The 72,089-nt window shown below is 37.6% G+C and overlaps 5 protein-coding genes across 7 annotated transcripts in view; 4 read left to right on the top strand and 1 right to left on the bottom strand.

The window, feature by feature from the left end:
• The first annotated feature begins 11,647 nt into the window (after positions 1–11,647).
• Positions 11,648–15,463, top strand: gjb9b (gap junction protein beta 9b). Its single transcript, XM_067425545.1, has 2 exons — positions 11,648–11,699; positions 13,851–15,463. The coding sequence occupies exon 2, from the start codon at positions 13,866–13,868 to the stop codon at positions 14,658–14,660; it is 795 nt and encodes a 264-aa protein (XP_067281646.1). The 5' UTR covers positions 11,648–11,699; positions 13,851–13,865; the 3' UTR covers positions 14,661–15,463.
• Positions 15,464–17,146: 1,683 nt separating this feature from the next.
• pef1 (penta-EF-hand domain containing 1) lies at positions 17,147–25,448 on the top strand. The gene is made up of 5 exons (XM_067425720.1): positions 17,147–17,228; positions 18,115–18,376; positions 22,336–22,491; positions 22,683–22,826; positions 24,673–25,448. Exons 1-5 carry the CDS (start codon positions 17,211–17,213, stop codon positions 24,900–24,902), a joined length of 810 nt encoding a protein of 269 aa, XP_067281821.1. The 5' UTR covers positions 17,147–17,210; the 3' UTR covers positions 24,903–25,448.
• Positions 25,449–25,649: 201 nt separating this feature from the next.
• Positions 25,650–27,532, top strand: smim12 (small integral membrane protein 12). Of its 2 annotated transcripts, none has more exons than XM_067425721.1 (2): positions 25,650–25,793; positions 26,370–27,532. In XM_067425721.1, the coding sequence occupies exon 2, from the start codon at positions 26,390–26,392 to the stop codon at positions 26,663–26,665; it is 276 nt and encodes a 91-aa protein (XP_067281822.1). In that variant the 5' UTR covers positions 25,650–25,793; positions 26,370–26,389; the 3' UTR covers positions 26,666–27,532. The 2 variants fall into 2 exon arrangements, with proteins under 2 accessions (XP_067281822.1, XP_067281823.1); XM_067425722.1 differs by lacking the exon at positions 25,650–25,793 and adding an exon at positions 25,798–25,903.
• A 9,161-nt stretch (positions 27,533–36,693) lies between these two features.
• Positions 36,694–41,778, bottom strand: gja4 (gap junction protein alpha 4). The gene is made up of 2 exons (XM_067425230.1): positions 41,646–41,778; positions 36,694–38,217 (listed from the first exon to the last, which is right to left on the bottom strand). Exon 2 carries the CDS (start codon positions 38,212–38,214, stop codon positions 37,171–37,173), a length of 1,044 nt encoding a protein of 347 aa, XP_067281331.1. The 5' UTR covers positions 38,215–38,217; positions 41,646–41,778; the 3' UTR covers positions 36,694–37,170.
• A 12,369-nt stretch (positions 41,779–54,147) lies between these two features.
• Positions 54,148–72,089, top strand: part of dlgap3 (discs, large (Drosophila) homolog-associated protein 3) — a 229,116-nt gene continuing 211,174 nt past the window's right edge. For both annotated transcript variants that reach the window (XM_067426607.1, XM_067426608.1), the window contains exon 1: positions 54,148–54,330. The gene's annotated coding sequence lies outside the window, so the exon portion shown is untranslated. The remainder of the gene's footprint in view (positions 54,331–72,089) is intronic.

Here is a 72,089-nt window from a genome sequence, read left to right as displayed (position 1 = left end):
GTCTTTTATTGTTTTAATACTGATGATTTTGGCATACAGCTCGTGAAAACCCAAAATTACAGGTTTTTCAGCAGATGGAAAATCTCAAAAAATTAGCATATCATGAAAAGGTTCTCTAAACGAGCTATTAACCTAATCATCTGTATCAACTAATTAACTCTAAACACCTGCAAAAGATTCCTGAGGCTTTTAAAAACTCCAGACTGCCGACCCGACCCTGTCCAGAAGGCCATCATTGACACCCTCAAGCGAGAGGGTAAGACACCGAAAGAAATTTCTGAAAGAACAGGCTGTTCCCAGAGGCACCTCAGTGGGAAGTCTGTGTGAAGGAAAAAGTGTGGCAAAATACGCTGCACAGCGAGAAGAGGTGACCGGACCCTGAGGAAGATTGTGGAGAAGGAAATGCCAAAATGCCTGAAGTCCAGTGTCAAGTACCCACAGTCAGTGATGGTCTGGGGTGCCATGTCAGCTGCTGGTGTTGGTCCACTGTGTTTTATCAAGGGCAGGGTCAATGCAGCTATCAGGAGATTTTGGGGAGCTTCATGCTTCCATCTGCTGAAAAGCTTTATGGAGATGAAGATTTCGTTTTTCAGCACGACCTGGCACCTGCTCACAGTGCCAAAACCACTGGTAAATGGTTTACTGACCATGGTATTACTGTGCTCAATTGGCCTGCCAACTCTCCTGACCTGAACCCCATAGAGAATCTGTGGGATATTGTGGAGAGAAAGTTGAGAGACTTAAGACCCAACACTCTGGATGAGCTTAAGGCCGCTATCGAAGCATCCTGGGCCTCCATAACACCTCAGCAGTGCCACAGGCTGATCGCCTCCATGCCACGCCGCATTGAAGCAGTCATTTCTGCAAAAGGATTCCCGACCAAGTATTGAGTGCATAACTGAACATAATTATTTGAAGGTTGACTTTTTTGTATTAAAAACACTTTTCTTTTATTGGTCGGATGAAATATGCTAATTTTTGATAGATAGGAATTTTGGGTTTTCAGGAGCTGTATGCCAAAATCATATTAAAACAATAAAATACCTGAAATATTTCAGTTGGTGTGCAATGAATCTAAAATATATTAAATTTTAATTTTTATCATTACATTATGGAAAATAATGAACTTTTATCATATATGCTAATTTTTTGAGAAGGACCTGTATATATAATGCAATCCTTCAAACATTCTAATATGCTGATGTGATGTTTAAGAAATATTTATTATTATCGAAATCAGATATTTTTGTGAAAAGCTTGCTTTTTTTTTTTTTTTTTTAGAATACTTTGATGAACAGAAGGATTGAAAGAACAGCCTTTAATTAATCTATGGGGACATTCCATAGATATAATGATTTTTAAACTGTACAAACTGTATATTCTATCCCCTAAACCTGCTCATCAGAAAACCTTCTGCATTTTTAGATTTAGAAAAAAAAAAAACATTACTCAAACATTATGAGCTGTTTTCCTCATGGGGACCAAAAATGTCCCATGGACAGGGATTTTGATTATTGTTACCCCGTTTTGACCCCATAATAATGTACCTGAACCACACACACACACACACACACACATGTAATGCACAATATGATTATTTTGTCAGCACCATAACCCAGCAGATTTTTTGTCTGATAGTGGTGAAATTTCAATAAATGGAGCTGAAAAGAATGCTTAATTTATTAATATTTATAATAAATGTTTGACATGACAGTACACATTCTTTTTATATCTGATATGTTCCATATTGACAGACAGACAATTAAAAACACACATTTTGCAGAAAGTTGAATCATTTTAAACATGTTTAATCTAAAATAATTTCTTGGCAAACTTTTTTTCATTCCAGTCTGTTTTGCTCTCTGTCTCAAAAAACAGTGTGCTGATATGAGAAGAGAAAGTTCATACTCTCACGTTTGTCACTCTATCTGTGTCCTCACTTTGACAGCTAAACCTCGAAGGCTGCAGATGTCCTGAAGTTCAGTAATCAGCTGACTTGGCTGACCGTGTCGCTCTGATTGCCACGGCAATTAGAATTCTGGCCACAGATTGCTGTCTGCTGTCTGAGGCCAGATCAAAAAGAAAGATAGAAGAGAGATATACACGCTATAGATTATGGGGATTACACACCGAATCACACAGCAATAACAAACCACCTAAGAGATGCTTGCCATATATATATATATATATCCATATATATATATATATATATATATATATATATATATATATAAATATATATATATATATATATATATATATATATATATATATATATATATATATATATATATATATATATATATATAATTTTGTTATTTTTATTTTTTATTTTTTTTGAACAAAATTCACAATTATGTTGTAATCATAACAATGAAATTACAAAATGATGACATAGTAAGTCATTATTGTGAGATGTACAGTCAAAATGATATGATTAAAGTTGACTATTTATGTCATTTTTATAGCATAATTTTGAGTTTGTAACTCATTATTGTGAGTTCATATGTCATAATTTTGACTTGACTTTGAAATTATGATATATTCCTGATTAGGATACAAAAAGCCAAAATTATGATTTTCTAAGAGATACAAAAGCAAAAGGATAAGGCACATGCATGTTAATCTATGTCCATCAATGAGAAATGATCAAACTTAAATCTTCCAATTCAAAACACATCAAAAAGTCATCTAACGGAGTCTGCACATTAAACAGTATGGGCTGAATTCATTGCAGAATTGTAACACGTGGGTTTAGAGGTTCAGAACAAACCGCAACCAGAATATCTGAGGGATATCAATACAGACTCATTGCAGGCTCTGTTAAAAAAGATGTTCATGTTCCTGAAAGCAGCAGAATCAATAGATAGTGCTTCAGCTTCAACAATCAAAACTCTCTTAGAGTAAAAACAAAAACTCCAGTAACTGGAGTCGAGTCCAAACACTGTTCAGTCGAGGTGATGTCCTGAAGGCTAGAGCAAAACACACTCTCACAGTCCATGCCTCCTGCAAAAGTGATCCACAGATCTGTCACAGCACAGGCCTGCAGGGACATTACCCCTTTGTCATAGCGGCTCAAGAACAGCTCTGTGTTCCAGCTGGCATTTGAGTTGCCAGGTATGAAAAGTGGAAGCTCTGCTTGAGCAGGACACATCTACATTCACCCGAAGTCTGGCTGAGAAGATTCGTGACAGCTCTCCTCTCCCCTCAATACAACCCCAACCTTCCCCCGGTTCAGAAAGAGCACAAGTCTTGACTGCTAAGTCACTGTCTCTCTCTCTGCACACACAGCCTGTTTGCCAGGTTTACTTTATGTGTAGTGTTTTTCCCGTATTCTTGTCCATCTTGATCTCAAGGTTTTAACTTTTCTCTCACAGCTACATTTTGTCATGGTGACCTCTGGAAAACCTCCTGGGTGATGCAGACAGGCACGGAGACAGATTCGGTACAGACTAACAATCTGGAAATAGTGACCATGCCATGGTGTGCAATGTGCTTCCTCCCCTGAGATCGTGTACTGCATTCGTGTTCCTTGAAGTTGCTTTCGTACCCAAAGCTTCTGATACAATGTAGGGGAGAGTTGGGTTAAGATGAGCCAGTGGGTAAGCTGACCCACCCTCTTTATCTTGGTAATTGTCACGTGACCATATGTTTTGAAAGCACAATTTCTGCCAGACTGTGAAAATGAGAAGCACATGGGAGGAGTGGAAGGCACACATATAACAAAATGGCAAACAAACAACATGTTTTTGGCTTATCAAAGTAACATTTTAGCATAACAGATGTAACAGCTGTTGCATTAAAGCAAATTTGTCCAGGTCTAAAGTATGTATGATCCATATTGGTGATTGTATATGATTGATACCATGGAAATCATTTAGCTAAATATTAGCCTGAATAGGTAAGCTTTGCCCAATAGCTGCCAACTAGCTGTTTTATCAAGAATGGCAGCTATGGGGCAAAGTGAGCCAAAGGCTATGGGGTAAATTGAGCCAGTGTTTCAACTCACCCCAACTTAAGGTATTGTATTTCAGTTAAATCTTTGACAGGTATGATTTCAATGTAATGCTATACAACTGGTTTAGTTTATAATTTTCTTTTCTTTCTTTTTTTAAAGTGATGTTTGAGTGTTTGATAGGAACGATGTACAAGTACACCAAATCCTTCTAAAAACCAGAAGATACTCAATCATATATCTTTCCACCTGTAGTCCCTAATGAACTAACATTGTTCAACATTGCAGAACAAATACCATGCCAAGAACCTTTTGACTAAAATGTTTCAAAGGCATTCATTCATTCATTCATTCATTCATTCATTCATTCATTCATTCATTCATTCATTCATTCATTCATTCATTCATTCATTCATTCATTTTAATTCAGTTTTTATTTAATTTCTATTTAATTTTACTCAACAAACTCTGTTTAGGCTGTTTTTGGAAAGTTTGCAACTTTGGTGTTCGACATTTCAGAAATGGAAACAATTAAAGAAATTGAAATTTGTAACTTAATTCAGTTAGTTTTATGTTGTTAAAGTTAGCTAAGAAGACCCATCTTCCTTAAAAAGGCAATTTGATAATTTAAGGTGTTTTTTTTAAATTGTTAAATTATCTTTACAGTTCCACATTTTGATTCAGATTCAATTAGATGGTCCATTAAACTTAACCTGGGGTAAATTGAGCCACATGAACACTTTTTATGAGTGTGTGTGTGTGTGTGTGACCTGGTAATCCTTACGTTATGGGGAAAAAATGTCATATGTCAAGGACATTTTTAGGTCCCCATGAGGAAAACATCTTATAAATCACACAGAAGGAGTTTTTTTGAGAAAGTAAAAATGCAGAATGTTTCCTGTGATGGGTAGGTTTAGGGGCAGGGGCAGTGTAAGGGGATAGGATGTACAGTTTGTACACTATGAAATCCATTACGCCTATGGAAAGTCCCCATAAAACATGGAAACACGACATGTGCGTGCGTGCGTGCGTGCGTGCGTGCGTGCGTGTGTGTGTGTGTGTGTGTGTGTGTGTGTGTGTGTGTGTGAAACTGTATTTTTAGAACCCTTTCTGGTCATTTAAAATGATAGCAAACATCCTGAAATTACTTTAGATACTTTCAGTGTACTTCTGCCTTGTTTTTATCTTGTCTTGAGTACCACATGGACAAGCAAAACATGGCTCATCTTACCCCACACTCCCCTACAGCATGGTCTATTGTGGGCAGTTTCGCAGAACAACATGGCTACAAGTCACAGTGCTAGGAAGATAAAGCTGAACAGGTAGAAATAGGTTAGGTGTTCAGACGACGTGTTTTTGATTAATATTTTTTATGTCTTACTGACAGTTTAATAATAAAAACGACAGAGTCACAAATATAGAATTACTCTGTAGTTGTGTTGCTTCTGTTCTCAGCATGAGGCTGAGTTGTAAAAGCTTCTTTGAGTCTTTTCCAAAGCTTCTGAAATAACCTGCTGGCTTCTGAGAAAATGTTGACGGACGACAGTGGAGCTTCAGCCCTCTCTAGTGGTGCCTTGGTGAAATGATCAGAGACACTCTTTGTTCTGTGGTCACCGATTCCATCTTTCGCTCATTCCTCATTCAAACCTTCTCACAAGAATCTCATCAAAACAAACAAGAACATTTTCAGATTATATTTTACCAAAGAATCTGAGGAAAAGAAAAATCCGTTTTTAGAACTGTTTATAATTTTTTATAATGTTTATTGTGGCATTATTATTAATAAGTACTTATTAATGCAAAAAAGTAAATGAATTAATTAATTTTGTAACAATTAAATATATGTTAATATATTATTTTAATAGGCTATAAGTGTTTGAATAAATATATTAATTAATACAATTAATAATAAATAAATGTAATAAAATAAAATAATTTATTTTAAAATCAATTATTAAATTCATACACCATAAAAAAGTTTGTGGTCAGTATTATTATTATTATTATTATTATTTTCTTTTTAAAGAAATTAACACTTTTATTCAGCAAGAATACATTGCATTGATCAAATAACAGTTAACTATTTACACTCTTACAAGTGATTGTTCTTTTGAATTTTCTATTCATCAACAAATCCAGAAAAACTGTTTTAAACATAGATAATAAGATAATAATAGATTAAAAATAATGTTTCTTGACCAAATACGCATATTAGAATGATTTCTGAAGGATCTTGTGAGGTGTTTTTTTTTTTTTTTTTTTTTTTTTGATAACAAATCTTTAGCTTTTGCATTACCAGTGGCTAACATAGTTATTTTTAAATGTAATTCTGTTTCACAATATTACTGTTTTTACTGTATTTTAAATAAGTAAATTCAGCTTTGGTGAGGATAAGATACATCTTCTTTTGAAAACAGACAGCATATGGTAACGAGAATATAAAGAGAATCGGCACCAAGAATAATGGATATTAGAATATAACAGGAATTAGGAATAAAAATGATTTACTTAAATGTTTAAACATATGGCATTGGAAACTGGTGGTTAGGGAATGTGCTTTCTAGCATTAATAATAAATATATATATAATAATAATAAAAAAATCTTGTCTTCAAAATCATCTTTTGTTTTACACCGTGGTTGAAATGCGACACAGACATGTTTTTGTAAGATTTCTGTCAAGCAGAGAGAATGATTGACAGGTTTACAGACAGCAAGGGCATGCAGGACAAAGCGTTGTACAGCTTTTATAATACCATGTTTTATGTATTACTGTGAGAAACAAGCAATAGGGGCATTTGCTAACAATGTTTATACCTGGGTTATGAAAAAGTCATGGCAAATCCTGCTCTGTATTCAAAATGTTAAGTTTAATCTAAAATACTTCATATTTTATAGGGCTTGGGAGTATCCTACTGCCGAGCAAAAAAGATTTGTGCAAGGATGTCGATTTGAATCCGACTGCTGTGGACAAATTTGTTGCAGGAAGGAGTTGGAAGGAGATCAGGCCAGACTATTTTGAACATACATACAGTAGAAACATGCCAAATCAGTGAGGACATCGAGAAACATGTTCTGCATAAGTTGTTATGTGTTATAGGTAAACAAACTTACTGTATATTTGCGTGCAAACTCTCAAAGGCGGGTATGGCTGTATACAAGCTGACAGCCCGAGGCTTTATATTTGAAAACAAACTCCTTGTGACAGCATGGAGGTGAAAGTTATATCCAATTACTCTCGGAGAGCCTCGCAGAAGCAACATGACAAATATTTGTGCATATTCACCCAGAAACACACTAGGCTGTAACCATGGCACCGCCAGCCTAAAGGACCCCATGCACCCTCAGCTATTTATCCTCATGTCCACTGTGAGTCTTTGAAGTAGATACAACAGTCTTTTTCCTGCCCCCATCTTCTCCCTCTATCTGCCTTTATATCTGCACTTTATGATGTCCAGCTGTATGACATTCATCTGGTTTCACAGACAAGGCTTAAGCCCACTCCTACTAAAATTTATGTTTGAGATGTTTTAAAGGTGCACTATGTAGTATTTTTACAGTAAAATATCCAAAAAAACACTAGGCCAGTGTTATATATTTTGCTCAGTTGAGTTCTTACAATATCTGAAATGTTTCCAACTATTTGTAGATTGTGAGAAAATGGCTATTTAAACCAAGGAGCCGGGACGTCTGAGGGAGCCGCCTGTCAATTGCGTCATATCTTCGTTACCCTCGGTTTACGGTTTTATTTGGCAGAAGCGCTTTACTCTTAGCATTGTGAACAAGTGTCACAGAAGTGAACGCACAGAGTAACGTCATAACATCATTTTAAACACACTGAATGTATCTTAAATAATAAACAGAGCTGTGTTATCCATGCTCATGACCGGAAAAGCAGAAATGGCCCGTCTTAATAAAAGTGTCCCGTCAAAATAAAAGTGTTGGTGATCACGAGCCGTGTGTTGCGTAAAAATTGCTTCCGCAGCCTTGCTCAGCTCTGTCCTGCTGTGCTTCATACTACAGTAACATTAATAATTACATTCATAAACTTAATTTCTGTCTGAGTCCTATCCTGATTCTTTTCCGCCAACTGTGAGGTGAAGACCACATGTCCCAAGATTCTGCGCTCAAACTTGCCGTCATCAAACTACGCCTTTGTTTGAATAGGCGCCCTCTGCGATGGAAAAATTACATAGTGCAGATTTAATTGAAAGCAACTTGCGCTGATATATTTTAAAGCGATCTTGAATTAAGAAATCAAAGTATTTGACTTTGACAAGAGATCATCATACTTTAAAAATATCCTGTAACTTTCAGAACGTCCTTGTTAGTCCAATAACAGCTTTTATTGTAACTGTGGCAAGGGGGGCGTGGTTTAGCGGGGTCTGCAGCAGGAGAGAGAGCCGCGGAACGAGCGGTAAGTGAGTGGGTTGGACGCAGATTAATAACACCTGTATCTTGTTCAAGTAATGGGCGTGGAGAAAGGATAAAACGCCAGTGGAACCGGAAGCCTGGGAGAGAGAGAGGCGGACTGTTAATGAGACACCCTGACCCTGAGTTTACCCGGAAGCCAGAAGCACTGTGAACCGGAAGTGATTGTCTATGAGTTTGTCTGAAGCACACGCTGAGTGTGACACTGAGTTTGATACAGAAATAAAAGAGAGCATCAACAGTCCAGCCGACCCCCGTGTCCTCTTCCTTCCACACACACACGAACTTGTTACAGTAACCAATAACGACTCGCTGTGGATTGTGCCTGTAAAAAGGTGAAAGACCGCCTGTGCAGAAGGAAATCAATGCCTAATCATTGAAGCATTGCCCTCGCCCACTGGCGTGTTAGTGAGATGACGAGGATAGAAGATGTCTCAGTAAATCAAACCAGTGGCTAAATGGTCGACTTCACATTGTTTCTCTTAGTACGATGGAAATAATTGGTTATTTAAAGGAGGTGTATGTAAGATTGTGGCCAAAACTGGTACTGCAATCACTTTCAAATGACTGTAGAGCGGTGTATCCCTTTTCCCCCTCCCCCTGATTCGAGGTTGCCAGATAAGCTGCAGGATCCAGCAGGAACGTTTGTAGCTGCAGTTGTGTTAACTAGAGCAGAGCTGACAACCCGGATGCTGAAACACTACTGACTTTGTGATTGGTCGATAGGTGGAGGGTGGAGCTTCAGGCCAAAACATCAACAGCCGTTGAGGGCTGCAGCAACAACTTTTAAATGACAAGGGGTGCTTCCCAATTCTTATTTGTGCATCCTCATTTCCTTTCCTCGCTTCTTAGCTCCGCCCCTTCAGGATACGAGGGAAGGACGTGAATTGAATTGAATGAAGTGAAATGATATATCCTCACTCCCTTTAACGTCACTTTAAAGCGGCGTCACTTAATGATGACTCTACACCGCTGGATTTAGTCGGGATTCTTGAACATTAGAGATAACTATTTATAATGTGAGCTTCAGCCTCCACAAAATACCACATTTGTCCATATTTTAATTAATATTACCAGTTATTATTAACAACGAATTATTCATTGTTTAGTTTATATGTTTCTTTCATTTTTTTGTGCTTTGATATAATTCTGCAACTGTCAGTTGTTGTTATTTGACAAACATTTGTGTCTTGTACATGTAAACATAATAATAATAATGAATAAACTGTGGCACGATATGAAGGGGGAGGGGAATTAATGCATGCATCATGTTTAGTTGATAAAAAACTTCCGCAAAGGATCTCCCTGTGTATCCTCGCTCATGACTCCTCAGCAAGCCTCCTCACTCCTCGATCCTCGCCTACTCGCGGTGCAATTAGAGAATTGAGATCTCCTACAAGACGGCTGAGTTCCATCAGTTTCCGGGTCATAAGATGGAGGACGGAGGAGCGATATTGAGAAGCGATACTGAGAAGCACCCAATATCCCGGCTGGACTACTGTTGTCAGTGATATAAGTATTTTAAATAAACATTTCTTAATGTTTAGTGACATATCAGGGCCATTTTATGATTAATTGAAATACATTTCTTACAAACAGTTCCTTTAAATATATGTGATTAAATTATATATAGAAAGCAAACAAGTTCCTTAACAATAGCTGGAGTTGTCAATCAAACAGCACTAGTTTATCAGTGAATGAGTTCTGGACTCTCTGAAAATTCCTCTTGTAATCAATGAGTCTCTTTTTTTACATCATGATTGCACAGTTAGTTATGATGAAAGCATTCTTGAGTGTGCAGAAATCAAATGGCAATGATCAAAGATCGCAAAGATCATTGCATTTGTGTGCTGAACATGTCTGTGATGTGCAACAATGGTCATCACTGCAACCTTTCATGCCACAATCTAAATATAATGCTATCAACAGTTTTCACGATTAGTTAACCGTGACAGCTGTAATAGTAAAAATGTTGTACAATTTCCACATGCAATACTTAGCTATGCTAATGTTAGCCAATCACAGCAGTGGGTGTTTGACGTCTCACAGCAGACACATCTCTTCAAACAGAGAGCTCAAATCACAGGGCTAAAATCCAGGCCTTTTATTTCTATTTTTTTCTTCACTTTATTTTGATTTTCTCAACATAAACAGAATACATCGAACAATTACAGATACCATTGGAATATCCCATATATGTATTATAGTTTGTCTCTCTTGATAATAAAAAAGGACAGAGGAAACAGAACAAGGAAAGTTCTAAGTTAAAAAAATGTAACTTATCATTTTAGTATGAATTTTATATCAAAAATGAAAAACAGATAACAAATATTTTTTTCTTTTATTTAATTTTTGATATAAAATTCATACTAAAATGATAAGTGTACCCCAGGAAAGCTTCTTAGGCACGTTTATAATACTTACATGTCCTAATAGAATTAAGGCCTAACTGTGTCATCTCGTGTCTTGAAAACACAATGAAAAACAATGTGATCCACCCTTTGGTGGAATGTTGCTTTAGGTTTCGAAATACATCACAAGCTAATAATACTCACTTTCAGTTTGACTTCTGTTGTTTTGACCTTTAGTTTTGATTTTGTGCTCTCGAATTCTGCTGTGCTTTTTACATCATGGGTATTTTATGTGTGTCAGTATAAAACAAGAATACCTTTTTTTCAAGATGCACCATAAATGTGGCGTCAAATATCCCCAATTTAATAAAGATAATTTATTAATCGCAGCAATATACAATGATGACTCTACATTTTTATGCAGTGTTATTTCATGCAAATAAACACACCTCATACAGTAGTGAGAAAAGACACACACACACACACCCTCAACACACATCCCCACACACACACACACCCACCCACCCACACACACATGCACACACACACACACACACACACACACACACACACACACACACACACACACACACACACACACACACACACACACACACACACACACACACACACACACAAACACACCTATAAGTAAACAATGAATTGACATCAAATGCACTACTTTAAGTTTTAAACAACATTGACTAGACCTTAAACTGAACTGAGTAACTTTATTTAATGACCCTGGCGTTTCACAAATCTAATCACAATAGCAAATCCTTCACTGTAGAATGATGGATTAGTTTTATTTGATTTAATTTGAATTTAACTTAGGTGAGTCATAGATATTGTTGGGCACATCCCTCCAACAAAATCAAGTCTGTCTAGATTGCCAAACAGGAAAAACTTTCTGTTTTGATTCCAGTTATTTACAAAAGCTTCATAACTCTCAAACCCCTAAAGGTAAGGACATATACGATTTATATCTGTTCAAAGCAAAGAGGTTGTTTATCGCTATCATAGGTTCCAGACTTACATCTGTTATATTAGACTAATTATAAAAAATAAAAATCAAATTTGATGTTGATTTGTTTTTTGCATTTATGTTCAGAATTATGCATTTTAACTTAAACTAGAGTTAAACTAGAGAGCATTTTGTTAGTTGCTATAGACAGTAATATCTGCAAAATGTAAATAGTAAGACTACGGAGTTTCCTGAAATAAGATTATGCATCAAGAATACAACGAGGCATCAAAACTATGTGAATTACTTTACTGTCTAACCAATTTGACAGTGTTTTGAGCACACTGCTGTTGACACATTCAACGCTAAATACATTATTGTGAATGCTATATAGACCTAGAATGATGATTAACTAAAGTACAATTAAATACATGAATAGCAAATTTATTGTTTTGTTCCTGACAATACAGCTTGATCTTGGCTGCTGAAAAAGAATCAAATGAAAGCCTTCAAAAATTGATATGCATTTCATTGCTGAATAATGTGTGTGTGTGTGTGTGTGTGTGTGTGTGTGTGTGTGTGTGTGTGTGTGTGTGTGTGTGTGTGTGTGTGTGTGTGTGTGTGTGTGTGTGTGTGTGTGTGTGTGTGTGTGTGTGTGTGTGTGTGTGTGTGTGTGTGTGTGTGTGTGTGTGTGTGTGTGTGTGTGTGTGTGTGTGTGTGTGTGTGTGTGGTCCTGGTCTTACATTACAAGACAATCTCCTGAACTCCAAACCAAATGTCAGAATGTGAAAGAAAGGTGATTTAAGCAATTTTGAGCATGGCATGGTTGTTGGTGCCAGACAGGCCGGTCTGAGTATTTCACAATCTGCTCAGTTACTGGGATTTTCACGCACAACCATTTATAGAGTTTACAAAGAATGGTGTGAAAAGGATAAAAACATCCAGTATGCAGCAGTCCTGTGGGCGAAAATGCCTTGTTGATGCAAGAGGTCAGAGGAGAATGGGCTGACTGATTCTAGCTGCTAGAAGAGCAACTTTGACTGAAATAACCACTCGTTACAACCGAGGTATGCAGCAAAGCATTTGTGAAGCCACAACATGCACAACCTTGAGGCAGATGGGCTACAACAGCAGAAGACCCCACCGGGTACCACCCATCTCCACTACAAATAGGAAAAAGAGGCTTCAATTTGCACTAGCTCACCAAAATTGGACAGTTGAAGACTGGAAAAATGTTGCCTGGTCTGATGAGTCTTGATTTCTGTTGAGACATTCAGATGGTAGAGTCAGAATTTGGCGTAAACAGAATGAGAACATGGATCCATCATGCCTTGTTACCACTGTGCAGGCTGGTGGTGGTGGTGTAATGGTGTGGGGGATGTTTTCTTGGCACATTTTAGGCCCCTTAGTGCCAATTGGGCATTGTTTAAGTGCCACGGCCTACCTGAGCATTGTTTCTGACCATGTCCATCCCTTTATGACCACCATGTACCCATCCTCTGATGGCTACTTCCAGCAGGATAATGCACCATGTCACAAAGCTCAAATAATTTCAAATTGGATTCTTGAACATGACAATGAGTTCTTAAAATGGCCCCCACAGTCACCAGATCTCAACTCAATAGAGCATCTTTGTTCATCTTTTGTATGTGGTGGAACGGGAGCTTCATGCCCTGGATGTGCATCCCACAAATCTCCATCAACTGCAAGATGTTATCCTATCAATACAGGCCAACATTTCTAAAGAATGCTTTCAGCCACTTGTTGAATCAATGCCACGTAGAATTAAGGCAGTTCTGAAGGTGGAAGGGGGTAAAACACAGTATTAGTGTGGTGGTTGTGAGTATATATTTATATGAGTGAGCATTAGATGACACTAAAGGTAATGAGCATGCACAATTAAATCGCGGGCATTTGATACGCACTTTATGGCATATCATACGCATAAACCCATCCTCCATCCTACCCAAGAGTGTTTCATATATACGCCATAAAGTGTGTAAAAACTGTGTACCATATGCATCACTCGTTCTTATGTGATCGTGTTGAATACACATCATTTTGCATTCCTATCTCAGATATTGTCATTGTAAAACCAATTTCACTTTTATTATTTTACTTACTTACTTTAGTTATTCATTTATTTGTAGGAGTAATATCCTGGTATGAGCAAGACATCCGCAGACATGAACTGGATGTCTCTTCAAGTCTTGCTTGGTGGGGTCAGCCAATACTCCACTGCTTTCGGACGCGTCTGGCTATCGATGGTGTTCATCTTCCGAGTCCTGGTGTTTGTGGTGGCCATTCAACAGGTGTGGAATGATGAACAGAAAGATTTCATCTGCAACACTGCCCAGCCCGGCTGTACTAATGTCTGCTACGACAAGTTTTTTCCCATCTCCCACGTCCGTCTATGGGCTCTTCAGATCATTTTTGTCACTTGCCCATCTCTCATGGTGGTGGCTCACGTCAAGTATAGAGAAATGAAGGATTTGAAGTACGCCAGGCTCCACGAGGGTAAACGCATGTACGCCAACCCTGGGAGGAAGCGTGGAGGCCTGTGGTACACCTACATACTCAGCCTGATATTCAAAGCTGGCTTCGATGCAGGATTTCTCTATATTTTGTACTTCATTTATCATTTTGACATGCCAAATGTAACCAAATGCACTGAATTGCCTTGTCCAAATACAGTTGACTGCTACATCTCTCGTCCTACAGAGAAGAAAATCTTCACCATCTTTATGGTGGTCACCTCTTGTGTTTGTATCTTCATGTGTATCTGTGAGATATTCTACCTGATTAACAACAAAATTCACAAATACCTGCGCAAACAGAGAGACAAGAAAGAAGAGTTCAACTATACAAGGGTGGATCCAACAGCCTCATCCATCCAGAACCTCAGCAACTTAGAAAAGGCAAAGGCCACAGCAGATGAAAATAATTCACAGCCAACCTAATTATGTCTGAAATCTGTTTCTGGGACGATGATCAACAGTATTGGATATATTTTAGATCCAGTCATGCCAATACACCAGAAGAAATATTTTAAGCACTATTTCCTGTGACAATGAGTCTTTGTCTAATTGACTAATTCTGAGTGTCCTTTTTGTACTTAATGATTTAGATAAAATGAGAAGGTCATTAGGATGGTATTCTTGAGTTTCACTCACTAAAGGAGTACACTTCCCTAATTTAGACAACCTTAAAATTAATTTAAACTGGGATTTCTATTTCCCAGCATGTTTTGCCATGACATTCAAAAGGGAGAGTAAATGCTAAGTGTTTTTTGTCAAAGAATAATGTAAAGTGGGAGTTTGTGTTAGTTTTATGTTAGTCTTATGTTAGTTTATAAGAGTTTTTTTTTAAGTAATATGTATTAATTACCTTACACAAATAGTTCACTTAAAATGCATGAGTAAAAAACCTGCAAGTTCTGCTTAAGTTAACTTTAAATGTCTTAACTTAAAACAATTATGTAACTGATTATCTCTTTTTTTAGTTTTGCCAACTTATTCAGGTTTACAGTAAAGTCTTTATCCACATGAATATCTTCATGATTTGCTCAAAAATACTTAATGCACATTTTCATGTCAAAGTAAAGCACTATAACCTACTATAAAGCATTAAATTGCATCATTATTTATCACAGTAGTTAAATCAGCTATGTTGACTCTTAATTTGGATAGTGTATGAGTACTTAATTACTTTATCACACACACACACACACACACACACACACACACACACACACACACACACACACACACACACACACACACACACACACACACACGCACACACACACACACACACACACACACACACACACACACACAGTTAGTAGTGCATTGCCTTTTAAAGTGTTGCTGCTATGTCAATAGCATGTGTTCAGTGATTTAATATTATTCCCTGGATAGTGTATTTGGTTTAATTTGATGCTGCTATGATTAAAAGAGTGTACTGTGAAAATCCTCTGTAAATGCCTGTGTATGCGACATATTTGTTGTGCAATAAAAAGACAAACGTGATGTTTTTTTTTACTATTGGAAAAATGTTGGTAATTTTTTATATCAAGTATTATCGTGTTACATGACAAATTTCACATCTCTTAAAGGGTTAGTTCACCCAAAAATTAAAATTAGCCCATGATTTATTAACCCTCAAGTCATCCTAGGTGTATATGACATTCTTCTTTCAGTTGAAGTGGCGTGTTTGTGTAAGAACAATATCCATATTTAAAACTTTATAGACTAAAATAACTAGCTTCTAGCGGTCAGTTGTGCATAAGTCGACTAGTGCTTACCCCCATTGCTATATTTTGTTTTGCTCAATCCTCTGTGGTTCTTTGTTCGTCAATACGCATGAGTCAAGGGTTTAAGGATCAAGGGTTACTCTTTCGCCTCAGACCTATGCATACGGCAATCCGACTTAAGTTAGTTATTTTAGTCTATAAATCTAGAAATTTTTCTAACACAAATGTGCCACTTTGCGTCAGAAGGCCTTTATTAACCCCACAGATGTGGAATAGTTATATGATGGATATATGCACTTTTATGGACTTCATAAATGAGGCAACAATTCACTGCCATTGTAATGCTTGGATTAGACAAGTCTTTCTGGTCACGCAGATACAGGTCAGTCAGATTCCACTGCCAGTAGCGGGCAGGGCCTAGCCTGTTCCAATGTGATGTCAAATTGGAGTACATTCCTATACAGCTCATTTTGTTTCAATAACTTACAGACTGGACAGACCACAATTAGGGTGGAAACAAGCAGAAAGAAAAAAATATAAGGATAATAAATAATGGTTTATTTAGGCTATGCCAAAAATCATGTAGGCTAACATGTTAACTTTACCTAATGAACTCAACTGAATGACAATCCGACGTTATCTAAATGCCAGTGTAGGCCTAAGTAAGGAATTTTTTTTTTTTTTTTTTTAATTTCTCTGTCCAATACGTAGCCTATATAACAGTTATTTATTTATTTTTGTAGCCGATTCGATATATGTACAGGATAGCATTCATTTTAAGGTTATATTTTTGTGGCAGCACCCTAGTTTACTGGTTTACTGGAATTGAACTGCGTGCCAACCAACCCCCTGACCCAACCAGCCCCACTCTCCCCTACATGAGTAAAAAACTAGTCCAGTCTCCAAATATTTATGGATATAGCGATACTAAATATTTGCTCAAAGCTAAGAGATGCTGTCATGTTGTGTAGGCTACTTCCTAATATTACAAATGGCCAAATAAATCATTCACGCTCATACCTCATATAACAACGCTATCCACCCGCCTCCATATATGGTTACTAACAAAACACAGCACAACAAACCAGTGACTCAAAGTTTTGAGCAGTTGAGCAGTTTTCCATTGTTTTAACCAATCTGATGGAAAATATGAGGCTGCGCCTTTGACAAACGTAATAGCGATCCAATCAGCTTCAGGAGGCGGGTCTTATTAAATACAGGCTGATCGCTCCATTTGCTGAAGATCTTCTGCGGAATGAGTTATTACGGACAGGTACGGTCTTTCTTCCGGGTTTAACCATTGTACATTTTATAAGTTATGTTTTGCGCGATTTTTGCATATTTGTCTAACAGTCTAAACTCTTAGTGTTGGTGTACAGGGAAATTATGCATAACTGTGGTCGCGTGATCGCCTTAACATTCTCTTTTTACTGGCTAACGTAGTCAGTTAACGTTAGCCCTGTAGCTTCTCTGATGTGAAATACATTACAATTGTGTTTTTGTGTCTGTTGATCGCTTGTTGGTCAGTCGTTTATCACATTACATGAAACTACAATGTATTTTACATCTTTATGTAATTAATGTCATACAACAAAGATGCAAAATAGTGACACTTTAGGATCTAATGTTAAGCTGTAACATTAACGTTACCCTTTACCAGCATCCGCCAATATATAATTATTTACAGTTATTGTTACTGGTGTAAAATCACAATACAAGATTATGAGATTACCAGTATGACAGTTCCATGTTATGTTCAAACGTGTATAACTTTCTTTTCTTCCGTAAAACAAAAGATGTTCCGACAGCCTCAGTCACCAATCACTTTCATTGTATGGAAAGGCAAGTGAATGGTGACTGAATATGTCACTCTTCCTAGAACTTCCTATAGTAATATTATACGTTTAATTAATATCATTCAGTATAGTAATGTATTTACTATAAATAAATTTATTGTTGGAAGAGAGTCATTCAGAACAACTGTAAACATAAGTAAATGATGACAATGTACATATTTACCTAAATTATTCTTTTATTTTGATGATAATCATGTATTGTTTTGGTGATATAGTTGACTTTATGGACCACAGGTGATTCTCTTTTGATGTTCCATACAAACCTTTCCCCAATGCAAATTTTTCCTTATTTGTTTTTCGAAGGGTTATCCGGGACCAGGTGGTAACGCACCTCAACGCCACCAGCCTCCAGGGGCGCCGTATGGGGGTAGTCCTGCGGGTGGACAGTATGGTTCACATTATGGTGGTGCCCCTCCAGGGCAACATTATGGTGGAGGGGCTCCATACGGGTCTCATGGTCAACCTGGACCAGGAGCACAGTATGGCGGGGGCCAAGCTCCAGGTGGTCCATACGGAGGTTATGGACAACCCCAGAGAGGACCATATAGTCAGCAGGCACCTGCAGGTTAGAGACCTGTAACTCTATTTAGTTTTAGTTGAGAAGAGTATTATATCATCAGCATATATACAGTAAATATATTAATACAATATTTATTTATTTATGTATAGATAGATAGATAGATAGATAGATAGATAGATAGATAGATAGATATATGATAGATAGATAGATAGATAGATAGATAGATAGATAGATAGATAGATAGATAGATAGATAGATAGATAGATATGTATGTGTGTGTATGTATAATGTGTGTTTACGTGGAATATTATTGTAAAGTGTTATTATTTCATATAAATCTAAACAGGCTGTTTTTAGACACGACAGTCTAATCAAAATGGCAAAATATGTATAAATCGAATGCTTTTCTGATTTATTTATATTTCTGTCAGCTGCATGACGATACAGTTTGCTTTCTTACATCACTAACTGCTTGAGGTACTGCTAATGTTAGCATCCTCACAGTCTCGATGACAAAGTACATACATACTGCTGTTCCTTTCCTGCGAATGCAGCATCTAGTCAACAAATGAATTACTTCATAATGATTTGGCAACATATACTGAAGTGTTCTGTATTCATAACGTTTCGCTGACAGTGTTTTAAACTCGCATCTGACGTGTCAGCGTGCTGCCTCACATGTTAAAGCTACACTATGTAACTTTTCCCTCGGCTAGAGGGTGTCTATTCAAAACAAAGGTGTAGTTTGATGATGCCAATTTTGAGCACAGTATCTTGGGACATGTAGTTTTCACCTCACAGCCGGTGGAAATTAATTGGGATAGGACTATGTATTTTTGCAGTAAAATATACAAAAACCACCAGGCCAGTGTTATATATTTTGTTCATTTGAGTACTTACAATATCCCAAATGTTTTTCAAAATTATTTCTAAATTGTGAGAAAACTGCTATTTTAACCATGGAGCCAGGACGTCTGAGGGAGTCGCTTGTCAGTTGCATCATATCTGTGTTACCCTCGGTTTCCGGTTTTATTCTGTAGAAACGCTTTACTCTTAGCAGTTTGAACAAGTGGCACAGCAGCGCCGAGCAATTGCGCAGAGTAACGTCATAACATAGTTTTAAACACACTTAAATGTATCTAATATGATAAACAGGGGTTACCTTATACTCATGACCGGAAAAGCGGAAATAGCGCCTGGCGCCTGTTAAAGCGACCTCAATTATGTGATATAAAAACCCAGGAATGCGAAGTTTAGCAGGCAACCTTGCCAAAATAACACACATTTTACCCCTCAAATGCCATTCTCATGACTGGATTTGTCAGCGGAGATCGAGACTGCCGAGGCACTTTCTTAATCATCCGCTGACAGTTCAGATGATCTCCCTCCCCGCGTGGAAGCCTGCGCTGCGGCATCTTCCCTCAGGGTGGGCGGTCCGATGCTTGTGCTCGCTGGTTCTGAGGAACCGGACGAGTTCGACATCGAGGCGGGTGGTGAAGAAAATGTGTTGCCACTTCATCCACCCGTCATTGAGGAGTTGGTAGAGGGAGGTACTGACCTGTGCAGTGGCCAAATTAAATATCGATTAGTCACAAGAAACGCAGGAAATCCAGCCACCAAGCAGACTAGAGGATCGCTTTCTGTCTCGCCGGGTTCAGTCACCTCGCCGGGGCTTACCATTCTTTTCGGACTTGTTCTGCAGGTCCTGGAACAGACCATGCTCAACGCGTGTTTCCAACCCCCCAGGATTGGATTATTCTAACGTGCTGGGGGCACACAAGGCTGCTTATGGGACGATGCCACGGATGGAAGATGCTCTCGCAAGCTATTTTTCGCCCGAATCGGCATCGTCCCTTAAAGCCCCGGTACTGCCCACCAAACCATGCCGCGATACTTCAGCATTGGTGGGCAGGGAATATATGGCGGCTGGGTGGGCTGGTAGTTACCTGCATATGCTTTCAATCTTGCAGGCATACCAGGCCGACCTCCTCAAAGAACTAGATGAGGTCGAGGGTCCCTCTCCGGAGGATATTGTAGAGCTCCGGAAAGCTGCCGATCCTTCTCTTCGCATCACCAAGGAGACGGCCCGTGTTATCGGCCGCTCCATGGCTTCCATGGTGACTGTGGAGCTGTTAGTGTGTTTTGGCTCGCCTAAGAAAGGGTTGCCTGAATCTACCCTTACTATTAGTAATTGGATAGTGCAGGCTGTTGCCTTGGCATATCAGGTGCGCAGTTTGCCTTCACCTATAGCCGTTAGGGCCCACTCTACCAGGTGCATGGCCTCCTCGGTGGCCCTTCTCTCTGGCGTCCCTATGCAGGATATCTGTGAAGCAGCCGGTTGGGCCACTCAGCACGTTTATGAGATTTTACAGCCTACACCTCCCTGCGACTCCCGGCGCCAGGGTGCTTCAGTCCTAATTGTGCCTGGTCTCCAGCTTCACAATAGGGCAGGCGTACCCTTGATGTGGCCTAGTGGGTACTGGTTTCCCAAATTGGTCGTTCCGACGCAGTGCAAAGTTCTCTCTAAATAGGGAACGTCTTGGGTTATGTATACAACCCTTGTTCCCTGAGAGGGGACAAGCACTGCGTCTCGTCGCCACACCGCGTATCGCCTTTTGCTTCATAGCGATAATTGACGCTACTATGCGCCGGCCTCACCTTTATAGCTTCCGGTTATGCCGTCACATCTACGTCATGATGTAACACCAATCAGGATTAGACTAGTTTCATTCATACTTCAGATGCGTTGATGCTTAGGGAGCATCCCCAAATTTGTTGTTCTGACGCAGTGCTCATTCCTTCTCAGGGAAGAAGGGTTATATACATAACCCGAGACGTTCAGTGTATATCTGAATATATCGTGTTCAGTGTATATTGTGTTAATTTCTCACCTTTTGCGTAATCGACTGTGTAGGGATAGAAATGTAGTTTGTGGAATAAATCACTTTTTATCAGAATGTTTTCCACAGCTTCATAAAGCTGCAAATGCACCGTAATAAATGTTGGTCCAGCAGGTGAATTTTTCAACATGGTCTCAGGAGTGGTAGGCAGCAGCTCCAGGCTGATTTGACTGATGATGTCTGAGTGTCAGGGTTGGCAGCTGAGACAGCGTGAGCCGCTGCCGTTCCATCAGGCATGCGGTGGCTGAGGGCTGTGAATAAAATACGAAAGATAGGAATTTATGAAGGTGCTGCAGACAAGGTCCTTGATCCTCCTGCACTGCAGCTGTGTCATGTGCCCCTCACTGAATGACTGATGCTGATACACTGCAGGATGGCAGAAGCAGCTTGTACTGATCTGGTACAGAAAGTGCCCACAGGAGAATTAGAGCGATGAGCGAGGTAATTCTAGGCGAAGGGGTTCGTGCGTATGTGTCCGCCTGCGTTTTTGTCGGTAAGTATTCTATAATGTCCTGTGGGAAAGGCTGTCAAATTCAAAGACTGTCCTCTGAACGGCGCTTATCCCTCCCGAGGGACACAGTGACCGTCTGTTCTTCACCAAATTGCACAACTTATTCTCGTCCCTCTTGGGGCCAAGATGACACATCGCTGACATCCTAGACTTGTTCACATCGAACCCGTTTCCAATATGTTTTTCAAATCTGGCCTATAGGGCTGCTTGTCCTCATCATCTTCCTACTGTCATTTTGCAAGTAATGATTTTTTTTGTGTGCATATTTATGCATATGTTGCATCCAAAACTGCTCCATTCAGTAAATAGCAGATGCCACATTTGAATATAAATTAGGTATTTATTAATTTCATTTTTAGGTCAGAAAAATCTAAAAACAATGGAAAGGATTAGAGCATATACCAAAAATAATGCTAATATTTTGTATGTCTGCAGTGAAATATTGCACTTTTGTGTCATCTTTTCATTATCACATACTATTTTGACCTGTGGTGAGGTGGTATGTGTTTAACTGACTGAATTATCTCGTGCTGGAATATGCTGAAAATGTATTTGCATCTAACTCACTAATGTTGGCCGTTTTCATGTTGTAGGTAACATTCCTCCTGGTGTGAACCCTGAGGCCTACCAGTGGTTTTCCTCTGTGGATACAGATCATAGTGGCTACATTAACGGAAAAGAGCTGAAGCAAGCGCTCATGAATTCCAACAACTCCACATTCAATGATGAAACCTGCATTATGATGCTCAGTGAGTGCTGCCATTGTTAACATAACCATCTTGACAGCGGGCAAATTACTGAATGGATGCTCTTATCACCATATAACTAAATTCAGAATGCCGCAATGTCAAAAAACAATACAAAAATAGAGGTCATCTGATTACATCTCCAGTGCTGAAGGAAACTGAAGCAGGAATCAGTGATTTGTCTTCATTTCCAGATATGTTTGACAAGACCAAATCCGGCCGCGTAGATGTATATGGTTTCTCTGCACTGTGGCAGTTTCTGCAGCAGTGGAGGGCAATGTTCCAGCAGTTCGACCGGGACCGATCGGGATCAATTAACAGCAATGAGATGCACCAGGGTGAGTAAATTAGAGGTCGGAAAGGCCCAAGACAACATGTTTGACGATAAGGTCTCATAGTCACACTGTTATGACAACTGTTGTAGTCACTAAGCACAGATTAAAATACATTTTCTAGAATAAAAATATTAAATTCTTTACTAAAAGAAAAAAAAAAAAAAACTTTTGAATGGTACAGTATCTCCATGTGGAATTCTGAATGAAAATAAAAAACTGCATTATTTGAATTAGCTTTTCTAATTTGCATCAATGAGGGGTCAGATTGTCATACTAACTATTAGATATAGACCAAACATTGTGTTGTAGTTCTTAATAAACCTGCTAGCCAGTTGCCAGTAGTTTTAAAGGGATAGGTCACCCCACAGTTATAATTTTATATTGTTTTGCTTACCCCAGGGCATCCAAGATGTAGCTGTGTTTGTTTCTTCAGTAGAACACAAATGAAGATTTTTAACTCCATCCTTTGCTCGTATAATGCATGTCAATGGGGTGTTTTTCTATGAGAGGCACTATGAGAGTAAAAAACACAGACGTACGAATCCATATTAAATCCTGGGGCTCACGGTGATACATTGATGTCTTAAGACACGAAACGATCAGTTTGTGTGAGAAACTGAACAGTATTCATATATATATTTTTTACCTTAAATACAATGTAACAAAATACAATGATTCATTTACAGTATAATTTCACTTATATTTTGCAAAGAGTTGAATGTGTTTACTTGTTATAGTTCCAGGAATTTACACAATAGAAACATCATTATTACAAATAACTTTAATTAGTAACATTTCCTGGAAAAAAACATATTTGTTTAAACATAGAAGGGTTTGCCACTACCTTTGTAGGTAGTGTATGCTTGAAACACGCGCACACACACACACACTTGTTTGACTATATTAGCGAGAACATTGCATAGACTTCCATTGATTTTACAAGAATTTTAGATATTGCTTTGTCGGACATTCTGTCCCAATAACTTAGGGCTTACCAGAACCACACACATGTACAAGATGTGGCAGCCACAGAAAGTTTGTTAGGAAAGCTTGTGTTCTCTGCTGTAACCCCTTTTCCCATCGAATCCTGTGCAGCTGAATACATTATTTGTAGGGCTGATTTCATTAAAACGGTCATGAAAAATTGCTCTTTAAATAAGCTAAAAATTGTAGACGTTATCTTGCTTTGTCTTTTCTTTATACTTATTGACTTATTTGTATGAACAAAGCTATTCTATAAGCCATTATAAAAAAAAAGTGAATAGGCCTGAATATTTTCACAATATGACTTTTTTACTATATTGATCAAATAAATACAGCCTTGGTAAGCAGAGACTTCTTTAAAGTTACACTGTGTGATATTTTCCCCCATCTAGTGGTGAAAAGGTATATGACCATCCAGTGAATAATAGTTTCTGTTCCTCTCAATTCCGATTTCGTTTTAACTCCTACGGTGGCTGATTTAGTCCAAGATTAGCATGGCAATCCCCCTCTTCACATTCGACACGGTGCCATCGAGTGTTAAAACGTGAAAGGCGAAGCTTGAATTTATGGGTTGTCCCTCTTTGGCTACTGTACTTTCAAGATGGAGGGGCAACATGGCGACCTGCATCCGAACCCCTCACCCGTATGTATTTTAAGTGGCATATTATAAACTTATGAGAATACTTTATTACTTGAAAGAAGTAAATATACATTAAAGAGCACATATATTTTTGAAAGAACTAAGTGTTTTTAGCTAAGAATAAACTAAAAAAGTTACACAGTGTAGCTTAAAAAAAAAAAAAAAGGTAGCCTATGGTGTAAATGTAATGCTTTTATTTACCCATTTGTTTCTTTTTTTTTTTAGCACTATCTCAGATGGGCTACAACCTGAGTCCTCAGTTTATTCAGGAACTGGTGAATCGTTACTCCGCACATGGTATGAACGGGGTTCTCCAGCTGGACCGCTTCATTCAGGTGTGCACGCAGCTCCAGAGCATGACCCAAGCCTTCCGCGAAAAAGACACCGGCATGACTGGCAACGTGAGATTGAGTTATGAAGACTTCCTGTCTGGTGCTGTTACCAGACTGATGTAAAGAACTGCATCAGCAATTCGGAAAAGGTCCTGACTCTGAATGTGAGGCACAACAATTCACCCCCTCAACAGTGCCTTTCACTGCAGCTCACCCTGATTTCTCCACAATGAGCTGAAAACTACATTCATTAAACATTGCCAACTAGCCAAATATAGCACTCATCGCAAGAGTCTGCCATTGTGAATTGGTCGTCTGCTTTATACAAATATGTAATGCAGTTATTCAAGACTATACTAATGCCAAAATTATCAGTGGTACATGTGAATAAATTGCCATTAGCTATGCAACAAGCACTATATACAAATGAATGGGTGTTTCATGAAAGTATGAATACTTTTGATTTTCTTTTTGTTAAAAATGAAAATTTTTGTGCTTTTTGAATATTAGCAAAACATGAAAGCTTGAATGATTATGAATTCTTGAAAAGGACATTTGTTCAGCTCTCCCTCCCAGAAGCATTTTTTTATATGATAATATTTATGCCAACAATTGTAACTGCCTCCACCCTTTTTCTTGTTGTTTTGCTTACAATAAAAAAAAGAAAAACAAATTTGTATGTCGAAATTGTGAAGTATTCTCACATTTTGTATAATCTATATTTATTAACGTTTTTAATGTTTAGTTTAAATCGAATATATTGTCTAATTGACTACACTATATTCATACTTATTTAAAAATAACTTAAGCTTTAAGTTCATGACAAACGCACACATTTAGCATTGGTCACTGGGTGTCAGCATTGCTTTACCAGGCCATCATGCATTAAACTTGTTTTCCCTTCCTGGACAAATCAGACCTGCGAACGTCATTCTGACGTACACTAATAACCAATAAGATTGTTGCTTACGCTGACGCAACGAGGCAGGAAGTGAAATCGCTTAGTGATAAGAGGTATGTACAGTCATGATATTTTATAAACGCCCGCGCGAATGATTGAACGACTGTATGAATTATTACTCACTAAATCATCATCAGCGTTTTCAGTATCTATACAAGTTACAGTATGTCGTATTATGTATTTCTATTGCGCTATTTCACACCTCATGCTTTGACACCGGTACCCTTGTAACAGTTGCATGGCTTTTTATAGTTAGGTCGAGCGATTTTGTTTCCCAAATATGTAAATAAAACAAGCATTATTGGAGTACACTTGACCAGAACAAAAAGAAAGTTTTGTCGCTTTTTTACGTCAAAATCGTATGTTTAATTCAACGTGTTACTTATATTTGTAATTGTTTGTGAACTTTACAACAACAAAAATATCTGAGAGATTTGTGTGTGTAAGTTAGTTGTCATTAGATTCCTTCCGTCTGCCCTATAAAAACGATATTTACAGTATGGCTTCCTTGGTTGTATTTGTAATCATTTTATTTGACATCTGTTAACAGAGTAATGATGCGTTGTCAACTTGTCAAAGGTAAATAACCTTCTAGGAATGGAACTGATTTTTTATTTTTATTTTTCCAGGTGTATTTCTGAGTGCAACCATGTGGCCAGTGGTCTGGACTGTCATGCGCACTTATGCACCCTATGTGACCTTCCCAGTGGCCTTTGTGGTGGGAGCTGTTGGATATCAGCTTGAGTGGTTTATCAGGGGCACCCCAAATGCCCCAGGAGAAGAGAGGGGCATTGCAGAGCTACGGGAGGATAGGAAATTAGAGGAACTGACCGGTCAGGACAGTACAAAGGTCCTCAGCCTGAAAGACAAACTAGAATTCACACCAAGGGCAGTGCTGGAAAGAAACCGACCGGAGAAGAGCTAAGTTTAACTAAATGTCATGAAGTCCTGCAAGATTACAATATAATGATGTGCAACTTCTCAAACTTTCGGCTCATTTGTCACCCTTCACGGCCCTAGGGATGAGAACTTCATCGAGAAACTTTTTTTGTGTGTGTGGGACTTCAAGTCCACTCCTATGCCACTTCATTCTGCCGTACTAATTAAATGGATTCTTGCTGTAATATTTACCAGGCCAGCTGGTGGAACTTGACTGCTGAGAGAATATTTTACAACTTTCATTCTTTGAGACTTTTCAATATTCATCTTCTGCCCTTAGGCACGCTGACACATGACTATAAAAGTCCTAACTTGGAAAGCTTTAATACTTTTTTCCATCCGTGCTCCCTGTCATATGCTCATGAGACTGAAGCTCAAAGAAAGACCACCTTTGTTAAGTTTGTGTCTGCTTGAATAAAAGTGCATCTATGCAAGGCAACTCTTCCGTTGGGCTAGAAAATGTTTGAAATGTTTAAACTTTGGGTAGCTGAAGTTATTCAGATTCTGAACACTTTAGAAATTCATATAAGCTCCGTCTTTGTGGTCTTCGGCTAATTAGTAATAATAGACACTGTGAATAGTGAGGAATGAAAGCAAAGTTTGGCCACAGTGTTAATCTTTACGGTTTATGTAAGGACTCACTATGAAAATGTGAAACAAAAGAATGATCTCATTTTAAACGAATTATCTGTACGTTTTGAAACCATTTACATGTGCAGTATAGTGAACTCGTACTATTGCAGGGATTATTATGCATGCAGTGGTTTCCTAAGCATCATTATGGTTAAAATGTGATGTGAATATGGTAAAAGTGTGTGGGAGGCTGTTCATAATAAATGTACAGATATACTTACCTTTTGGTAATGTTTGTGGCATGATCTTTCCAGCTTAAATGAATTTGGCAAATTGCATTGCACAACGATTGACCATATCCAGGTTAGACGCCATATTGAATTTAACACAGATGAAAATGACATTGTGAGGGACAGACTATAGACTTCACAATAGCATGCCATTTATGTATAAAGGTCCTAGATCATGTAATTTTTACATCTTTCATGCATCTTTTAAAACCGTTTCATCGAGTTTATAAGGTCAAGGGTTTTTTTTCCTTTATGGAAAAACTATTCATCAGCTGAACAACTGGACTGTTGATAACCAACATACAATCTAATAACACACTATCCTTCACAGTAATGTTTTCATTCCAGTCAAAAATTAACTCTGGGGCTTCCACTTCCTTTATCATTTATTTATTAATCAAACTAAACTATAGCTGTGATGTATGTTTTTGCTTCAATTAAAAGTTTGAATTAGATTACCCTTGTAGGACAATGCAATAGACATTTCATACATTAATATTTTGATACAGAGCATTTTTATTGCATTGCATCAAAAAGCTACAATCTGACATTCCCATACAACATGGCAGCATTAGATTCTGTTTTGGCTCCTGGTGGAAATAAATGTTATGATGATTTTCCATCAAGAAGTGCATCAATTTTTTTGGTCCAGATCTTTTATTGACAATGCAAGAGTCAAGCACTGTAAAGTCTCCTCCAGCACATCCCAAACACTTCCAATGAATTTAAGGTCTGGACTCAGAGGTGCCAATTAATGCACTGTAAAAAATTATATGTTAAATAAGTTATGACAACATATGTTTTTACATTGTTTTAACTCATCAAAATAAGTTAAGAAATGTTAAACTTTTTTTTATTAGTTATACAAGATGTAACTCATTTTTTAAAGTCAGTTTAACATTAAGTTGAAATAACTGAAACATCCAAGTCGATTGTACTGCAAAAGTTCAAAATTTGCCTTTTTTTTTTAACAGTGTGTGTGAAAACGAATCTTTATGCTCCCTCCAAAATATTCTTTCACAATTTGAGCTGATGAATCCTGACATTGTCATCCTGGAATATGGCCATGATGTGTCTTCCTACATGGTTGTTTAAGAAATGAAAAGTTACACACTCCATCATTTAGGGCTATAAAGAACTGCTGCCAAACATAAAGCATGATAGAAACTAGGGATTCCACAATTCTAACTATAATATTAAACCGTTCGGTGCGGTATTAACGGTTCAATACGTGCTTGTGAAATACGTGCTTGTGAATTGTTTTCTCGGTTTCGCATTTAATGAATTATTTATCATTTTTTTTAATAAATATTTATAAATTTTCTATTTGAAATATTCCTCTCAGTTTATTTCGCCTTTTTTTTTAGTGTGCCTGTGCGTCTACACGCTGATATGAGCAAATATCCATGTTTAGCCATGTTTTAAAGTATTGCTGGTTAAACATTTAATTCGGGGTTTACATGCACTGAGTGCGTGCGCCTGTGTAACACGTGATTACTGGACTAAATAGTATCACTGTGCTAATACTGTCAAATACACACAAGGTTAACATATATAATCACAGTCGGTTATGTCTAAAGTGAAAGTAAAATCGCGTGTGTCTGTATGTGAGATGCGAGCAGGTCTTAGCAGCGCAGCCTAGTGATTGTGAACACTTGTTTTTAAAGGGATAGTTCACCTCTAAAGTTATGTTTAATAAAACAACTAAAAACAAAGAGAAAAATCACTCACTGCCCTTGAATAATGTATATACAGTAGCTTTCAGTCAATGTATATTGTATATTGAAGACTGTGTAGTTTTAATTTGAGTCTAATTTTAGCCTTTATTCATCCATTTTCATACTTAAATGCTACTGTAAATCTCTGTGCTGCCACTGTACATTTTTATATATGCATTTATTTTAAATCATACAATACACAAGGAATGTGTACAAGTTTTGTTTAAAAGTTAAGTTTAAGTAAGGTTTTTCAAGTCTTTAAAGTAAAATAAAGAAAGAGTATTACAATAAAAAAAAACATTTTCTTCTTAACCTCTTTCTGTTCCTGTCGCCTAAGAATAGAATAGCAAAAAAACGAACCGAACTGAAAACCGTGGTTAAAAACCGAGGTATGTATTGAACCGTGGCGTGGACTAACTGTATTGTTGCATCCCTAATAGAAACATAATAATCAATGAACATAGAACTCCACAGGTCTATCCACATTCATTTTAGCATATTCACGTTGGCTTTTTATGTTCTTCTTGTTCGAGTGCATTCGGTAAGATGACCCAACATGAAGGCCATGCTCGTCTAGTGTTCTTCTTATACTCTGCATTGAAATATCTTTTCCTCCTTTGATCAGGTCTTTAGCAGTAAATTGAGGGTTATCTCTGTTGCTATGATCAAACAGTTTATTCCCCTTAATGCTAATGTACTTTTTCTTCAAAAACCTGCAGTGGTTTTCTGTTACAACAAAAATTAAAAATTAATAAGTTTGCCAGCCGTGTCTATAGGAACTTTTAGTGTTTTGGAAATCTTGTTGTAGCCACAGACTTTCTAATGTAATTTTGTGAGAGAACCTTTGGTTTGGCAGTATTTGCTACTCATCTTCAGTACATGCATGAGCTAAATGTATGAATGTATAATAACACACGTTTTGTTATAGATTTTCCAAAGGCTTAATTGTGTTTTAACACATACCATCCCATACAAGTGACCTTAAAGCAGCAGCGTTTGAAACGGGTTGAATAATTATGACATAAAAATCCTGTAATTCAAAAGCACATTATATATTGACATTATCAGTTTTAATTTGCCACTAAACTATTATAGACAATTAAACATTTTGATTGTAGCTGTATATATTGTGCATAAAAATGTTGTGCATTTACTTCATATATTTCATTGGACTGATGCTTTGCCTGTTTTCTGTGATGCAAATTATTTTTCTTTCAGCACGCAGTTTGATTAATAGAAACCAGAAGAGCAAGATATTACAAATTCCCAGAGTGTACGTAATAGAGGTTACCCTAACATTTTCCAGCAAAGGTTTTGCTTCTCTGTTGCCAACAAGCTTTTAACATTGAAACTTTATGAGTGCTGATCTAGATTTATATCAGCATAAATGCTCAAACCAGGCATCGTCAGCTTGTCTGCCCAAAACTGTTTTCTATAAAAGGTTATGTTTGAAGAAATATTGCACTTGAATGGCTTCAAGTCAGCCCTAAAACATTTACATCATTATAAACTAAATGTAAGATTTGTTCCACATTTAACAGGTCCTGCCAGTGTTATTTTCTATGCTGAATGTGGGGGAAATTGTCAATGACTTTTCTTGTTTGTTATGAATTAGACAAGGATTACAATTTTTTTTAACTCAATTTTATACCTGATAAAACATTTTAGAGCTTTTACTTTTTAGATAAAAATGCATATTCATATTTTTATAATTTTATAATTCACATTATAAAATTCCCAAAACATTTTTATAAATGTGTATGAATTTTTCAGTGCTTTGAAACATGTTTGTATGTACTAACTGTGTGTCATGTTTTAGTTTGGCCTATTTCAATTTTTGTTTTGTCTTTTTGTACATCATTTGAAGTCATCATGAAGCCCCATATTCCTGGTTACAAAAAACATTTGACCTGATAGTACAGAGAGTACAGTTTGATTAATTCTCAGTCTGTTTTGAAATGTTTAGTTTTACTTTAGTCAATAAAAGCAATCATTGTGATTGCTCAGACAGCATTTGAAACATACTCTCTGAGCAGCCTTTGGAGAATATGGGTCAGATGTCCTGCTGACTGCTGTATTTGTACGAGTGCTCCTATTCCTGTACGTCCAGCAGTTGTGTGAGAGAGGATATGTTGTCTGGTTTGTTTGTGCCTAACCAGGTAGGAGACTGTGGGTTTGGTGCTGGAAAGGTGCTAGTTTGTCCCAGAGGACATACAGCCCTATTGTTCCTGAGTGATAGGAAGAAGGAACGACGCCTGTCGGCCTCTCTCAGCCCTTTAGTCAGGATGTGTACAGCCTTTCTGCACAATTACATCATAATTATTCACTGTAGATTCCAATCAGCGACAAAAAACAATGGAGAGACACTCTAAATCCTCCCCTTTCCCATAGGCTCAACTATTCAGTTCCCATAACTAGTTTGTTCTGTCCCCCTTTGAACCCTTTTGGAGAGTTTCAAGACTGATTCCATTTCCCTCAGAATGGGACCCTAGGGTATTATCAATACCTCATTGTCCCATTTCAGATAATTTACTAAATATTGAACTAAGAAGTGTAGTTGATGTGTCTTACTACTTGCTTTGGCAAATGTGCAAGAAAAAAATATGATATGGGGGTGAGACATAAAGTTTAAATATTGATTATTAATATTGATACTTTGATTTATCAAATGAATCACAATAATGTTACTTAAAGTACCTTATTATTGGCAAGAAATGAAATTCAGACATTGATATTAATAATTTTATGGTGGAATGAATCACAATTGCAAAATCACAAAAACAACAAAAAATGTAATCACAAAAAAATGGCATATTGAAGACTGGGGGAAAATGCCAATTATTATTATTGCTTTAAGCCTGAAAAAAGTTATGGTTTTTAGTCAAGATGTTGTTTTACCATATGACTCATCTTTCCTGCATTACTGTTTACAATCTGATCGCCTCCTTATCTAGATTAAGAAGCAATGTACTCGGACTCATCTGTTTCTCTTTTTGAGATGAGCTGTTAATGTGATAAAATGAGTTTAAAAAAAGACTTGAAGACAAGTTTTTTTTTCAAGAAGTATTTTTCAATACCTATATCATGGTAATGGGCTGCTTAGAACACCTTTGCAACCACATTACAATGCACTAAAAACCACATAGAGACACCTAGTTACAAAATCAGTGTAAAATTATTTAATTTAGTATTTTCCTTGTTCATAATTCACCATTTGAAGATCTGGCCATGACACATTGGAACACTGCAGGTGGGATTTCACCAAAAACAATGTAACAATACCCGCTGCTGCTCCATTGTAAAGCTGAACGAGCATTTTAGCCATTGCCTGGAATGACCAATAGGAAAATCAGGAAGCAGATAAGCTATTTCCTCCAGGTGGTCTTCAGCCCGTTTACACTAGTGCGTTTTAGTTTTAAAACGCATAACTTTTGCTACGGTTACGCCTGTTGTCTACGCTGCATCAGTGTTTTCAAACCTCAAAAACGTAGGCTTTTGTAAATGCTTTTTCACAGTCGCGCGGCAAAAACATGAACATAAATACATAAACGCACTATTATATACAGTATAATGCTGCAGTATAATGTAATGTCTACATGCTCAAGAGACAACTGTTTACACTTGCGCGCATGCCCAGTGTGCATGAACGTTCATGTGAAATGCGTTTTCATTTGTGCAGTGTAGACAGATCGTTTCTGAGGGTGCTTTCACTAGCACTTTTGGTACTCGCACCAACGCGATATTCCGAACTCGGGTGCGCACCCGCGAACCATACCCGAGTCCGCTTAAAAAGGTTCAGTTCATGTGAACTCATGTGGGGGGAGCAATCGAACTCGGGTGTGAAAGCACTCTGAGACGCAATAAAAACAATCGTTGAAGGAATGAAACGCCATTTTAAAACTAAAACGCATTAGTGTAAACGGCCTAAGTTAATGATCAGTTAACTATGAGTTTATTTGACCACCAGCTGGGCATTTGTTCTATAAACCAAAGTTTTGTTTTAAATTAGTTCCTGATACCTAAAGTCATTGATAGTCAGTGGGGTTTAAACAACATTGGTTCTCTTTCAATGTGTGTATCCTTTAAAATATCTTTCACAAAATAATGGCAGACAGGTTTGTTTGAATTTTCATTTTTTGGATGAACTATCCCTTTAACTATTGAGTATCGTAAATTACCATGTTATAAAAGACTTGTTAAAATCAAAGACTTAAAACGGCGGTGTAATTTAATTTTGCGGAAACACGAGCACACTCATTTTCAATGGCAATGCGTTAACTAAACATTCTTGTTATTTTTAGGCCTCTGTTTTCCTTCTGTGGAGCGTTTTTTTTTTTTTTTTTTGACTTCTTGTTGTGGTTCTTGCTGAGAAGACATGGTTTTTAATCAGTTCAGCTGGCAGGAAATACACGTGACCGATTTGCACCGCATACATTGGCATATTTGCCTGATACCGTGGCCTTCAGATCCCCTGAAGTTTGGCACTCAGTCTTAAGTCCCCATGGGAAGCAGGTTGACTGGCCACTCAAAGCCACCTCTCGTCCAGAAAACACCCACACATGGTCCGAGCACAGCACATACTGCAGCTTCTAAGGTACATACAGTTCACAGAGTACTTTAAAACCTGTCTGTATGTCCTGTGTGAGGTTGGTAAGCAGGGAAAAGGAAACACATCAGTGGTTGGAACAACAATATCAGGATGCAGGAAGCGCCCGCAAGAGTGGCAGCTCATTTTCATTGTCGCTACTCTTTGCAAATCACCTAAGGGCAAGCTGGCAGGCAGTGTCCCTGCTGGGTTTCACAAATAGAATGACCTTTGTCTGAAAAAAAAGACTATTCAGCGAAGTAACCTCCTAATGGTTTGATGAGAGCAGGCATCCATGACTTTTCGAGGCTTTTTTCTTATCTAAAATGACAGACATCTGTTTGCCTAGTTTAAATAAGTTTGCTAGTCTATTTGATGCATGTGTGGGCACATTAAAGTGCAGCTGGCAACTCCATGTTCAGCTTTTGTAGGTGGTAGTCTAAAGAAAAACAAGCAAACGCTCCAGAACAAGGGCTTTTTTCCACCCTAAATGGCTCTATCAGATATAGAGAGTTTGATATCACCAGTCAGCATCGTGTTCGCTGTCTTTCTGTTCTTGCTTGGAATCTGAGAGAAACAAAAGAGTTCAGTCCTCACCAGCTGTTTGCTGACCCACACATCTTGTGTATCACCTCTGATGCCTTGTATTGGCAAGAGATGACAGGCTAACTGTTCGTGCAGGCCAGCTGCGATAGAAAGAACTTTGCATTGGGCAAAGACAGGTTATGGTTGGCAACCCCACAAGCACAAATCTCATTAATCTTTCATAGACTGGAGCCCAACAGCGCAGATAACACCCTCTAATAAAACACTATTTCCATTAGCCAGCAAAACATACCTTTTGAGCGGAAAAGCACTGTTGAGCACTGTTTTGTTTTTCTTAGTATTGTTTTTATTCAACCCTTTCCGGAAGAAACTGTCCCACCTTGTAAAGTACCCATCATTCCCATTTTCCTGCTACAGATAAGTGCTTATCATTGTTGAGACTGCTCAAAATTGCTAAGAATTAGTTACTGCTGTGGAATGTTCTGTATTCATAAGACAGGAAAGTGAAGGTCTTGATGATATAGGGAAGCTATCTACTCTGAAAAGTTCTGAAATCATTTGACACAACCAAAACATAACATCACTGTGAGGTTAATGAAGGTTATTGAACTTTTAAAAATGTTTTCAGTGTTATGAAGTGTTTAGTAGGGAACTGCTCACGTGAATAAATAACTTTGTAGGTACTTGCAGAGTTTGTGAATGTTAAAATACAGTGTGCTAATCTAGTATGATGCAGTTGTATATTACCCAGGCTCATTGACAAAAAAAAGTGCCTGTGGTGAAATTTTAGTTACATTTTGTGACACTTTAAAAGTAAGATATTTTGCGAGTTGCACTTGAAGCATGTTCAGTTTTATCCGAACAGGTGCACATGAATCTGGCAACTGTTCCAATTAGTTTATATTGGTTATATGGTCATGAGGACACTTAAAATGGCAGTGGCTCCAGATTTGTTTTGGTTAGTTCACCCAAAAATAAAATGTATGCAATTAATTACTCACTCTCATGTTGTTCCAAACCTGTAAGACATATGTTCTTCTTTGAAACACAAATGGAGATCTTTTTAATGCAATCTGAGAGCTTTCTGTCCCTACGTTGACATCCTACGCGACTGTAACGTAGGCCAGTAAGAGCTGTGCTTTTAAATCTCACTTCCCTGGCATCAAGAGGCAAGCTAGCATTTGTTAGCTAGAGACCCTGGTTTGAATCCCACTTGGAACGGGTCGAGTAGGATTGGTTACATTTGGTGCCATGACCCGGATGGGAATGATGTTTAGATGGTTGAGTGTAACGTAGGCCAGTAAGAGCTGTGCGTGTAAACCTTATCCCCTGATCTCAAGAGGCGCGTTAGCGACTATATGGTTACAGCCTGCAGCATCCATGTTTGCGTGCCCACCTCCCACACAAAGACCCCGGTTCGAATCCCTCTCAGAACGGGTCAAGTGTAGGTTACACAACTACCACTCTCAAGCCCCAGAAAGGTATAAAGACATCATAAAATTAATCCATGTGATGCCAGTGGTTTAACCTTAATTTAGTGCTTTGTTTGTGCAGAACATTTTTGTTACAGCATTATTTACAAAATATTAATCTCCAACAAGTTTTTATGCGCTTTAGGGATGGGATGGATTACTTCAATGATGTCTTTACTACCTCTCTGGGGCTTGAAAGGGGTAGTTGTGTAGGCTGTCAATGGAGCGACAGAAAACTCTTAGTTTATGATTACATAACATTGAGCAGCGTGTTTTTCTAAATCTAAAATTACTGGAAAATTATATTAAAAATAAGGTTGATAGACACAACCATAATACAGGTAATTCAAATGCATTGTTCGTAGGGACACTACACTACATTAAACTAAACTCTGTCTTTTGTTTATTTTAATTTTATTATAAAGACATAAAAGAGTTAGTTCACCTCAAAAATGTAATATTCTATCATTAATAATTCACCCTCATGTCGCTTTAAACCCGTAAGACTTCCATTTTCGGAACACAAATGAAGATCTTTATAATGAAAACGTACTGTTTTTTTTCTTTTTCTGCACAAATAGTTTTACTGTTTACTGTACTTTGTTCTTCAAGTTATTTAGTGACTAAACGGAAGTCTCGCAAATTCACAGGAAATATCTAACTTCCTGTTGAGAACTAAGATTACGCATATAAAAGCGTAATTAGTTTGATGAAATTGATATGAATGGTTCCAAGTGGAATTGCAGTGCATATATATATATATATATATATATATATAGACACACATGCGCACACACTCTAGCAAAGAGCTAATCATTTCAGTTGTCAAAATCCTTTAATGAAATTAATGACAATAAATATTAAATGAAATATCATATACAATAATTATTAAATAAATTTTAATGCCTACATACAGTTGGTTGGTATAATTTTGTCTCCAAGTACAGAAGTAGATTTTGTTCTCGAGTACACAACATTATGTACTACCTTATCTGTACCATATCAATCATTCAGTTCAGCGCTTGGCTTGAGCCCACCCTTCGCTTTGGCATTTTTAGTCATTGTGCTTGTTTCTCTTTGGCTCAGACGTTTGAGTATTTCCTGACCTTGAGCCTCTCAGAACTAATCACTACTTGAGAGGCTCCTGTGTTTGGCCACAGATCACAACAGACAGTTCATCCCAAGGCACAGCCCATTTCCCTGCCTATCTAAACAAAGGAAATGGCTCTTGAATGTACAGTAAACCACTAATGTCCATTTGCATGACTGTTCCCCAAAATGAAGCCCTGGTTCTCATTTTGGGCTCTTCATACATAATGTCTCGGTTTGTCTTCTGTATTGTGTTTTTTATGAAGATGTTTTTTGTTTATGGCAGGTTTTACATTGCTTATGCAATTTGAGTAACTAGGGAGCATGTCCTCTGCTAAGGGAGGATCTTTTTTGTTCCAGTTCAACCCTGATGCAGGGTAGCCATCGTGAGCTACAGGAAGAAAGAGATGGTTTCTTTCCTCAAATGATGGTAGTTGCTCTTTAGCTGGTCTTGTTCTAGAAGAAGCCCCTCTAATAAGTTTATTAATCTCCTTCTCTCCCTGATATATCTTTTTTAGTCGATGTGTTATCGCTAACTGAAGGAGATGGAAAAGCTCCACAACATTTAGGAGAACAGACACCATGGCGATGATCTGCGTGTATATGGTAAAGATAGTTTTTTCTGTGGGCCGTGAGACAAAACAGTCCACCGTGTGAGGACAGGGAAACCTCTCACACTCATACTTAGCCTTGATTACAAACCCATAAAAGAACCATAGACCTAGAATGAAGCTAACTTCAATGAGAACCTTCAGCACTATGCTCGCCGCGTAAGCGCACAGCAGTTTCCCTTTGAGCTTTAGAGGTTCTGGGACTTTGCGGTTCTTATGCATTTCTTTCTGCTCGCCATCTTCATCTTCCTCTTTTATTACCTCCAACTTGCAGTCATTGTTTCTTCTATGTCTTTGTCGTCTGCCCTCCTCCTCTGTTTTCTCCTCTTGCCTATTCTCATCTCTAGTCCTCAAGGCCACATAGCCAAAATAGAAAATGGTCGGTGTTGAGACGAAGATGACTTGCATAACAAAGTAACGGAAGTGGGAGATGGGGAAGGCCTTGTCATAGCAGACGGACTCACAGCCAGGCTGTTTGGTGTTGCAGACGAAGTCAGACTGTTCGTCGTCCCATGCAGATTCCACCGCCGTGCCAAGCACAAGTATGCGGAAGAGGAAGAGCACGGTCAGCCACACGCGCCCCACGCCCGTTGAGTACTCCTGACCTTCCTCTAGCAGGTGCTCCAGAAAACCCCAATCAGCTCTGGACATCCTCTGCACAGGCAGAAATACAGGCTTGATTATATGCACCATAAATAGAAACATGTTGATTTTCCTCTAGATTATCCAAATAGACATAATAAACCGCATGAGTCACTCTTAAGACCACCTCATAGATAATGTGTCTGATCATGGTTGTCCAGATTTAATAGGGAACAGACTGAATCTTTTTTGGAAATTTTTTTTCTTTTCTTTTTTCTGCAGTAACAGATGCAGGGTGCATCTGGCAGCATACTTATTTTATTTATTTATTTATTTATTTATTTATTTATTTATTTATTTATTTATTTATTTATTTATTTATTTATTTATTTATTTATTTATTTATTTATTTATTTATTTATTTATTTATTTATTTATTTATTTATTTATCATGGGCAATTTGTACATTTGGTGAGGTGAGAAACTTTTATGATCAGTTTTAAAATGTAGTGAAGTGATTTCAAAAGCCATTTGAAAATGTGGCCTATGTAAAAAAATATTAGCACCCTATATATATATATATATATATATATATATATATATATATATATATATATATATATATATATATATATTACCAGAGCTGTATATATAAATAAATAAACGCAAACCCATTAAATTCCAGTCTCAGCCCATTCAATGGTCCTTAATGTATAAACTGTATATGTAGCTCATCATATGACCATAAATAAATAAAGTAAATAAGTGTGTGTATATACAGTGCCTTGCGAAATAATTAAAACCCCTTCATTTTTTCACATTTTATGTTGCTCCCTTTAAAAAAAAGAAAAGTTTTTTTTTTTCTACAATCCATAGACCATAATTACAAAGTAAAAAACAGATCTGTGACAGCTTTGCGTATTTATTACAAAAGGAAACACTGAAAAAGTACATAACATCCAAACTGTTAACTTCTTCCCTTCAGATCCTCTCAGGATCTTCGGTTAAGTCGAATGGGGACCATCGGTGGACAATCATTCAGGTTTCTCCAAAGATCTTTGATCGGGCTCAAGTTCGGGATCTGGCTTGGCCACTCAGGGACAATTCACAGAGTTGTCCAAAAACCACTCTTGCATTGTCTTAGATGTTTGCGTAGGGTCATTGTTCTTTTGGGAAGTATTCCAACCTTCTGCTCAGTCTGAGGTTCTGAATGCTCTGGACTTCATTAAAGCTAACTGTCTATATTTTGCTACGTTGAGCTTTCCTTCTATGAAGGAAATTCCCTATCGCTGGAGAACACTCCCATGACATGATGCTGCCACCACCACACCACCACACTACTGTTGGGATGGTATTGTTCAGGTGCTGATCAGTGCTTGGTTTCCTCCATACACAATGATTGGAACTGAGGTTCATCAGGCCAGTCTGAGAGAGTCATTTGGGTGAATTTATTTTTTTATTTTGTGCAAATTTTATGCATCTTGAGGAGAGGCTTAAATCTGACAACTTTGCATTAAGCCCAGGGGTGCGTTTCCCAAACAACAACTTAACTCACTGCTTAAAGTACAACTCTGGTGAAAATTAACACACAATTACAGAGAAGATCGCATACATAGACAAGAGCCATCTTAGAAAACAAACGTATCCCAGAGAACGATCTACTCTGTAACCATGTGTTAATTATCCCTAGGTTCATTTTTCACCAGAGTTGTCTTTTAACTACCATAGGACATTGCATCGTTGAAGAAAACAAGAAAGCAAACAAGAAACTGTGCTTCTAACCACAGGAGGAGATCTGTCGATGCAGCCAAACAACAGCGATGCTGTTTGCGAATGTTCGTTGGAACTATGGTTTTGGAAAACAAACTGGTTGAACTCTATGTTCCTAAGTTGATAACGATGGAATTTGCAACCATAGTTGGCTAATGATGTTTGTGGGAAACACACACCAGATCGGTGGAGTGCTCAAGTGACGTTTGTTGAAATATCTCCCATCTCCTTATATGGGATCATGGAGCTCAACCAGAGTGACCATCAGCTTCTTGGTCGCAGAGGCCCTTCTCCATCGATTGCTCAGTTTGGCCAGCTCTAGAAAAACTCCTGGTTGTTTCAAACTTCGGATTACAGAGGCTACATGCTACTGTGAACCTTCAATACAGAATCATTTCTTGTAGTCTTCCCCAGATCTGCGTCTTGATACAATCCTGTCTCTGAGCTCTACAGTTCTTTTGACCTCATGGCTTGGTTTTTGCTCTGATATGAATTTGCAGCTGTTAGACCTTTTACTGAAGGTGTGTGTATTTCCAAATCATACCGATTCAACTGAATTTGCACACTCCACTTGAAGTGTAGTAACATCTACAAGTGAAATTGGAATGCTCCTGAGCTAAATCTCAAGTGTCCCGGAAAAGTATGAATACTTATGCATGCAATGTAAATTAAATAAACACAAAATGCCCAAAAAAAAGGGGGTTTGAATACTTTCGCAAGCAATTCACACTGTAGCTGCACCAGCAATAGAGGCTAAATGACCCTCAAAACAATGCTAGCGAGGATAAAGCATGGATGACCAGCTTTGGCCTCTGTGCAGCGAGCGTTAGTTCTCTTGGACAGAGAGTTTAATAACGTGTAATCAAGCATGCACTTCTAACGAGAAAGCCCGTCTCTTTTCATAGAAAAGCCCATGGGACTCTGGCCGCAGCATTAACCTTTTGAAATGATTCGCATTTGTGTAAACATCCCGTTGCTAGTTAGCAAACTTCTTATCAGTTTGCTTATTTTCTGATTTCTTTTGGCTGAAGGCCTGGTTTGTTTGCATTCGCCTACATGCACACCAGGCAGATCTGTTCGAAACTCTTCAAATTGTTCTAAAAAGTTCTTCCTCTGTGTCTTGGCTTAAGGGGTTATCTTAAATAGATTTTGCTCTTTTACTTTTTTTAGCCTAAAGAAATGTCTGAAGCTGTTATGTCTTATATAATAAAGAAATATGAATTTACAAAAAAATGTAGTTCTCATCATTTAACGCTGCCAGAAATCTGGTTATCAGTATTTATCTTTGTCAAACAGCACTAAACAGTTTTCAGAAACGTCTCAAGTATTTTTCTAATTTTCTTTCTTTCTTTCTTTCTTTCTTTCTTTCTTTCTTTCTTTCTTTCTTTCTTTCTTTCTTTCTTTCTTTCTTTCTTTCTTTCTTTCTTTCTTTCTTTCTTTCTTTCTACCATCACCATCAGAGACAGTACAAGATAAGTTTAAATACAACAGTTCAAAAGTTCATGAAATATTCAAATATAAATATATTGTTCAAAATGAAATATTTCATTTATAATGATAATATAATGCACACAGATATGTCACCCATTATGTGATGTAATTAGTTCATTATTAAAAGTCATTATATTGTGGCAGCGCAGGTTAAATATATTGTTTTTTTTAATTATTATTATTACATAGTTACAGTAGACTACACTCTAAACCCCAGTTTATCATATATGAGCTCTTACCTGTCAACCCTGTTTTGTGTTTATCTTCTGTTATCCGTGTGAGGACAGTTTTGCCACTGAGAGTTGTAAAAGCACTTGTGGTCGAAGCACAGCCGCTTAATCAGAAAAAAGAAACAAGTGAGGGAAAGAAAACTTTCCCATGCCTTATAGTGGCCCTCCCACAGGAACTCTGTGCAGGAAAAGGAATGGATGGATTCAAAAATAGATTTTCTGTGCTGAGCCTTTCAAAGGCCAATTTCGTCATGGAGAATTACAGCATTTGAACATACATAATGCAGACTGGCCTATTTTGAACTTTTATTATATATTTATAGACATATTTCTAAGCTTACCCTAATGAAAGACAAAATAATGTTTTTAGTTTGCACCAAGAAAACCTTTGTGTGTGTGTGTGTGCATGTGTGTGTGTGTGTGTGTGTGTGTGATTCAGAAGCCTACATCATGGCTGAAAATTATTAAATATGCAATGATGTAATTGGTGTATAAATCTCCATTGAATATTAACTTCATTTGCAGGAGATTGACAGCTAAATGTATCAAGAAAAAGTGTGTGTATTCTCTGCATTCACCACAGGGAGGCCCTATAGACTTGCGGTGAAGTGGTGGATGGATGCGTAGTGAAATATAAAAACTAAACGTGACTTATGCATTCATGTACAGTAGTGGCCAAACATGTGCAGAGAGGATATTTGTTTTTATTGACCCTATACAAGTTTGATTAAACCGTGTGTGTGTGTGTGTGTGTGTGTGTGTGTGTGTGTGTGTGTGTGTGTGTACTATATATATATATATATATATATATATATATATATATATATATATATATATATATATATATATATATATATATATATATATATATATATATATATATATATATATATATATTTAGACACCTTAAAAGGTTTCTCAAATTACCACAGTTTATTCGCTAACGTTTATAAAATGTTTATAAAGTATGACAAGAACTATTTAAAGTGTGTCAGAATAAATTCATTATGATAATGTCAGATAACTTTGATAGAAAGGTATGTAATGGATTACAGTCAACCTACCAGTTTAGCAAACTTAGCCAATACCAATTTTAGTCAACCTATTATCAAGCACTGCTTTATTGTGTTCAATCTGTGGTGTAAAAGGTTGCATTAGGGGAAAAAAAAAAAAAACATTTAAGTTGGTTGGGTCAAAGTGTCTGAATATGTAAATATTTAACACTTTTAGGTATTTCTCTGACAAAAATATTTGCCAAAAAAGGTGAACTAAAGCTACAGGTTACTTCAAAACAATCATAATTATCTATCTATCTATCTATCTATCTATCTATCTATCTATCTATCTATCTATCTATCTATCTATCTATCTATCTATCTATCTATCTATCTATCTATCTATCTATCTATCTATCTATCTATCTATCTATCTATCTATCTATCTATCTATCTATCTATCTATCTATCTATCTATCTATCTATCTATCTATCTATCTATCTATCTATCTATCTATCTATCTATCTATCTATCTGTCTATCTATCTATCTATCTATCTATCTATCTATATCTTTTAACACCAAAAATAATTTGTATGACAGCCTGGCTAAAAATAATTCTGGTACATTTTGCCATTTTTTATTGCATTATCACAAATAAAACAGTTGACTCGAAGCACAACTATGCAATATGGTTACAAAATCTTTAACACATTTCTATGATATTTGAATGAGAGGTGAAGTTTTGCCTATAGGCCGGGCATCACTTCTGTAATTGAACTGTTAATTTTAGCATTAAATGATCTTTATCCTTTCCCATGCAGGTTAATGACCAATGTGAAATGAGATGTTACGCATCTTTACCCTGCCTGAAAAGGCATTAAAAAATGTGTTTCAGGTGGTTGACATAAAATAGACAGTAAGCTGAATCCATATTCCACTCTCCCTAATACACGGTGCATTAGGTTAAAAAAAAATCTATCATGCCCCCATGGATTTTGGAAGTTTGTAGCTCTGGGGAAGAAAAAAAAAATCTGTTTAAAGTGACTATTTAATTTAAAGTAAAGAGCTTGTTGTGGGGCTGCTTATGATTTTTTTTTTTTTTTTTTTTGTGGAATAATATTAATAATGAATGCTCATATGAAATATTCATTCATATAATGTTCCTTTTGTGTACTGCATTTCAAAAACATTTTAAGTAGGCTACAGCTAGCACAGGCCATAGCATGGAAATCTTTGGTAATTCCTAGATAACCCTGTGAAATATTGCTGCACTATTCCTTATTCTTGAGTCCCTCCATTTTTTATATGAGCTAACGACCTGAACGTTTATTCCCCACGGTCGTCTTTTGCCTGAACTGAGCATCACAGAAAGCAGACACAGTTTTCCAGTGAACCGTTCCAATCAGTGCTGCACCATAAAAACTGTCAATATGCTGATAGGTTACTGACATAAAGACTTCTGTTTAAACTGCCAGCAGGTTACTGGCGAGAAAGCGTTTCTAAAAGCCGGTTAAATTGACAGTGAATCACCCTGACAAGCTCATAAATGTTTGCTTCAAGCAGTAAAAGGTGCTAACATTTATGATACCCAACAATTATCCTAGAACACATTATTTATCTACTATTAGGTGTTAACAGTGTCATAAAGAATACTCTTTAATAATGCCTAATACATTTTATGGTTACATAAATATTATTTTATAATATAAACCAATTGTTAACATAGCATTATGTAAATGTTAATTTGCCCTCATTTTGTTTCAAACCTGTCTGACTTTCTTCACTCCATCTTTCCATTTTTTCACCTAATATAATGAAAGAGCTGGGGCTGTCAAGCACCAATATGACAAAAAGATTCATACAATTGGTCCACATGGTTCATAAGTTTTCTGAAGGCTGAAATTTACTTTGTTATTCACATAATATTTTTCCAGAGTTAATGGGAAAAGAAGCCATTTCTGATTATATTTTATTAGAGCACAATTCCCATGGCACACCTGTAGATAATAGATAGGTGCGTAGGATGAAGGATACCCAAATCCAAAAATCTCAACAAACAAACTAAAGGAAATTTGCAAGTATTGATAGTGTGCAGGATTTCCTTTTGTTTGTTTGCTGTGGTTTTATTTTATTAAAATTAAAAAAAAAAAGTGCATTCTAAATGTCACTGTGCAAATTGTGAATAAAACAAGAATGCATTGATATGAAAGTTTCAATTTTCAATATTTTATTCAGAATACAACATAGATGATATAAATGTTTAAACTGAGAAAATATATAATTTTAAGGAAAAATTAAGTTGCTTTAAATTTCATGGCATCAACACATCTAAAAAAATAAATGGGACAAGGCCATGTTTACCACTTCTTTTGGCATCCCTACTTCTGTTTATAAAAGTCTGCAAACGTCTGGGACTGAGGAGACAAGTTGCTCAAGTTTAGGAATAGGAATGTTGTCCCATTCTTGTCTATTTCAGGCTTCTAGTTGCTCAACTGTCTTAGGTCTTCTTTGTCGCATCTTCCTCTTTATGATGCTCCAAATGTTTTCTATGGGTGAAAGATCTGGACTGCAGACTGGCCATTTCTGTAGCGTGATCCTTCTTCTACACAGCCAAGTTGTAATTGATGCAGTATGTTATCTGGCATTGTCATGTTAGCCCAGCCTGGTCTCACCCTTAATACGTAGGTATTAAAACGTTACTTTCAAAGAGACTAAACGTAGGTCTTAGTACGTTTGGAGATGTAAAAATGTAAAAATGTAAAATATAGACGTATTTGCAACATTTAAACGTAGTATTATTACATTTTCACAGCTAAAAAACGTAAAATATTTACGAATCCATCATGAAATCTTTTTTTTTTTTGAGAATACAAAACTTTATTCTGGTAAAAACATTTTTTTTTGTTTTGTTATATCATAAAGATGTCTATATAATTTCCCTTTGACCATTTTATTGATTAATCTACGATCCCTTAACACTACCCAAAACCTAAACCTACCAATTTAATACAGAATATAAAGAAAATAAAAGGTAAAACGTTGGAAAATGACGATTTTGGTAACAATATAGCATTAAAAAAATATTTTGAACGGCTAATCCTACACTTACCCCTAAACCTACCCATTAGCATTTATTAAAACAACGTACTGTTACAAATCAAAGCATAACAGACAGACCAGTGTACTCACAATAATTTATTTATTGCAAAAATGTCAAAAGCGGTACCAAAAGTAGTTCAAATGAAGATATGTTGCAGTCGCAGTCCTCTCTGGTGGTATATAACGTTAATAGTTTTGTATGAGGTACAGAGCAGAATGTTAGTTTAGCTATTAATCAATGAAAATATTAATCCGGCTTCTGTCCGTGAAGTTGCGCCTCTCCCATTTCAAATACAAATCGACTGAAACACGGCATGTCAAAAATCTGTGACGAAGCAGGCAAGAGCCAATGAGCGTTCGATGCCACTGCCGTAAATCATGTCGTAACGCTTCATGAGGGCGCGTTTTTTAAATTTGAATTTACGAGCGCGAGATTTGATGTTTGCCGTCGCGCTACTGAGAGGAGATGAAGACTAATGGAGATGAAGATCACCGGGCTCAATTTTAGATTTGTTTCTCGCAAACATATGGATTCTAACGATTTGGATTACAGAAAACGAATAAAGTGTTGCGTTTTGTGAATTAATGTTGTGTTTTGGTGTATATTGTGATCGCCAGTTGCTGAATAGGAGAAAATGCCTTTTTATGTCTCACAGCAAACAACAAGCTAAATACTACAAAATGGTTGGCAAGAATGTTATTCATCTGACGGTTTTAAATTTCAGTCTTCTTTTAACATTATCTAGTCACCCGAAATGAGTTTGTAGTGATGTCACGAGAGCAAAATGTTATTTTATATTTCTGTTATTTTATATTAGGTTGATTAACTTAGTAAAATGCATTTAATAAATGTGACTGAAAACATGTATTGATGTGACTATTGGATATAAAATAAACAATATTAATGCCACGATTTATGGGAGCCGGTGGCTGGCTGCTTACACATTAACGTCGATAATTTACATTTTAGTGCTGTCAATACGTCAATATTGTACATTTTAGTGCTGTTAATAAGTCAGTATTGTACGTTTTATTGTGTGTGAAAACGTTAGTAAATGTACGTGTAGTAGAATCACACTTTACGTAAAAATACTCACGTATTTTCATGAGATCACGTTGGTTAGCCAATGCAAGGTCTTCCCTGAACGACGTCTGGATGGAAGCATATGTTGTTCTAGAACTTGGATATACCTTTTAGCATTAAAAGGTATATCCCATGCCACACGCACTCATGCAACCCCATACCATCAGAGATGGAGGCTTCTGAGTGCTGATAACAACTTGGGTTGTCCTTGTCCTCTTTGGTCCGGATGACATCCGCAAAAAAGAACTTCAAATTTTGATTCATCTGACCACAGAGCAGTTTTCCAATTTGCCACAGTCCATTTTAAATTAGTCTGGGCCCAGAGAAAATGCCTGCCGATCATGTTTAGACATGGCTTCTTTTTTGACCTATAGAGTTTTAGCCGGTAACGGCAAATAGCGCGGTGGATCGTGTTCACAACAATATTTTCTGGAAACATTCCTGAGCCTATGTTGTGATTTCAATTAGAGTAGCATTCATGTATGTGATGCAGTGCCGTCTAAAGGCCCGAAGATCACTGGCATCCAGTATAATTTACCCGGCTTGACCCTTACGCACAGAGATTGTTCCAGATTCTCTGAATCTTTGGATGATAGTATGCACTGTAGAGGAGGATAACTTCAAACTCTTTACAATTTTTCTCTGAGAAACTCCTTTCTGATATTGCTCCACTATTTTTTGACCGCAGCATTGAGAAATTGGTGATCCTCTGCCTATCTTGACTTCTTAGAGACACTGCCACTCTGAGAAGCTCTTTGCATACCCAATAATGTTGCCTAATAAATTGTAAATTGGTCCTCCAGCTGTTCCTTATATGTATATTTTAACATTTCCGGCCTCGTATTGCTACCTGTCCCAACTTGTTTGGAATGTGTAGCTCTCATGAAATCTAAAATTCAGCCAAGTTATTCGAAATGTCTCACTTTCAACATTTGATATGTTATCTATATTCTATTGTGAATAAAATATAAATGTATGAGATTTGTAAATTATTGCATTCCTTTTTTATTCACAAAAATCTATTACAGTGTACACAACAATCAATGCAAATTGGCAGCAGGTGCATTTGTATGAAATAAGAGAGCGAGTCCTCGTTCCCCAGATGACATAAGTAATAACTGCACACAAAATATTGATCTGAGTTTTAATATTTGATTAGCTCACCAAACGCAAAACTTCCACAAAGAAAGAACATTCTAGCAAGGAATATAGCGCTGACTTCAGTTGTAATCGGGGGGGAGCTGGATGGCATGATTAACCAATTAGAATCAAGTATTCCACAGAGCGGTGTAATAAAATAGTTTTAATAGTGCTTTTGTGTCCTTGAATTCTAATTGTGTTGAAAAGAATGATCAGTACATATTTTTTTTCTTTTTCTTTGTGTGAAAAGTCAAGTAGATTTGGAACAGAATGAGGGTGAGTAAATGGTGACGTGGAGTGAACTAATTCATTGGTTAACCAATCATTTTGGAGAATAATTTAGGCCCCGGCGAGAGAGGCAGGGGACAGCTGTGAGGGGGCACATTTCCGGGATTCAGTAGCACATTTTTTCCTGTCCTCTGATTCAAACTACACATGGGAGGGGGAGGCTGTGACCGCACACTAAATTCAGAGGTGACCTTTAGCTGTGATTTGACACAAGCTTCAGTGGAAATTAGATTTCGGTTTTGTTCAGTCATGCCATTTCCAGGACACACTGTGCAATGGAGACGTGTTGTTGTGATGTGCCTTGTGTATTACAAGGCCATGTGATAGCTTGAGTAAATATCAATGTCCCTGCTGCCTGTCCCAGAGCGTGCGAATTATGAACGCATGAAACAAACATTCGAGCATGATATGAAAATATAACCATGTTTATAAATCATGAAATAGCTTTGAGCTTCCCAGTGCCATATAAGCCTGACTGTGAGAAATAACTCTTATAAGATGTGCTCGAAACTGTGCCGATTGATGAAATTTGCATTATGAAGGTGTGGAGCCTGTGTGTGAGGTTGAAGGCTCTTTATGATATTACCGCATCAGGCACTAAGCAGTTATTACTCAACTATGTAATGGCAAATGCGGCTTATTCTGTAATTATGGTGCTGATCTATCCACTCTCTATCATATTTAACTGCAAACCCATGTCTAAAGGATAAATTAAAGTCAATAGAACACAATACCTTTCTAAATGCACATTTACTTACTAAAATTACCCTCCACCAGATGTGTTGCGCCCATCACAAATCACCACTTTCATTCAAAGCTTATATCACTGTCATCTACAATTATAGTTCATAGTGGCGGGGGACAGTCTCTCAGGTGTTTAATTGAATCTGTACTGAATGAATGATGCAACAATGTATTGAGGCGGCACTGCTTCCTGCACTGTTGCTGAAACTTACATCAGAGATTCATATGGGAAGTATGCTTAAGGATGTTTTTACAATGGGCTATGATGTATATTTGTTGTGAGATTCTTGTAAATGTGTAAATTAAAGTATTTATCAGAGTATACTTTAACCAGTTCAGTGTCATTATAATGTTATTATTCTGTTTAGTGGACGTATACTTGGGAAATATAAAATAAAATATATTATTTTTATTATAAAAGTTTTATTATTGTTATTTAGTTTTAATTTAAAAAATGATGAGACAATGCATATTGATGAGGGTACAATAAAATTTGATGTAAATGTCGGATTTAGAACAAAACTAATTTCCATCCGTAGTTTGAGACATTGAGCAGACAGTCAAAAAAAAAAAAAAAAAAAAAGAACAGACAAAAGCAAACAGACGTATAGCGATAAACAAAAAATTAAAAACTATCCATGCTTAGATAAAAAATACTTGATATCATAATTGTTTAAGACATATATTAAAATTCCTATGCATCCTAAAGTGCTTATTATAAATGTACCTATTCTATAGTGTATCATTTAAAGAGCCAGTGCTAATGTTCACGGTTTTGGTTGTTATTCAGTCATCTTTTAAGCTGCTTCTTAAACAAAATAAAAGAGGGGCTTCTCTAATTATCATTGGTAAAGAGTTCCAATTTGTGCACCCTTTATTAGAAATGACGTTTTGTGCAAAAGTACACTAAAAAATGCTGGGTTAAAAACAACCCAAGTTGGGTTGAAAATGCACCGACCCAACAATTGGGTTGTTTTAACCCAATGGTTGAGTTGTTCTTACACAGCGATTGGGTTGTCTTAAGCAACACTTAACCCAACCACTGGGTTAAAACAACTCAACCATTGGGTTAAAACAACTCAATTGTTGGGTTGGTGCATTTTCAACCCAACTTGGGTTGTTTTTAACCCAGCATGAGTGTAGGCTTTCTAAATTGTACTTCACAATCCTGTGAATAATTGGCCTAGTGCTAGTCTGTTTGATAAAATCCCCCATTCCATTCATTGATCTATATAAGACAACTAGTTTAAAATACTTTTACATTTTCAAAACTTAGGAGCTGATACTTCTCTAAAATTGGTGAAATGACTGGTCAAAAACCTAATCTCCTTTTTTTGTAGAGTTGATCAATGGATTTTAGTGCAGTGACACCAGCAAATGACCAGACTTTGAGACAGTCGATGTGCGAAAAAATCATGCAATGGAGGTAGGATTTAGCAGCATCTGTTGTAATGAAAGGCCTATTTTTTTATTTAATTTGTATTTATTTTTTTGCAGATAAAATGTTAATAGTTTTGGCTACATTTTTTATTTTATTTTTTGAAAGTGAGGTTTGAATCTAGTATAACCCCAAGGTACTTAAAATGTTAGTTCACCCAATAATGAAACTGATGTCATTACTGACTCACCCTAATGTCGTTCCACACCCGTAAGACCTCCGTTCATCTTCAGAACACAGTTTAAGATATTTTATATTTAGTCCGAAAGTGTATCCAAGTGTATATACTTTACTGTCCATGTCCAGAAAGGGAATTAAACTGCTGAAATCACGTGACATTGGCGATCCGAATCATTGATCGATTCACTGATTCATAACCATTTGAATCTTTATTTGAGGATTGAACACAAACAAGGAAGAGAAGACAAAGACAATGCTGAATAAAGTCATAGTTTTGTTGTTTGTAAAGACGTGGTTACAAAGCCCATCTCACTACAGTGATTCTACAATGATTTTATGAAGCAACAAGAATAGTTTTTGTGCGCAAAAAACAACAACAACTAAGCGACGACTTATATAGTGATGGCTGATTTCAAAACACTACTTGGTGAAGCTTCGAACCGTTATGGATCAGTGTATCGGGTCTTGAGAGAGGAAATGACATTGGTGTCATTGAGGCCTTTCTGATCCATCAGATTTCAACAAAAATATCTTCATATGTGTTCTGAAGAAGAACAGAGGTCTAACAGGTGTCGAACAACATATGGGTAAGTAATGAATGACAGGATTTTCATTTTTGGGTGAACTAACCCTTTAAGAATAAGACAGGTTTGACTTAACCAGTTTAGAATTTTTGTGAGGTTTGTAGCTATGTCTTAGCATCTCTACCATGTATGAAGATCAAAGAATCATTCACATACATCTGTACAGGAAGTTCAGGAAAGACATCTGGGAGATCATTAATGTACATTGAGAGTAATAAAGGCCTAGATTAATAAAGACTTGATGGCTGAGGTATGGTAATTTATATAGGGGATCTATAGTGACACAAGTGTATGAGCTTATCCAAAAGTACTTGATGGTTGACTGTGTCAATGTTATAGTGCACTAGTCATTTGGGTCTATTCACCCGGCTCTGTATATATATATATATATATATATATATATATATATATATATATATATATATATATATATATATATATATATATATATATATATATATATTATTAATAATACTTATTCAACAAGAATACATATGAAATTGATCAAAAGTGACAGTAAATACTTTTACATTGTTACAAATTTTTAATAAATGTTGTTCTCTTGAACTTTATATTCATTATAAAATCAAGATAACGTGTCATAGTTGCCACAAAAAAAAAATATTTAGCACAACTGTTTACAAATCAGCATAGAATGATTTATGAAGGATCATGTGACATGGAAGACTTACATTTTATATATATATATATATATATATATATATATATATATATATATATATATATATATATATATATATATATATATATATATATATATATATATATATATAAATATTTATATATACAAAAATATTTAGAAAAAAAGTTACCTGGTTGCCTTAAAATTTTTAGTTCATTGAAATTAAAATTTTGAGTTAATACAATTCGAGATATTCGACAATCTTTATTAAAATATTATTAAAAGAATTTGTAAGCATATTGGGTAATTGTGTGTGTTTCATTTCTGATGACACAGTGAAACATGCCAAATTGTGTTATTTTCATGATTTATCAAATGTTTTATTTGGTTCAGATACAATAATATTTTGAGTTTATTAAACAAATTTCCTTCATTGTATTAACTCAATTTTTTAATTTCAATAAACTCAAAATTTTAAGGCAACCATGCAGGTTACTTACTTTTTTAAGTTAAACCAACACATTTTTTAATAGATAAATAAACACATTTTTTACAGTATATATATATGCAATTGTAATCATATTTCACAATATTGTTTCATTGTATTTTTGAAGGCTTCTTGTAACAACATTGACCTCAGTCAATACATTAACTGTATATGGTAAAGTTTGACTTGAGAGAGGCTTCATCCGGATGTTTAATATACCAATCACTACTCAGTATGCAAATATTACAAAGACATCACTGATGGCTGTCAGATTCGCTGTGTTTTTGTGTGTGTACGTCAATGGAACTAGCTCTGTAATGAGGTCGTTCAAGATGATCTGAGATGCACTGCTGCACAGTCTCTTTGTAATTGTTTTTGTGGTCGCTGGCCAAGGTGCTGAACATAATGAAACCCCGTGCTGTAGAAACAGGAATTATATAGTGTCCTCCTTGGTGTGATTGTTTCCATGGATATGTATCCGTTTATTACTTGAGACTTTGATTTGGAGAGGCATGCATGTTTTATGCAGTTTTTGAAGAAGTCATATTCCCGTAGGCCTGCTTGCTAATGTGTCCGCAAAGTTACACAGCATTCATTTGCACAGTCTGAGTTGACACCAGAGGCTGTGAAAATAACACTCATGGCTGCCAAAACGGTGTCTGAGCCAGATTAAAAAAAGAACCCCAAAGCTTGATAATCTTTTTTGAATATTAACTGGATGGTGACAATGTTTTAGTGACAGCACTGAAACCACAAGGCTGACAAAAAAAAAAAAAAAAAAAAAAAGAAGAAAAAAATTGGCCGTGATTAGTTTTCTGTGTTTTAATGAATGACTAGAATGAGGATAAACCATTTCATTTGTATAACTGTTTAAAGTGTTGACCTTTAAGTAGTGTTTTCTCCGTTTTTTTTTTTTTTTTTTTTTTTTTTTTTTGGAGTTAATACTACTTGTACATGTCCACTGCAAATCATTTTAGGATGAATAATTAACTAGTTCTATCTATCTATCTATCTATCTATCTATCTATCTATCTATCTATCTATCTATCTATCTATCTATCTATCTATCTATCTATCTATCTATCTATCTATCTATCTATCTAAATTGCATAATGATGCATTGTATTGTACACAACTTTAAGTCAGTCTTGTAAAGCCTAACTGTGGATACGATATATGTGTGTATTATTTTAGTCCACTGACTAACCACTATTTTATAACAATCATGTTCTACCGACAATGACGTTATTAATCTATGTTCTTCCCCTGTAGATCCTTTAATACAGGGGCGGGCAATTTCAGTCCTGTCCTGCAGAGTTTAGCTCCAATCAAACACACCTGAACCAGCTAATCAATGACTTCAGGATTACCAGAAGGCTACAGGAAGGAGAGTATGATCAGGGTCGGAGCTAAACTCTGCAGGACAGTGGCCCTCCAAGACTAGAGTTACCCACCCCTGCTTTAATATAGGCTATCCCTCTGACGAATTTAGGCAGATATCACAGAAGCTTTAAATATTATAGGCCTAATAGAATGTTATTTTTCTGTTTAAAGTCAAAATGACCCCAAAATACACAGTAAGCAGGAGAAAAAGTAGCACCAGTGCTCCTTTGTTTCTATAGATTCGTTGTTTCTCCATGGATCCCGTATCAGCCTCGTTGTCGCATATTGCACGCGCTGAATTTATTCTCCTCAATTTATAACTCCCAACTGTAACATACCTGTATATTCATCCATTAACAAGCAGATTCGTTCTTCGGATGTGTTTGCATGTTGCCGCGTGCAAGAGCGCATCTCTCTGCCCCTCCTCCCGGTAAGGTGCTGCGGGGAGATCCGCGGACCAATGGAAACGCGAGGCTGCGACAGAGGGAATCCTGAGCGCTGCTGTCGGGATCTCAAACAGCGGCGAGTAACAGACCGTCCGCACGCGCACCGAACCATCTGCCCGGAGGAATATTGAATATTTTCACTACGGGAATGCGAGTCTGACCTGCTAACTTAAACGCAAGGTAAGCAGAATACTGTTCCGTTTAAGCACTGCATGCATCGCACGGTTTTATTGTTTTCCTCCCTTGCAAGTTAAAAGCTGGATATAACACACAAATATGGCTTGGAAGCTGTCACAATGCACAGTGACTTACCTATTAGGTTGCTTTACCCACATTACAAGCATGCTTTTGATGTTAGGGGTAGGGGTTATGCCTCAAAGGATATGTTGCCCATGTTTGGAAGCATGCGTGATAAGATACCCTACCCATGTTTTAATTTTTTAAGAGGACTGGGTCATCTTGAGGACCTTTACTGAATGAACCGGTCCAGCCGGCTTCATTTCACAGGGGTTTAAATGAAAGAGACCCTTGCTGCTGTGCAACTTGACGGCACTTGGAAGTTTTGTCACGGAGCACTGGTCACGCAGACGCGTTACGAATCAAAGCACTTGGAGGGCTGATCGGGGACCTCTGAACCTTGGAGCAACTTAAGTTAATGAATAATTGATTGCCGACCATGAAAGCATGTTCTGGACAAGGATGCCCTAAGTGTCATCACACTCACAGTTGAACCAGATTGCGTTGTGAGATGGATGTTAGAGGTCCACAGATTGAACTAGACTGACATGTGAAGAGGCTTCAGAGCTATAGGGTTGTGGTTTCATCATAAAAAAGGCTGTAAGCGTATGTGACCTGGACAAACATCATGGGAGCAGATTCTGGAAACAGATATTGATTAAAATATGTCTCCTCACCCAGTTTATTGCATGAAAGATCACTGCCATGGGCCGTGTAAGTGGAGAGTTAATGAACTCACTTGATATAGGATCAGAAAAAGGCTTCTGTGATGATAAGGGGGTGTTTTTTTTAGTGTCTTCAGTGCATGTTTTGCAAATGTTCACTAAGCATTTAGCAGCCTATTGAAAATATAGATTCTTCTCAATGTGACTCAGCTATCGTCAGCCTGTTTTCCTTATCACAGGTAGGCCTACATATAATGTAACGCTAGTGCAGTGGGAAAAATATGATAAACGTGGCACAAGACCATTTGTATTGCTTTAGCTCTTGTTGGATGTCTTGATTTTTACTGGCTTGCCAGTGTGCTGTGTTTCTGTGTGTGGAGCTAGAGCAGAGGCGAGTTGAATAAGTAGGTTAACTAACTGCTCATTGACTCAATTATATTTCGCCCTTATTTCGAAAAAATGACACGTGAACCGCTGTGTTTGATTCATTTCGCTCTGGCGGCGTAGAGGCTTGTGCTTGGGGGAGAAAGAGAATATATACCTAATTGTTGGGAAGAAAAAAAAAAAAGACCAGAGCTAATTATGCCAAGATAAACGCTTTGGTTATTTATATCCTCCAAATCCGTTTAATTCATCTCATTGTCACAAAAAGACTGAGATAATGAAGTGTGTTTATATATTTGTGATTATGTGTTTTATTTAATGTTAAAGTCTGGTGGGATCACGGACGTTATTTTGGAATCCTTCTGTTTTTCAATTTGCTAATTAAAGGGGTCCTATTATACTTGTTTACGTTTTTCAGCTTTCTTTAATTTGTATTGTTGCTGTTTGAGCATTAAACTAAGCACAATGTCACTTCAAAGGGAGTTATTCTCTAGCCTATAGGCCTATCAGTGCGCACTGATTCTGAACTCGCTGAAACGCCTCGATTTGTAGTCTTGAGTTTTCTTCCAGGAACGTACTCATAAAAATATTCCTCATTGAGTTACGTTAGAAGCGTGTTGAATTTGGTGGTTAAGGTAAGAGGCGTGACATTTCCGAAACACGCTTTAAAGCGGTTGACCAATCACAACACACGAGTCCAGCCGATCAATCAGAGCACAGTGTGCTTTGCAGGAGGATGGGCTTCATAGAAGAGAGGTGTTGCAACAGTAGAAACTGTGAAAAATGTGTCTTTCAAAAAAAAAAAAAATTGTGATGGGAGGAAAAATAAGTCAGTGCTTTTGCATCCTCTGGCAAATGTTTTGCATTCCCGATAAACTTTGCGTCCACTCTCAAAATCTTTTGAGCGCTTAAAGGGGTACTTCAGCGCTGGGAAGATGAATCTGTATTTGAACTGGGTCATCAATGCAGTAGAAATGTGAAATTATTTTTGAATTTGGTGCTTTCTAGACTGAGAAAAGACAGAAAATGTATTTTTGTCCCATGGGGATGAAAGACTACAATTCCCAGAATGCTTCACTGCCCTGTGCCATTCCCCAACGCCACCAACTTGATTACAGTGACTGAGTTAGAGAAGACACTACAATTAAAAACTGAACGTGTCTGTTCAATATAATGAGTGAGTCACCGCGCGAGTATCACAGCACTGAGCACTAACTGCAGGAGTGATGAGAGCTAAGGTAATCGCGACTACACTCGCGGCATACATTCACAGCGCGAGTTCAGTCTGGCACGTTTCAGTTCATGCCTATACAAGCTTAACTTTCATAGAAATTAATTTGAGAAGTTAAAAGACTTACATTGCACACCATAGCTCCGTTTAAATGAGTGCCTGCCAGCTGAGCTCTCCCTGCAAGCTGAGTGTAATCTCCCATCCCCCATGCGCAGGTTCAAAACATGCGGAAATGGCTCCCTCTGCTGGCTGTAGTCTTTAGCCTTTGGGCAAACATTCCTCCTATGATGCAAAAATCGTCAATTTGCATCATAGGAGGAACTTTTCTAGAAATAAAATGCATAAATCTCTTGTCTCAGGGAGATATGAGGGGGGAAAGCACAATAATTTGAATATACTCCAGGGTTTCTACTGATACAAAGCCATATGCTAATCGCTGAAGTAACCCTTTAATGAGCGAATGCAAAGTTTCTCAGCAGAACGCAAACGTTTTTGTGAGAGAACGGAAAAGCATTGACTTATTTTTTTTTTTCCTCCCATCTAATTTTTTTCTCTTCACCATGTCCCTTTAGGGGACATTTCCAAAATGTGCTTAAAGTGGATGACCAATCACAACACAGGTCCATTCAACCAATCAGAGTGCGCTTTTCAGGAGGAGGAGCTTCATAGAGAAGGAAACTAAACAGTGTTACTGACAGACTGTGATTTAAACATCGTATTCTAGGAGACCTCAAACACAAAATCAAGACTTTAGGCATAATTAAAATTGGTCCCATTTAAAATGTATTTTATAGAAAAATTGAAGGTTTAGTTTAAATTTGAGGCTGATGCAGAGCAAGCAAATGTCTTTGCTGGTAGACTATTCCTCCCTCCACAATAGACCATTGCTTTAACACTACTGCCCTGCCTATTTATAAGAGAAGCCCTTTGGGAATTGCACTGCAGGCTCTCAGCATGTCCATTTTTTATTTTCACCACCACTGTGAAGTTTGTAGTAGCTAAACAGACATCCCCTCTTACTCTAAAGGCACAGAACAGTCCCTTCACCATTTTCACACATATTCATGCAAGACCCCATCTGTACTCGGATTCAGAGAGTACTTATCCCCTCTGAGATTCCTCCTTTAGCTCCTGATTCCTCTTGATTTAACTCAAGCTCTCAACGCCGTAGCCTTATCCAGACACACTGATTAGGAAGCTTCTCTTTTGGCGGATTTTCACGTTGGGACTCGTATATGACCAGAATGAATCATTTGAAAAGCATATCTATTGTAAATTTTCAAATTCATGCAAGAGTTTGTGTTTTCAAACTGTTCATTGAAACGAGAAAACTGTGAGGTCATAAAAAATATGAGGAGAGTTTTTGGGAAGGTTATTTTGTGCACATTTTTCTTTTAATTGTTTAAAGAAATGATCTGTACTCATTGTGCCGCATAAAACCAATATCTGTCTGACACACAATAAACTACATTGAGCATCCTGTAATAAAAAAGACATTTTGCTTATCATGAAAGGAGTTTATTGGGAGCTGAGTGCTTTATGTGCCATTCCTGAATATAGAAATGGAAGTATATGTTTAGAGCATTTTCTTTGGTTTATATAATGGTTATTTAATGGTTTTTAGGTTCAGTAAAGAATGTTCTATTTGAATTATATAATATTATATTATACTATATTATATTTATGGGCTGTCAAACTATTAATCATGATCCGCATCCGAAAATTACAGTTTGTGTTTACATAATATACATATGTGTGTTTGTGCTGTGTATAATTATTATGTATATTTGAATATACATACATGCATGTATATATTTAAGATTTGCAAGTGTGTGTATGTATATATATATATATATATATATATATATATATATATATATATATATATATATATATATATATATATATATATATATATATATATATATATATATATATATATATATATATATATATATATATATATATATATATATATATATATATATATATATATATATATATATATAATATATATGTGTATGTATATATATACATACATACATACATACACTTGCATACACTTGCATACACTTGCATATATTGGTCTTAAACCACAACCTCGGCCAGCTTTTCTGGCATTTGCCCCTGGCTTTGATGTCTCTATAGTGGCTAAAAATTAGATATAATTAGTTGTGTTATTTGCCTTTTCTGTATGATTAAGTCCAGAGTGAGGGTCAGGCTGCATCCGAAATCACGTATTCTCTTGAGTAGGTACTTATTTTGAATAAGTAATGATCATCCATAACGACTCTCTCTTGTTGCCACTAAAAAAGTATGTTCTGTAGGCCTAAAGTATAAATGTGTGTAGTATGAGTGTAATCTTGACACTATATTTGCCATGTTGTCATTATCATGTGACCTACCAGTGTCAGTTGCTTTACTGCCATTCATAAATCCTCTCTCGTGGCCTCATGGGATAATAAAGTGTCCATTGCATGCACTCTTCAAAATCTCACTGACAGAAGTCGTTGATCAGGGTAGTTTTTGCCTATCCTTTTATGAGTACTGTGAATTCGTAAACACTTATTATTTTTTTTCACATACTGTTTTTCATCAACTATACAGTATGGAAGTATGCAAAGCCTAATACTTGCTATTCTGGGTGGTGGGAATGGCTCTAATCAGCTATGCCAATGACTAAGTTCCATTCATAGACACATGAGGAGTTGGCAGGCATTGTTTGAGTGGTAAGTAATTATTATAATCATGTTGGTGGTTTGTTGTAAGGGTCTATCAGGAAACGACAGAACAAATATCTTGATTCCTCTAAAGAAATTACCAAGACTTTTAAACGGAGCTCCCTAGAATGTTAAAAAAGAGCCTGATTAGGTTAATTGATAATCAATAATAGAAGTTATCATGTGTTACACATATAGAAAGGAGCAGGCGTTGTTTCTGGTGCAGCACACTTAATAGAAGGATATCAAGCAAATCTGCAAAGAAAAGATTGCTTGACTGCTTGTCTCTGCGTTAACTGCTGTATTACGCGCTCTTGAGCAGACCGTGGCAAGAGCTCCCCCTAGCGGTTTAGATAATTTACGCCGCGGTATATGCATGAATAGATAACATTCTTACCGATATCTTTTAGGTTAAGCCAGCCCACCGATTCTATACACACTGTGATTGGCCTGACCAGAGGTTTTTCCAGCTCACTATCCAACGGAGAGTTGCTAGACTACCCTGGCTGCAAATCAGATTTGCTGCCGCTAGGGTGCAAATAGATTTCTAGGCTAATCTCTTCATAGAAACTTTGACAATTTAAATGGAAGGGATCTTCTGTTTTCAAGACTCTTCATTATACTAGTGCCAAACATGTACAACAGTGTAGTCTTCAAAACCTATTGGTCTTTTCCAAAAAAAAAGGAAAAGCGAAGCACATGATGCACTAGGGAGGGGAAATGATGTAAGATGTGGAAAGATCCTGATTTTAAGTAAGCATCAAACAAGTCCAATACATCAGGGTACATCAACACATGGCTAGAAGCTTAAAAACACAGTCGATAATTGGTACAAAATCTGCATGGAGAAAACAAATTACATTTTGTCCATGTATTTTGGTATTCTCTGTGATCTGGTTCTGCATCGGGCCTTTTTGCCCCACTAACCCTAAGCAGCGGATACTTGTGAGCAAACCTATCAGCCTTTAGCTGGTCTAGCTCAGTACTGCAGTGCTCCTGAAGCACAGTGCAGAGAAGCAGACACATCAGAGGAAGACTGAAGAGCAAAGTGAATGGAGAACGAGTGCAGAGTGTAGAAGGGAGGGACTGTAAGGGTGTGGAAATGTAGTGAAACATGGCTATGCATGATTGTTGTTGCTGTTGCACAAGCTTTGCATACTCTAAATATATTAACATATTTGCATTCACTGAATTATGGAGATTGAAAGTGATTATGTTCATTTGTGTGCATGCGTGTGTGGGGTTTATATACCTTATCTCTCTTTGCTCTGTGTAGCGTCTCAATTTTTTAAATGCTTTTAATCATGGATCAATAGACTTGAGATGATATGCTCATTGCTCTAATTGTGTTGTAATAAGAGATCTACCCTGCACTAATGGTCTGAGCCCTTTTTGACCTGCAGCTCAGAAATATGATTATTACTGTCTCAAAGGGCTCTCTGGCGTCTGTTTAATATACAGTGGGGTTCAAAAGTCTGGGACTGCTAGTGAAGATGGTTGCACTTTACAATAATTTCTGATTTAAGACATTACAGATGATTTACATGAATATCTAACCAGATGCAAAATAAATAGATGCTATCTTTCCATGTTTTTGCCCTATCCAGCCATGACAAGCAGCAAGATTTTCTGTTGATTCTTAGTTTTGTATTTCTTATGTTTCATTCAGTTTAAACGTAGGTATTGATAATTAACATTTGCAGGTACACAAATGTCCTTATTGTTGGGGAATGCCTGTATGCTATTTCTTTACTATACATGTTATACTTCAGGGTCCCAGCAGCTCTCACAACCCTTGTCAAGGTCTACTTCAAGGATTTCCAACTCTGCTTGACAACAGCAGAGTATACAACTGTATGGCTACACATGGAAGAGGTAATCATGGCCGGCTGCACCATCTCCCCGCTGACCTTCACTCTGGCCATGTCGGTCATCGTCTGGGCCTCCCCAGGGCAAAGGCTGCCACTGCTCAGAGCCTACATGGATGACCTAACGATTCTCACCATAACTAAGGTTTGCACTGTGCGGCTACTAAGAAAGCTCCAGGAAAACATTGAGCAGACTCACATGAAGATCAAGCTGAGCAAATCCAGAAGCATCTCTGTTGTCAAGGGGAAGCTGTAATACCACCACTTCTACATCGGCAAGGAATCCATTCCAGAGAGCATAGGTTGTTGGTATGATGCCTCCCTTGAAGATAAAGAGCAAGTAGAGCAGCTTAGAAAGAAGGTAGCCAGAAGCCTGGAGAATGTCGACAGAACCATCCTGGCAAGCTGAAGCTCTGGAGTATGTAGTATAGACTACTTCCATGCCTCTTTTGGCCGCTAACCATCTATGAAGTCCCACTCTCAAAGGTGGAGAAGCTGGAGAGATTGTCAGCTCGTATATAAGGAAGTGGCTTGGCATTCCCAGGTGCCTCAGCAGAGGGCTCTATACCTGCCCATTTCCAGTCTGACAGAGGAGTACAAGTGCACCTAATTCAGACTGGCGATGATGCTGCTGGATTCAAGTGATTTATTTGTAGCCCAAGCTGCCCCTATTCTGGCTACCGGGAGGAAGTGGACCCCATTGGCTGCAACTGAGCAGGCAAAGGCAGCACTCAGATGTGAGGACATCGTGGGGCGTGCCGGAGGTGAGGAGTGGTCTTGGCCTTGGGGCAAATACACCAGTGTGGAGCAAGGCCTCTACATCTCAGAGACGCAAGCTGGTGGTCCAGGAGGTACGTTGGGAGGAGGAAGCAGGAAGGTGTGCCCAAGCTGTGGCGCAGGCAAAGCAAGGGCAGTGGGTGGCCTGGAAAGGAATGGAGAAGAGGAAGATCTCCTGGAACAAGTTGTGGGAGATGGAGGCATTCAGGGCAAGTTTTGCCATCAGGGCTGCCTACAATGTCCTGCCTTCCCCAACAAACCAAAGCATGTGGTATGCCAAAGACTGCACATGCCCTCTATGGCCAAGTCCAGCAACACTAAAGCACATCTTAGTGGGATGCAAGACCAGCTTAACCCAAGGCCGTTATACCTGGAGGCACAAACAGGTGATAAATATATATATATTTTTGCAATGACATTTGTTCGGGAGGGCAAGGGTCAAGCCAGCCTCACCACCACTAGACCACAAACTGGGCAACTGGGCTGAGCACGGGGCTGCTGAAAGACTTGGAAAAGAAACTCTGCCTTCCAGCTGAGGTGGCAGTTACCAACCAGCGACCAGACCTTGTTCTGTAGTCAGCCTCACTCAAGCATTTCTACATCATCGGGCTCACTTTGCCCCCGGACGGTGCAGTGGAGGAGGCTTATGAATGGAAAGGGCTGCGGTAAACTGAACTTGCTGCTGGTGTGGCTTCCCATCGGCAGGCAGTCAAAGACCTCTCCAAGACTGCTGAAAAGGGGAGCCAGTGGCTGTGGATGTAAAGAAAGGACTCCATCTGGACCTTCAAGTGAGTTGATGGCACCTAGTGAGTGAACCTGGGACACTGGAATTTACTGCTGAACCCTCTGGAGGGGTTGTGGGCCCATCAGCAAAACCGAAGAAGGAGGGTGCCCACTTGATAACCCGAAGGATGGCATGACTCATTTGACCATACCACGGAGTCTCATCTGTGCCTCGTACGCATTTATTAAGGGTTATTAACATCTAGTACTATACAACAGACCTGATTCATAGATTAAACGTGGATTTGAAGAAAAAAAAAGTCATTCATACATCAATATTTTAATCTATAAGAATACAAGAAAATGCATGTTTTAGAAACACACTTTACATGATACACATCGCTTTTGTCTGAAACCCTTTTTTTACACTATTACTTGATTTCCATATTTAATAATAATAATAATAATAATAATAATAATAATAATAATAATAATAATAATAATAATAATAATAAACAGACCATCAATATAGTTTCAGACTTTTGAACTCCACTCTCTCACAATTAACCACTTTCTTAACATTGTGGACTAAAACATTATGGAGGTTCTTAACCAGCAGTTTACAGGGATGATTTGGAAAGATCCAAGAATGAAAGGGAAGTGGTAACAAAGGGAGGTAAGCATGAAATGAAACACAAGAACCGGATGGAAAAGGATGGATTGAGCAATAGAAAGATTGCCCCAATGACTCAGGATGAAGGTGTGATATGTTGAAGTAGATGAATGGATGATTGAGGAGAGCAGGGAGAGAGGACACGAGGAGAGATGGTGAAAATTATAGAAATAAGCAGAACCAAGATGGTCCTGCTGTAGTCTAGCTCAACATTTAATTTCCTCTCATTTCCCTTGGCCTCCCTCCGTGTTTTCTAACCAGGCCATGACAGCACCACATGCAGGCTTTGGGATGAGTTTGCACTGGGATTTAAATAGATAATGGCGGCCTAACGGTTGTTGGCTGATGAATTATTCAGTAGAAACCCCAAGACATTGTTGTGTGGCATCATTGGTGACATACGCCAACTCTCAGGTTTGCAATATTGATGCTATGGAAGATTCCTCCATTTTGGTTTTTATGCGACAGCTCAACTATGAAAATGGGGCTGTTTGGTTTTTATGTCTTTGTTTTTCTAGCCGGTTCTTCAGGTGAAGAAATGTGTTAATAAAGGAGTTGATCACTCTTTAGTTGCCCTAAGCAAGCTGTACGTCATACACCAATGAGAGCTTCTTGGTAATTAATACTACCAGTTACTGATAGTCACAATGGAGAAGAGGTTTTAAACAGCCACTAGGCCGTTTAAGTGGGAATGCAACATGAAGTGAAGGCTGGAGGATAGAGGCGGTGGAATATTTGATCTCCTTTATATTCCTTGAGGCCTTTCTTTTTTCAGCTTTTTTTCCACACACACTGCAACTAATTGTCACATTTCTCAGTGTAGGATTTTGCATTTGCAAAGGCAAATGCATTTGTCAAAAAATGTTTTGGTGAATTATTTGAATGTCAGGGGAAATGTTATTTTAGTACAATAAAATATTATAGTATTTACTATTTATTAAAAATGTTAAAGACTCCCTGTGTTGAAAATCAATTGAATATGCTTTAAAAACCATGTACAAATAGTTTGAAACCATCCCTGTTTCCTACTACCAAAAACATGACCAATTCAGTCAACATGCTTTGTAATTGTTTTATAATTATTTCTAAGGATACTGATTTTTCAGAAAGCAGCTGCCTGACTCTTAAATGGTGAATGGGAACATGGTTTGTGGAATATTAGCAACACATTATTAGCTTTTTGATTGACATTGCAGAGAGCGATACATAAAACGCATTACCATTCTCTATCGACTTGTAGCCTAGAAATCTAGACGCACCCTAGTGGCAGCAAATCTAATCTGCCACGAGTGTCGTCAAGCAACTCTCACTACATATCTGAGCTGTAAACGCCAAACTCTGGTCGAGCCAATCACATTGTGTATAGAGGCGGTGGGCGGGGCTTAACATAATGACGGCCAAATTGCGCTTGTGTGCTTCTAGTAAACACAGAAACTGGTGAACAGTGGTCTTTTGAATCAGCTTTGACCGTGACTCTGGAAGACTTGGAGTTAAGCTTTTCTCTGAGAAAAGAACGGCACTGAAGTCATTCTTAAAAAGGGAGGATGTGTTCTGAGTTTTGCGGACCGGATACAGCGAAAGTTTAATGTTTCAACTAGCTCTGCTTCACCTTCGTTGCTCTGGTTGGTGGTAGCGCTATCCTATCGCGTGCAGAGGGAGTTTGAAAGACAATCGTTGATCCCACCCCTCGGATTGAGCCCTGTCAATGGTGAGTTTCCAGATCAAACATCTTGATGTGGGTCTGGCTTGTCAGGCTAATCGACTTGTTGACGACACTGTATAATTCGCTCTTCCTCTTCTGAATCAATTTCTGGTTCAAGTATATAGCTGAATTTAACCAATATTTCATCTTGATATTGTGTAGCATTTACTACAGTTGACCTAGTGGATCAGTTAGTCCAAGCTAGTATGACTGAGTGAAGGCGGGGACTTATTTGCATATTCATGAGAAACATTGTGACAACTTGCTCTGAAATGACATGCTTCTGCCTTTATTATTGCCTTTATTTTCTATTGCCTGAATGTATGTGGTATGATTTTACTTAACATCTGTAGCAAAATATGATACTGTAATATTAATGAATTAATCTGGAGGACATCATTCCTAAAACAGATTGTAATTTGTTTATCTGAGCTTTCTAGTGTGTAATGGTAGCACAAGGTCTCATTCATTTTTAATAGAGATTATACAACCCTAAATCCAGAAAAGATGGGACATTTTGTAAAATGCAATAAAATCAAGACTTTGTGATTTTTGTTAAAGTGATAGTTCACCCAAAAAATGAAAATGAAAATGAAAATGTGATGTCTATCTGCTTACACAGGGCATCCGAGATATAGGTGTGTTTTAACATTGGTTGTATAATGCATGTATATGGGGTCTAATTAGAATTTAACTGACAAAAGTACAATGAAAAGATTCTCAATGTTTCACTGTTCCACTTCAGCTGGTCAACTTCAGCTCTGCCAATCTTGGACCCACGGGTGGGGTGCAGAGTTGAATTGTATTTTGTAAAAAATAAAAATAAAAATGGATGGCATACAACACACTCCAATAAAGTTAGGAAAGAGGCAAAAATAATAATAATAATAATTTGTGCATAGATTCTTTTTTGTCCACAATAAGTAGATGAATTTGTAATAGCTGAGGGTTGCAAGCAAATATTGTGCCAGATATTATGAGAATTGTCAAACAATTCAAAAATCACATTTATCCCTGCAAGATTGCAAAGAATTGTGCTATTTTGCCATCTACTATATAGAATTTTGTGAAAAGATTAAGGGAATCCTGAGAAACCTCAGTACATGTTGGGCAAGGCAGGAAACCTCTGTTGAATGTGTGTGACCTTTGAGCCCTCAGATGGAATTGCATGAGAAACTGTCATTAAATGAAGCCACATGTGTTTGGAGGTTCTTTGGAAAACATTGTTATTTAACACAATCAACGGATGAATCAAGCAATGCCATTTACACGGGGAGTAATCTATACATCAGTTCTATGCAGAGATGCGGGTGAGTTCTCTGAGCCCAAGCTCATCTCGGATGAGTCCACAATTCAGCTTGTTTGTGGGAAAAACTGTGCCGAAGACGAAAGGGACCATCCAGATTTTCATCAGTGACAGGTATAAAAGCAAACATCTGTCATGATACGGGGGTGCAGCAGTGCAAACGGTATGGGGGACTTGCGTATCTGTGAAGATACCACTGATGTAGAGGCATGTATTAAAACAGGGACATTTAATGGCATCAAGGTGACATCTTTCCTGAGAAGCAAGACAATGACAGGCCTCATTCAGCATGTGCTACATCAGAGTAGTTTCTAGATACTCTACACCATAGTGTGGATGTGCTTGACTGGTTTGCCTGAAGTCCAGATCTGTCTCCTGTAGAAAATGTATGGCCATCATGGAAAGGGTCATCAGACAATGTCAACCATAGACTGTTGAGCAGCTGTCTTGTATAAGGCAAGATTGAAGATCCATTTGCAAAACTGCATCAATCTATCCTCAATATCCAAACTATTAAAACATGTAATTAAAAGGAAAGATGATGTGGCACAGTTGTAAACATGTCTCTGTCCCAACTTTTTAGACTGTGTTGCAACCATCTTTTATTTGTATTTTTGTTAGTTAAATAAAATTGAAAAATAATTAACAAATCACAGATTATTGTTATTGATTATTGCGAATGATGCTATAATATCCAAACTTTTCAATATTTGGGGGTGTAAAACAAAAAAAGAAGGGGACGTGCTAGTATAGTACACATTACACTGGGCAGATTTTTCATACATTTCTTTTGGCAGTAGACACAAACAACATTCTGTTGTGCTTCATGTTGCACTGCTGTTCCTTCTGGGAGGCTTGTCACAGAGGGGGTGCGAGATATTGTCCATGATGGTCAAATTAATTTGGACATCATTCTTCACTCGCCCACCACCTACAGTCTATAGGTCCATCCTAATGACAGAGTCTGCCTTCCTGGTTTGTTCAGCCTGTTGACTTTCCCAGCTCTGATCTCTGTGCTCAATACACAAAATAAGAACAACACGTTTTAAGCAGTTTATCTTAGCACAGTTTTACTTGTGTTTATAGTTGCCTTGTTTAAAATAAAAGCTTTGGATCAATATTTTTCATCTTAGGTTCATCTTTAGGTTTATATTACCCATGCTATGCTGTGCTTCCCCTAATGGACTGGAACACTTTTATTTTAAGAGAGTGAAATGAAATGTAGCATTTATAAACAACATTCTGCTGATGCTGTTTTCCCAATGTATTGCAATATAGTATAAGAAATGTTTCATTATTATTATTGTCAAATTCAAACTTTTTATTGCTTTGCTGGTACTTCTTCATTGTGCTCTTCAGCTCATCACAATTATTGCACTGAATTTAGTAACACAAGCTATATACAAAATATATAGTATACTATAGTAGGCAAAAAACTGTGTGACAAGAGTAGTGTCTGAATTCACAGTAACAAAAAAAAGTTGGCAAAAAGTACCTTAATGACACTAATTCTGGTGATATTCTGAAGAGCACATGCAATGGGCACTTTACTATCCCATGAGGCCACAGGAGACGATTTTTGAATGGGAATGCTGGTAGGTCACATGACTGACAGCATGGCGAATGTAGTACATCCCGAATCACGTTTGTACTAATCTTCCATAGGCTACTTAAAAGAACATACTTTTTAGCGATTGCAAGTAATTATTTTAAATAAGTACCAACTTACAAGAGAGTATGGGTGCGTCTCAATCAGCTCCCTATTTCAGTCATTAGGGGAACCGATCAGGGCCATTTTAAGGGCTCTCTCATTCTCAAAGTTCTTCCAGTGCACTGGAACGTTCACTCCATGAAAAATCCCACAATGCACGCCAAAAACCAGGGAACATCGACCCTCACTATGCTACCTTACCAGAAATTAGGTCACATTTCTAAAGCGCAAAAAAATAAAACGCATGAGACATCTCAATAAATATAATGACACTTAATAGCAGATTTGAAAAGGCAAAGTGTTTTCTTTATTAGGCTATATGTCAACACAAACACACATCGATAGACATGTAGTGAACATATAGGGAACAGTTGATGATGGGCCGTTGACGGAGTTAATTTTTCCACATAAACTATGGTTTTTACACCTCAAAAAATTGTTCAGATGATTTATTTCAAGACATTTGTCAGGTTTGCTTAAAACACTCTTTTGTGCAGAACTAATATCTCACGCATCTCAAGCCTCCGTTGAAAAACCATTCATTCCGTTGTTGCACCACTGCCGAATATCCAGAAGTTAAAGCCGGAGAAAGAACAATCTTTGCTGAGGTTTGTTGGTGGCCATGATGTTGTGGCCCTCCTACCCCAACAGGGTGCCACATCTCTGAGTTTCCAAGAATATATAATTTCAATATTCACTCTTTATATCCTTTTTGACCACTGCAGAGCACCTTACGGTTGCGCTTTGCTGTTATTTGGATGGATTTTTATTTCTTTAAAATGCTGGCATTTATTTACAAGAGGAATACATTTCATGCTCATTTAAAAAAAAAAAAAAAATCATGTAAACTAAACCAACCATTTCCATTGACTTTCAATTGCGTGAAGCGGCCTCCTTGTCATTTCTGACTTATAACAAAAAAAAATAAGCTGTTGACCATAAAAAAAAAACTAATTACTTTCCCTTACTTGCCCACTAGAAGGGAAAGTAATCAGCGACAGGAAATATAATATATAAAACTCACATTTGGATATTTGACAAAATGTTTACTGCACACGTAGGCATACTGAGTGTCAGGGTCCCAAAATTGACCCATTCCTGCGGAAGCTTCCTGTCTTATAGCCTGTATCCACTTTTGTCTCCTTAAATGCAAATTTTTGGGTCAACAGCTGTTAAAAACTTAGTTCCTGTTTTTTAGCTTGGTTTCTGGACACCTTTTCACATATCAGCTTTTAGACATTGTTCTGTTTTTTGTAATAAGTCGGAAATGGTAAGGCGACCGCTTCACAAAATACAAAGTCAATGGAAAGCGTTGGATTGTCTCCCCGGTGTACGCTCTGTCTCTATTGTTATGGCAGATCAGCTCTGGGGAGATCCAATAGCTTTAAAATTCAACAGAGTTCCCGCCTTCATGGAAGTAAACGCTTGTCAATGGAGTGTGGCCAGACTCTCTGTACAAATTAAATGTACGAGAGTCTGGTAAGACCAGGCTACCATTATTAACTTGCAAGTGAGAAATGTCATGTCGCTTTGAAGTTTGCTAAACTCTTTTAATGATAAAGTCATCAGAGCAGTGCTGACAACACGTTTCTGCATGAGTATGTATCCGCGCCCACTGTATGTGTATGTTTGAGTGGGAGAGCAGGAGAGAGAGAGTTTGCACTTTCAACAAAACATGGAAATAATTTGTTGTTCTTACCCTATTGTTTACTATATTTCTTTGCTTGGTCAGTGTCGTTGTGGGTCTTGGTTCGTTTACTGTTGTCGGCCGTAAAGACATTTGAATTGACTGAAATCATTTGGCGAAGTGAAAGGGAACTGTAATGCGGTCAAGACCTAGCTGGAACTACTTTTGCTGTGTGTTTGCCTGAAAACACACAGCAAACCATATATATATAAAAACATAAACACTCTGAGACTAAGACTATGGGACTATGAAGCTTTGAAGGCAGAAATTAAATGTCACCACATTTATCCAGAACAGCCAACACGACTTTCCTTTCAGCAACCTGTCAGGGATGTGATTTTTCACAATTTACTCCTGCTTCAGACACTTTAGCTGCCAGGCATCTTAACGGACAAAGCTGGGGATAGTTTCCACTTTTTTTCCCCTCAATATGGCAGTTGTCAAGATGTTGAACCTACTGTTAAACTAGAGAGATAAATGCTGACAGATAGCAGCCATTATTTCTACTTCTGAGTGAAGCTCGGTATAGGACTGAAGTCTACCTATCTGACTCTTTGTTGAACTGATTTTAATCCTAGGGCGAACACAACTTACTCAACCTTCTCATTTACACTCTTTATAATCTTTATTGCTATCAATTGTTCCAGTAATCTTTGAATGAATTAATTAATGTTCTTTTATACTATTCTTTTAAGAGCTTTTCATTGAATGGTACTTTGTCCAATCCAAAATGGCAACCATTTTTTTTTTTTCTATGCCATTGCTGTGACAACCCCCTGTTGGAAGTGAACAGGGAGGTATGCAGTACAGCGCTGAGACAGATGTATGCAATAACCAAGATTATGTTTATCACCTCCAGCCTCTGTGCTGCTGAGAATGCTGAGGTCATGTAAAAAGACGCCCCCATTAGTAACCAGCACCCAGAGCCGTGTGGTCTGAAAACACAATAACCTGAATACCACCATGACCTTCTACCTGGAGCAAGGGGCCTGTCAATCCCAATGTGGGTTGCGGCAGCTCTGTTTACCAGCCAGCTGATTGAAGCTGAGGTCCTACATAAATAGCCAATGATGGAACTAATGGGACCTCACCTTCAGGAAGGTTGCACACACAAGCTAATTCAACCTGTCAAGAAGGCAAATAAGGAAGATAAGGTGTGTGCTGTGGAACCAGAAAGAGAGGGAAAAGTTTGCCAGTTCGTTGGTCATTCTGAATTGGTAAAAAACAAGATTCATGGAGCCAGTCCAACCACTCAAAGCTGTTTTCCTAGTTCAGTCAGAGAAGCAAAAACAGATAGAAGGTTTGCTTTGCTTTGCTTTGCTTTTCTATCTGTGCCTGCCAGACTTTTTAAGAAAGGGCCCCTGGGGCCACTTTCTTGTTGTTTTGTTCTCTGTTGGGCTTTTCTGTCAAGCAGTTGAGAGCGAGAGTGATGAGAGGGATATTAGGAGTGTGGGTATGTGTGTGTGTTTGATTGCTGTTTGATTAGGATAGATGCTGAGTCACAGTGGGACAGCTTACACAGGAGTGGTCGTACGGCAACTGAAAACCAGTACTGTCTTTGATTTCAAGTGATCTAACTGGAACAGTTCTGATGAGCACTCAGTTGTGATGATCTTATAATCACACTCATTCTTCCTCACAGTCTCACACTCCACATGATTGCAAGGGATCCGTGTCCTTCAAATTTGTGACATTCTCTGATTGGTATTGTTGCTGTTGTTCCATACGAATGCTTTAGACACTGAAGAATGCTGTTACTGACACTTTTCAGCTTTATTCTTTTTTCCCCTTCACTCACACATACTTATGGGTGCCTGTTTCTTCCTGAGAGATAAAGTTTAAAGGGGTATATTGTGCTTTTTACATTTGCAGCTCTCTTTAGTGTGTAATGTTGCTGTTTGAGCATGAAAAAGATCTGCAAAGCACAAAGTCACTGCACAGGGAGTTATTCTCTATATCAGTAAGCACCGTTTCTGAACTCCCTGGAACAATGTAGTGTTATGGTTTCTTCAGGGAACGTACACATCACAAACAATATATAAGGTAAATATAGATGGCGAGGCCTTGTTGAGTTGCATTAAGAGTGTGTTGAAACGTGCAGTTATGATAAGAGGCTTGACATTTCCGAAACAGTTGACCAATCAAAACACACTGGTCCAGCCGACTAATCAGAGCTTAGTGTGTTTTTTGGAAGGAAGAAGCAGAGTCCAACAGTGTTAGTTACTGACAGGCTGGGAAGAGAGGTGCTGCAATAT

This window comes from Pseudorasbora parva, chromosome 19, assembly GCF_024679245.1.
Source record: "Pseudorasbora parva isolate DD20220531a chromosome 19, ASM2467924v1, whole genome shotgun sequence".
In the NCBI taxonomy this organism is placed as follows: Eukaryota; Metazoa; Chordata; class Actinopteri; order Cypriniformes; family Gobionidae; genus Pseudorasbora; species Pseudorasbora parva.
This window is presented reverse-complemented; position numbering and strand designations above follow the sequence as displayed.

What these genes read in the sequence shown, in the direction of transcription:
- pef1 (XM_067425720.1), top strand. An exon ending in TAGTCAGCAGGCACCTGCAG is followed by an intron (nt 18,377 to 22,335) that starts GTTAGAGACCTG and finishes TTCATGTTGTAG; the next exon opens with GTAACATTCCTCCTGGTGTG. An exon ending in CAGCAATGAGATGCACCAGG is followed by an intron (nt 22,827 to 24,672) that starts GTGAGTAAATTA and finishes TTTTTTTTTTAG; the next exon opens with CACTATCTCAGATGGGCTAC.
- gjb9b (XM_067425545.1), top strand. Translation starts at nt 13,866, where the DNA reads ATGAGCAAGACATCCGCAGACATGAACTGGATGTCTCTTCAAGTCTTG.
- smim12 (XM_067425721.1), top strand. Translation starts at nt 26,390, where the DNA reads ATGTGGCCAGTGGTCTGGACTGTCATGCGCACTTATGCACCCTATGTG.
- gja4 (XM_067425230.1), bottom strand. Translation starts at nt 38,214, where the DNA reads ATGTCCAGAGCTGATTGGGGTTTTCTGGAGCACCTGCTAGAGGAAGGT.